The sequence below is a fragment of the Chinchilla lanigera genome, unplaced genomic scaffold (assembly GCF_000276665.1).
Source record: "Chinchilla lanigera isolate Chin_1 unplaced genomic scaffold, ChiLan1.0 scaffold00016, whole genome shotgun sequence".
NCBI classification, from domain to species: domain Eukaryota; kingdom Metazoa; phylum Chordata; class Mammalia; order Rodentia; family Chinchillidae; genus Chinchilla; species Chinchilla lanigera.
The window spans coordinates 28486126-28556909 of NW_004955417.1; the positions used below are offsets into that span (position 1 = coordinate 28486126).

The following is a 70784-nucleotide window of genomic DNA, read 5'->3' on the forward strand; positions in this document are numbered from 1 at the left end:
AATACTCACAAACATCTGTGCCATCCAGTACTAGGCTTAACCAATTTACTTACCCCATATCCTTAATCTCAACATCACACAACCTAATCTAGCACTACACATCCATGATCCAGCACCTCCCCAAAGCCCCACCAATAAGTGCTTGAGGTTTTGGGAGGACATCTAGATACAAGCCATAACAATTAGGTATAGCAGGGCGTAAGTTATGATTCATAAACCTTGTAGCTCATTGCCGGACCACATTTCCTAGCTTCATTTGCATTTTTAGATGTGCCCCTGAGTACTGCCCAATGGGATGGAGGCAAAAGAAAGGCACACCGTGTTTCTTAGCATCCTGCCCTTGTTATTTTTTTATTTTAAAGAGAATAAAAAATCTAACAAAATAACAGCCATGTGGACAAAAACAAAACAAAGCAAAAACAATAAAAATGATACAGGGTTTCAAAACAGAATGATAGGAATTATTAGTGGTTGCTATATGACATATTGTTATCTTCAGTGAAGTTGTTCTAGTGAAGCTCTGCATCTTTTCTAATTTTTAAAATTATTTTTATTCTCTTTAATGGTTTGATCAATCTTGCTGCCCTTGTTTTAAGATCATGTACCTTTTCTGCTAGATAAATGCTGGCAGCCAGAGCAACTTTGGAAACTATGAGTGGGAAATAACTGTCAGCTCGGAATCCTGAAGGTTCCCAATACCCGCCATACTAGCCATGTGGACTTCAAGTGGGTGACAGACAAAATTTTATTGGGTTAAATCACTGAGATTTCAGAGCTGATCCATGACAGTTGCTTTCTCGTGTGGGTCTGACTTTGCATATCTTGTGTGTGTGCATTCTGATGGCTTTTTATAAATTTAATTATCCCTTGCTTCCTGGATTCTTTCTAAAATCTGCTCTAAACAGAAGTCCACACATCTCTCCAAATCTCTCTAAATCTTTAGTTACTTCAGTGTGCAGCTGTGGGTCCATTATAAGCCACCACTTTTCAGTTTGCTGGGGTCCTCTGATCCAGCCATTCACATTGTGTTTTCTTGCTGTGTCAATTTCTGTTCCACAATGATAAAATATTTGAAATTTTGGTACTGAATTTCACCCCCTCCTGAGGCTTTCCTGTCATGAGACTTGGCTCTTTAGCTGTGCCAAAGTTTTAGCTTCTAAAATTCAGATGCAGAGATTCAGAACCAGCAATTTGGACAGATGTCAGCGGGTGAGAGGTTTCCGCAGCCAGGCCTCAAACAGCACATGTCCACTCTGCACTGTGGCTGCTAATCCACACATAAAGGACAGGCCTACTGCGACCATCGGCCGAGACTCATGTCCAAAGGCAGATATTTTATTCAAATAATCTCATGCTGCTCTGTGGGAAGTACTATTTTCATTATGTTTGCAAACATGTTAGCATTCATTAAAATGTGCACTGCCTTCAAGAAAGATTCATGGCGAGCTCTTCCTGTTAAAGGCTGTGTTTGTGCACAGCTTTTGTGAGGCAGAAGTTTAGAGCGCTAAAGGTTGGAAGTGTGTGATATTCTGTGTTTCTTGTCTCTTCAGAGAATCTGGGGTGTTTCCCATTTCTCCAGCAGTCCGACGGGGCCGAGACTTCAGCAGGTTTTGATGTGGGTCAGTTCACCTTTTTGCACATTTCTGTATGTGCCGTGCCTGTCGCCCTGTCGTGAGGGACGGGACTGCAGCTCGGGCGGGATCTTCTTCAGCCGGAGCTGGGACTAGGCTGACTTGTGTCTCTTCGTCGTGGAAGATGTGTTGGGGTCTGGAGGAAATTCATGAAGCAGTGTTTTATTTATTTATTTTTTTTTTGGTTTTTCTCCGGTACCAGGAACCGAACTCACGACCTTGCGCTTGCCAGGCAGGCGCTTTTGCCGCTGAGCTAAATCCCCAGCCCCGAAGCAGTGTTTTAGAACTGCACAGAATTTGAGAGTTGAAAGGATCTCAGGACCCTCTTTTCTTCTCATGGGACTTTATTCCATGCTGGTTTTCAGGCTCTTCTTTGTCCTGGAGTGTGTGGTGTCAGTATCTGTTCTGATACCTTCTACAGCTTTCCAGTTTCTTCTTTATTATTGCTCTTCTTTTGTTTGTTTGGGTTTTCTTCCTGTCTTAACAACTCCATGTTGTTGTTTTTTCTGTTGAAAAAAGTGGTTTGTCCTTTTCCTTCCTTGTGTATGTTTATTGCCTGTGTAGGTACTATTCTGTTACATAAGGTTATAATACTAAACATTTGAAATCAACAAGTGCCTATAAATTGAATATAATTTTTATGTGGACTCCCATCATGCCTCCAAAATGGCTCCACAGTCTGGTGAAATACTCTCTGGTTCTCAAGGACTTGGTAAAGTCTCCCCGTCTAGATGGATAGGAGTTTATATAGAGGCAGAAGTTCATCGATTGTAGGTAGAAATTTGAGTAAGCCCTAATTTCTAGAGGAATGCAGTCCTCACAGCTGTATAAGGTTCGTACACAATACCTTGCATTTGGAATGTCTGCCTAAGGCCCATGTGTGAAAGACTTGCTCTTTAGCTTGGTGCTATTGGGGGTTGGGGAAACCTTTAAGGGGTAGGACCTTGGGGAGTCCTGAGGTCACTGAGGGTGTATCCTCGAAGGGGACTGTGGGACACTAGGCTCTTCCTGGCCTCCATAAAGTGAGCAACTTGCCTACCAAGGCTTTACCATGCATGATGCATGATGTCCTTCCTTGCCACAGGTCAGGACCAGAAGCAATGGGGCCAAATGACCGTAAGGTGAAACCTATGACACTGTGAGCCAAAATCAACCCTCTTTCTTTTAAATTGATCCTAACAAGTATTCTGTAATAGTAACAGAAAGCTGACTAACACACATACATCTTTCTTTCATGGTAATGGACAAGCAAGGGATGGAAGTCTAACATGTCAGAAGCGGCCAGTGTTTAGGGAGGAGTTGGATTACCAAAGGCCTTAAAAAGTTGAATCCAGATAGACAAGGATTAACCAGGCAAAATAATCTATTTATACTTTAAAAAGGTTGAAAATTGTATTTTTCATTTTAATGGAAAATTATGTTTTTCATTGTAATGGAAGCCTTGGACACTAACACCAAACCATTGTGGTGTCAAAGTGCATCATCCATGTTTATGCCTCAAGTTTGATTATTTTAGGAGATGGTCTGTTGATCAACAGAAGAAAATGATGTCCTTACGAACCTGTTGCTAGAAGAGGCTAGGTCTCTGGCAGACAGGAATGTCCTAAGGAATTTTTATCAAGACTTTTATTTTTATCTTCATTCTGATGGATCTTAAATTGGCTGAAAAAATATTTGCTTCTTTTGTCAGTGATTAGTAAAAATTGTAGTCACTGTACTGAGGAAGTTATTTAACTTTTATTTCCTAATCTCTAAAGGGGATCACAGTTCCAACTTAATTGGGTTGTTGGGAGGATTAATGGCTGTGACCCCTGTAAAGGTCAGAACAAAACCTGGTACATAATAAGGATTCCCTGTTAGTGGCTCTTCTTGGCCATATCTTTTGGCATCTACTTGCTGGTATTCTACTGTTTCCACCCCTGTCCTTTTGGTCCCCTGTTCCAGGAAACTAGGGCCATAGGTTATGCTGAAACACATCACAAGGCCCTATTTTCCTCATTAAGGCTTTAAGACAACTCTCTGGTCACCTAGGGTCTGACTGTCACAACATGGCCCCTCCGTCTCCGGAGTTCTTATCATGCTGTGAATTCTTTTTATCCTGTCTTGTGGGGCCTACGGGGATCTATGTAGGTTCAATTTAGTCACTGTGTTTTAGTCCATATTCAAAGATGACTATATCTTCTTGCTTCCAAACTGACAGGAGGAGACTGATAATCTCACCAAAGCATTCCTTCTAACTCAGGTAAGGGCTAGTAACTTTTGGTGATCAGTACTCTGATGCTTTGGCCTAATATGAAGAAGGGCTCTACTGGAACATTTCAGAATAGCAAAATAAGAAAACAGACCATACTAGATTGTGACAGTACTTTGGAAAATATCTGAGAGGTTCTCTGACTCAGTTTCTCATTTATATAGATGAAACTAAAGCCTAGAGTGATCAGATAAATTTTCTAAGTTCAATAAATTAAATTGGGAGCTGAGACTAGAGCTGACACCTAGTATTTTGTTTTGTTTTGCGTTCTCTGGACTCTTTTGTCTCCTCGAAGCAGAGGCTTTCTTGCTGGCTTCAACTCAGACAACATGTGTACCTCAGCACTCTGTCTCCAAATTCCCGTGACCCTGAATTTTATCCCTCATATTTTCTGTTTTATTCTGATAGTCAAATACCTAAAATCTCTGCTCAAGCAGTTTTTCATTCATTTCAAAATGATGAAGAATGTTATACCCAATTAGTTGTTAAATTATAGAAATTCAGGATTCATCAGCTATAGATTGAGTACATGCCAGACATTGTGCTGGTTGCTATGGATACAGTGATGGACAATATATAGTTTCTTCCATGAAGGTGCTCAAAATCTACTGGGTGAAGTTAATTCATCAACAAATAATTATAATTTGAACAAATATTACATCTCACAATGCAAATTGGAATTATTTAGCATAATTGGGAAGCATGTACAAACAAGTTTTTTTAGCATTACTTCCTTGTATTGAGATGATTATATTATTTATTAATCAACTATTTTCCCCTGCTCATTCCCTACTATTGAACACAAATTGTACTAATATCAATTAAATGTATATTTTAGAGCTTAATTTACAGTATATGCAAGTACGACTTTCAGTGAGAAGAAGAAAGGACATTGTCACTCAAAGATAGATAAAGAGACCTTTTAGTGCCGTTTTTTGGTGAGAGTTTGCATGGTTTTGGTTGCCTGAGGGATAGCTTTATCAGCTTAGATGGAAGCATGCCCTTGCCATCTATGTAGGAGCACAGTAAGATTAGAAGAAATCTGTGTGAGTGTCAGGTAGACAAGGGGTGGACTGTGGTGGACAGTGAGCTAAGTGGGACTGTATTTCCCAGTTTCCTTCACATGTAGTTCTTGTTTAGGGATGTTCTGGGGGATGTAGGAAGCAGGGCAGGTAGCCACCTTTGTATTGTGAAGTTCAACAAGAGTGTTGGTTGCTGAACATGATTTGGCTATGAGGCCCCCACTGGTCAGTCTCCTGTGTCATTGACCCTCCTGTGGGCCGGAAGGTGCAGCTCCCAGGGGAAGAGCACACCCTTCTCTTGAGGATCATCTGTTGTGATGGTGGCAGGCTGCACCCCGCAGATGCATGCTTTGCTTTGGGACACTGTGCCCCTCCTCACTTGCAGTCTTTCTTTCTGCCGACCCACAGGGAGTTCAGGACCCAATGTCTTTGTAGTCCTCGGGTAGCACAGCCCCTGGTCCTTATTAGAGATCCTTTATTTGCTATCACTCACAGGGCTTCTGTTTCTTCAAAGGAATCCTTACCGATCTGATGAAGACCTCAACACTACAATATTCAAATTTCACATTTTTAGTTTCAGTCCTTCACATTAAGGATGGGGTTCTTTTTGGATGTTAACTATGGCGCCAATACATCTCATCTTTTAGTTTCTGTCCACTTGGTGAGAATGTGGTCTATATTTTCATCCATATGCTACATCAAAATGTTGGGCCAATTAATCATTTTGGTTAAGTTATATTATCATAATTATCACCTCACTTGGTAATATTTTTCATTTTTCTTACAAAGAATAATCACAGAATTTGTGAGAAACTTTGATCATGTTCAGATATGCTACATTTATCATAATTGTATGATTTCACAGGTTACCAATTCTGTCTCTGAGATAAAACAGTTTCTTTTGATTTAAATGATTCCTAGAAAACCAATCCTGTGCCCCAGTGACTCATTTAATAATCTGTTATTTTTCCCTTATGATTTGTAGTTGCATTTTGCTCAAGAATTAGTATCCAGTTCCCTGGTGTAGGGTTTGTATGGCTCATACTCTCATTCACCTCCCTCCTACTGTATCATAACTGTTCTTTGGCTTTCCCACAACAAGCAGCACCACTACTCCATGCTTCCCCTCTCACCCCTGGAAAGTAGTTTAGTTAAAACAATCGATTTTAACTTAATTAGAATACTGGAACTTGTAATGATTTTTCACCCTTCCTGGGCTTACTGATATTAATTTGATCCTTTTCTATCTGAACGTGGTTGTCTGTGACAGAGAACAATAAAGTAAATTTGAAGGTAAGACACTTACTTTTCTCTGTAGACCAAGTACTATGATCAATTTAGTCTTCCAACATTGAAGAGAACTTTCTTCTTTTATTTTATAATTTTGGTACAATACCACATTTGCTCAACGTTCTTCCAGAAATTCCATGAGATGCAAGAAAGATATAATTTCTTCCACTGATTTTTCCCTCCCTTAACAGCAAGCACATTCTTTTAACTTAAATCCATTTGATGGATTTATGACCTTTTCTCTTGTGCTATCGTCACATTTACATTTCCTATGCAATGCAGTAAACATTGTTCTGAAGAACTGAGAAAGCTATTATTCCCAGTAGAAAATGCCTAGCATTATTCACAAGCTGTTGGAAAGGAATAATTATTGTAGAACTACAAATAAATATGAATACAGCTTCTTATGTATTTTAAAAATTAATACTTCAGGAATGAAATAAGGTTGGGAAGTTTCTATACCTTCCACCCTCAGGGTCCACACCCGTCTGTCTTGGGCATTCGAGACAAGAAGCACTCTGGTGGTTCCCAAAGGCACCTCTGCTAGGCTCACCTTGTGAGACATAACTGATCATCAGGACCCTTGGGAAGCCTGGTTCTTCAAGTCTGGGTGGGCTTAGAATGTGATATGTTTAATATGCACTGAAGGTGATTATATTATGTAGTCAACTAGGGTTCAATGAAAAGAATCCATTATTTAAGACCAACCTGACACATGTATGAATTCAACGTCTAAATCTTACTAGCTGTATGAACTCAGGCACATTATTTAACCTCTTTCAAAATCAGTTCCCTTACCTCTAAAGGGAAAATGTTGACATTTTCCAAAATGATTTTTATGTGAATTCAACGATATAAAATTAACAAGTATAGCTGTCCCTAGTCTATATTATTGAAAACTTACAGTCTATGTTTCAGCCAGGTGTGGTGGTGCACGCCTGTAATCCCAGGACTTGAGAGGCTGAGGCAGGAGGAATGCTGCAAGTTAAAGGCCAGCCTGAGGTATCTAATGAGTTCAAGGCCAGCCTGAACTGCATAGTGTGACCCTGTCTCAAAAAACAAAAAAAAACAAAAGCAATTTTTTTCAGTTTTTTCATTTTTATTATGGCTGCAAAAGAAAATATAAAAATTTAGAAACAAAGCAAATAAATAAGGAGGGTAGCCATAAAATATGGCAAATCTTTAAATTAAAAAAATTTATTAGAATAAAAGACACAGTGCCATTAATCCCCCTCAAAATACTGCTCCTCACTTTGAACACACTTAGCACATTGTCCTTGTCATTTTCTTAAGCAGTTCTGGAAGTCTTCTTTTATGAGTGTCTTCAGTTACACTGTCATGGTTGACCTGCTATCCTGATTTAAATGCTTTACAGCAACTTCTGTCACATAAAATATTACAGTGTGTCCATCTTTAGCTTATTCAGTGGATCTGGCTCTTCCTCAAAGAGAAAATGACCATGAAATGTAAACATTCTGAATAGAGTCAAGACATTGGGCAGCCATGACGGTACAACTGCAGAAGTGGAAAACACTTCCAGAGCTGCTTCAGAAAGCGGCTGGGACAATGGGATAAGTGAATTCAAAGGGAGGGGGATTAATGTCAACGTGTCTTTCACTGTAATAATTTTTAAGTTAGACATTGATTGTATTTTTCGTTCAGGACCCCATATTCAAGTCTTTGCCTCAAATAATACCAAAATCAATTATTCATTTATAATTTGACATTCACGTCTTTCTCAATGTGAATAACACTAGAATCAATACTCATTTGTAGTGTCTTTGAAGCACAAAAAACTGCATTTAGATTGGTAAACCAATTAGCATTGACACATTTCAGATATGCAAAGTCAATATCACAATTGCTATATTTCTATTTTATTGAAAGTATGATAAAATAATTTTGGGTTGTTACTCTTCTCCATACACATTTTTTTTTTTTTTTTGATACTGGGAATAAAACTCAGGACCTTTCACTTGACAGGTAGGTGCCACTGAACTATATCCCTGTCCCTCCATACACATTTTTAAATAAGTCCATGAGAAGTTCTAGGTAAAACTCAAAACATACAATAGATGATAGGAAAGGGAAAGAAACTGCTCAAAGGAAGGAATGACTGAGGTGAGGGAAAGAAGAAAAAAGAAAGAAGGAAGGCAAAACTTAAATATATATATGAATAGCTGCAATAACTGTATTGCTGATGTCTGATGGTGTATTGAAATGAACAGTTAATTATTATAATGTTTTTATGTTCCGATCAATTGTGCATGCTTGTGTCTGGTGGTCTGAGCAACTGATTTGAAGGTAACAATATGCAATGGAATACCATCTTGTCTAGTGAAACTCTGTATTATCTTTACTGTTTTATCAAAGAATTATTTTCTTATTCCCTACAATGGTTTGAGCAATCTTTCATTCTTACATCTGATAATCTGAGCAATATAGTTGAGGATAGCCATATGTAATGTAACAACCACTGTTGATTTGTATTATTTTGTTTTGAGACCCTGTATCACTTTGAATGTTCTTGCTTTGATTGTTTATATTGATACTGATATGCTGCTACTGTTTTATTTCTTTGTTTGTTTGTTTCTCATTTACTACTCTCTTTAAAATAAAAACAAGAAAACTCAACTAGAAGATTATATAATTCAAAGTTTGAATGCCAATCTACAACTGACTCATATTAAAAGTCTTCTTTCAAAAGGTCAACTCTATGCTAAAGAGATAAAAATAACTCATATAAAAAAAAAAAGAAGTTCTGATGCTCCTCAGTTAGTTATTGTATTTCTCAGAGTGTGGAGCCTGGCCCAGTGCTATCAACATCATCTGGAAATTTCCTAGAAATGCAAATTCTCGGTATACCTCAGATTACTAAATTGCAAATGTCGCTGAGGTCAGGCACTGCAATTTGCCTTTTAACAGGCTCCCTGGTGCTTCTGATGTAAGCTCCAGCTAGGGAACCAGTGGTCTAAATCACTGGCTTCTTCCCTCTAACTCAGTGATGGTGAAACTTTCAGAGCTTTCAGTGGTACAAACAGCCTGCTGAGGCACGTGTGCCCTAGGTTTGCCCCTACAGTTCTAACCTGTTCATCCTGCGATCTGCCTGCTTTCAGTTAAAGGAAACAACATCCCCCCCCAGATCTTCAGGTCAAAATGCTGGAGTCATTCTTGATTTCTCATTTTCTGTGTAGTCACATCTTTTAATCAGAAGATCCTTTTTAACATTCAGCCACCGTGTTAGTTATTTTTTTCATTGCTGAGATAAAATACCTGACACCCACAAGTTAAGGGAGGAAAGGTATATTTCAGCTCACAGTGTGTAGAGTTTTCAGTCCATAGTTGGTGGTGTGGCAGAGGAGAAACAGTCCACGGCAGGGCAGGCAGGAGGCAGCAGCCGCAGAGAGCAGTGAGCAGCCTGCCTTCCATCTGTCCCTTTATATTCCACCTTCGCTACTAGCCTATTGGTTGGTGCCACCCATACCCAGGGTGGGCTTTCCATTATCCACACCCAGAACTATGTTAAACCAATTGGTTGACTAATTTAGTTATCACATACCTGTAATCCGTATTCACACCCTAGGTCCAGCCCCCTTTGAAAAACCCCACCGATGAGTGCATGAGGATTTTGGGGGAATAGCTAGGTACAAGTTGCAACAGCCACTCATATCCTCATTTAACAATTCTCTCACTGTCAATACCTTGCTTCAAGTCTCTATTTCTCTTGCGTGGATTACTGCAACAACCCTCTCATGGATTTCCCTGCCTTCCCTCTTGAGTTCATACAGATTACTCTCAATAAGGAAGGTAGAGCGATGGTTTGAAAGAGAAGTCTGATCGAGGGACTCATACTGAATTTTCCATTTGCACATTAGCATCACTCCATCCTTTTTATATTCTCTCCTGCATTCCAGAAACTAGAAGCCTGGAAACTACATTTCCTATACCTCCTGACACTCAAGTTTAGGTTAAATGCCAGCAATGAGAGATTTTATAGGGATCTCAGTGACTTTTTGCACATGCTTCTATGCTGGTGTTTTTGCAGTTGGTCCTAAAACTGCTGTGACCTCTTGACTCTGAAATTTAGTAATAAACTTAAGAATAACTTGCAGCAGCTTTCTCTAATCTTCATTCTTTAACTCTGCCAATGATTTTATAAACACTAATGTTGCCATATAAATCCCTTCCTGCTTGAAACACCTGGAGAGATTTCTATTTTTCTGGTAGAATACTGAGCATTCTGATAAAAGCGTTTGCTAGTTTCCCATCCCACTCAGTGTAAAACTCCCCATTTGCCCACAAAGTGCTAGGGGCCTTGCCCCTGTCCTCTGACTCGCATTCCTTCAGCCTATTGTACCCCGCATAGGTCCACTGGCCTGGCTGCTGTTCCAGGAGCCCGCGAGACCTCCGCTCACTGCAGGGCCCTGGGCTCCTGATCCTTCTGCCCCCGGAGCCTCCCGCAGAGCGCTGCCCAGCACACCCCCTCATCTCCATCAGTTCTCTGCTCATACATTATTTTTTTAGAAAATTTTAATAAATGTTTATTGAAAAGCAGCTATACTTCTATATCCTGGTAACAAATGAAAACAAAACACATCGGTTACAGGGGCATAAAAATATAAAATAGTGACAAATCTCACCACAAAATGTATAAGACCTTTATGTAGAAAACTAGAAAGCATTACAGAGAAATTAAAAATTTCAAAAAACATTTTAAGATGAAACACTTGAAGCTAAAAATATTTTTATGACAATCCAAAAGATTTGAAATCACTAAAATCATTTTGAAAAGGAATAAAAAACTTTGGAAGGCTAACATGACATTATTTCCAGAATTAATACACATTTGTAATTCTTATTTGTTCTTTCAGCTTCTCATACTAGGAGACAATATGATGTCTCACATATAAGTCTGACTTATTTCACTTACAAGTACGGATTCCATTTACCTAAAAAGTTGCATCCATTTACCTATAAAAGTCTCTAATTGACCCTTTTTGATTGCTGAATAATACTCTATTGTATAAAAAAGCCACATACTTTTTATCCATTCCTTGGTTGATGGGCATATGGGTTGTTTCCAAGATTTTGCTTTTACAAATTGTGCTGCTATAAATATGGGTGCACATATATTGCTGTGATGGGATGTTATCTTACGCCATTATTTTTTCAAAGAGGGCTTTTTCCTGATCACTCAAGTATAAAGGCAGCCTCTATCTCACCACAGAGCTATGAGGTAGAGAGTAGAAAGATCTCCACTTAAAGTAGGAGAAAGTGCACAACCAGGAGAAATACTCATCAAGGTCTCAGGGTTTTCAGGGATTAAAGCTAACAGTCATCCCCCGTGAAGGGCCTAGACAAAACCTTGAGGCATGTGTTCACGTTGCTGTGGCAGCAGTGGGGGTGCTCTTAGTCACCCCGGTGATGACCACTTAGAACAATAGAAAGGTCACTGGAGACCGAGTGGCTGCTAAATAGATTGCACTTTCATATGTTCTCTGGGAAGTTAGATTAGATAAGATATTTTTCTTTGCAGAGACAAGTCAGAGTAAAAGAAATTTTATTTAAAAAATGGATCATTACTGCCCCCATCCTATTCTAGTAAGGACTTTTAGGATAATTTATCTGTTTCCTGCTATTAACATATTACAACAATAGGCTTGCCATAATAAAATCCTAAAATTCTTCAACTCTCTTAGTTCATAGTTTTCTGTATTAAGGGATTTATTTACTAGTATAAAGCAATGGGGGAAATGGAATTTAAGCTTATGAAAAATATAAACTAGAGATAATCTGGCAGGAATACTCTAATGGTTCTCTTCTCGACCCTTTTTAAGTATATACTGATTGTTTTCCTGAGTGCTTGAATGGGAGGAGTGGTAGGAAGAGCCATTTTATGTAGAAAACCTTCCAGTTCTTAGTATAAAGTGTAAAAGTAAATCAGCTGGAGCCAGCATAATATTGAAAAGGTTTGGCAGAGCTGACTAGAAAAGTGAAATGGATCCAGACATCTCTGTGACCTGGGCTATCTAGCCCCAGGTCTGTGCACTGCCTTTGGAAAAAAAAACCAACAAACTCTTAAAGAGCAAAAATAAGATAACTCTCTTTAAAAAATGGATGGGACGGTTCAGGAATAAATGAGGTTGGAAATGGCAAAGGAAACACAAAGGACGAAATTGCCCTTTATCCAATTTAAAGAGTGAAAAACAGGTAGAAGTGTGCCGAGTTTCTCTGCTACAAGAAATTTGAAGAGACAAAATTGAAGGTTGAAGCTCTGGTCAGAGTTTTCCCGGAAATGCGCTTTCTATAAAACCTGGGCATAGCCGGAGACAGAGCTTCCACACCTGGCTCTTTTGTCGTTCTCTGCAAGCCTCAAATGACAAGGTTTGGTTTTTCCTTCTCTAATGTTCTTCAGGGACCCCAGGACGTCGACAGATCTCTCCATTTCCATAGTTACGCATTTGTTTTGCATCTGGGAGGCGACTGCCAGCTTTCCTTTTTTTTATAATGGCCGTAGGATGTTCGTGGATGATGACAGATGTGATGTGGAAAATTCTAAGTGGAGAGTTCTTCACAGCTGCCTTTGTCGTAGGTCTTTCCAAGATCTTTATCTACTTACTGTTCGCTGTGAATCTCTGAAACCGGAAGGGACACAGGATGCAAAGTGCCCTGAGTTTATCTGATTAGGGTACGTTTTCTATCGCGTGAAGTCTCTTGAAGAGTTCGTCTGGGATGGAGTACATTTTGGATAACTCTGATTTACAGCACAGTGCAAATTTACAGGTAAAGCCAGGGCTGAGCGGCGTGGTCTGCAGCCCATTTACCGTCAGCCTGCATCCCCAACTCACCGCGCTTCTCTGCTCTTCCCTGGTGCATGTACAGGGAATTCCCCCGAACCTCCCCTCCCTTTGAATAACTTCTACTCTTCACTGTGAACTCAACGTGAAATCGCCCGTGTACCGCTCATCCCCACGGCTCCGATTTTGTATTTGTTCTCTTCCGTTTGCACAACGGCCTCCTTTATGTTTCGTTTTTGCATAAAGCATCCCTCTGCATTGAGGTCTGAAAGGAAGTAAACGCAGGGAGCTATAAGAAGTTCCTTGGCTCAGGTTACAGGAAAATAACAGAGGTGGTTGCTCCTTCCTCGTTTTTGATGTAGTAAAAATAAGGACAAGGACGTAGGACAAATTTTACGAAATAAAAGAACAGTTATTCCCAGGATGTACAGAAATAATAATAATTTGGAAAGCAATTTATTAAGACAAACAAGTAAATTTCACATGCTATGTATTATTTATTTTTCAATGATACATAAGTATCATCTTGAACAGAGGACACCATATGCAACAAAGCAAGTTTTTAAGGAAACCAAAAATGCAATATCAGAGCTAGCATGATAACTAGAAGTTGGAGACACAACAGATAATACATGCAGTAAAGTTACAGTGGACCCTTGACTTACAAACTCAATTCGTTCTGGAGGGCTGGTTGTAACCTAAGTTGTCAGTGGAAGGCTCAGGCTCCCCTGCATGGCTTTCAAAGTTTCTCTCCTGTAACAGGCAAATCTCAGTGCCCTCGGAGAGACATCAGCCCAGGATTTCTCAGTTAACCTCACACAGCAAAGGATGCTGTAATGTGCTTTGCAGAACTCTTTATGTGTTAAATCTGTATCTGTCTGAGACCATCTGGAACTCCAAGTGGCTGGCATTCAGGTCATAACTTATGACTTTGGTCATAAGCTAAAGCTAAAAACCCAGTCATAACCCAAGTTATTCACGTCAGGCCAGCCATAACTCCAGCTTTCACGGTATTTTGGAGGAAAATTTAGAATATTTCCTACCAGGCGCAGTGATGCACACCTGTAATTTCAGCTACTCCAGAACCTGAAGCATGAGGATCACAAGTTCAAGGGCGGTCCAGGGAATTTAGTAAGACCCTGTCTCAATATAGCATTTTTAAAAAGGGCTTGGTTGTGCTACAGCCCTAACCTAGCACGTGTGTGGTCCTGAGTTCAATCCTCAGCACTAGACAATGAAAAATGGAAGAAACTAAAATAATTAGAAGTAATTAAAGACAAAATATAACTATGAGAGGTAAAGGATAAAAATTTAGGCTAAAGATAAAATTTATGTTTCTAAAGATGAGTCCAAATTAAATATAATGATAGTAAGACCTATAAATAGAGTAAAAGAATCTGAATTACCTCAGAGTGTATGTGAAATTAGACTTCTGTATATTCGACAAAATAGGAAAGATTATTATGTAACCATGTATTACAGGAAATTTAAAAGTCACAAAGTAAAGGAATTTTACAAGATTGTATGCACAAAAAAATTATCTACTGAAGTAGAAAATTCAAGTTAGTTCTGGGCTTGTCCCTTATATTAAGTGCAGGGACTTCATAGCACAATATTTATCTAACCTTCAGGGAAAAGTTGTGGCTCAAAACATTTTTATCTAGCTACATTGTTTTCAAGATCTGAGAGTGCTACAAAGATATAAGCAGATTTAGAAAGTACTACCAAAGTGCACACACTATTAAGTTGGAAATTTTTCCAGAGCCACACTGAGAGAGAAAGATCAGACTTCAAAAAGCATTTTCATTACTAAGAAGGAAACAGTAAAAATAAGTGAGTGGCTAAAGGCTGTGGCCCACTTATAACTTTTATTTTATATTTCCAAACAGCCTCCCCTCACCTCCTGCATCATGCAGAAAGCTTGCACTAATGCACATTTTCACAGCAAGCAGAGAATACTTCACTGCACCCTCTCAGCTTTGGTTTATATTTTAAGTAGTTGCCAGTTTGATATACTTAAAATACAGAGTGGTTGGTAACTCATGGGATTAAAGAATTTTGATACTGCTGATGGATATTTATGTTTCTATGTTTCAGATTTGAGTTTTATGAGTAAGAGATTATACACTTAGCAGGGCAGCTAAGATAATTTAGAGAAAGAATAATGCAGAGGAGGCATGAGCTGGCTTCCAGGCTGCCGCAGGGGCCACACTTGCACAGATGGTCAGCAGGAGGGTGTGCCCAGGAAGAGGATTTGCTTTCAGTGGTTTGCAAACTTGCAGTCTCTCTCCTTCCCTGGCACACAAGATGCTCCATTCCCATATACTCCACGTACGCTCTTCGGCAGTTAGAGTCTGTCATGTGCTGGAATTCCAGCCAAGGGAATATCCCATCTTCCAGGACTGTCTCTGCTGGCCTGGGACAGACCAGAGCAGCTACCTTGCAAGAAGATGCTGAAAAAAGTGAAGTCTCAACCAGAAAGCCTTGGGTATCCAAATCTCCACTTTGAGGCCTGCCGCCATCAATGGGCAGAAATGTTTTGAACTTGATAGAACAAGAGGTAAACATCTACTGGGTTAATCCATTAATATATGGCAAGTTTTGTTACAATAGCGAGGCTTAAACTAATACAGATTTTCACATATTTGTATATGGATAAATTAGCTCCACTAAAATATAGGCCTTTAATGTTTATTAGTTCATGGCCACTGTGGATCTGTCTTATGTAGCACCTGCGAGATATTAGAGGGTTGGTTAAATAATTACACATTATTATTATTGACTTGTTGTTTCACATATTTCAGATCAATTTTGAAAAGTTTGATTATTCAAAAAAGTAGTGCTGGGTTGCATGATCAGAAATTTGAAGAAAAAAGAGAATGAAGAACTCTAACTCCACTAACTCAAATTCTGTTAAAGAATAAGGACAGAAACATCACTGATGTCAGCCTGCTTGCGTCTGTATTCCAGCATTAGGTGTGTGGAAACAGTCAGGATGCAAAGCTGCACTTTTAAGCAGACGACTGTGAAAGGGATGGTGACACAAAATCGCGTTGATTCCTGGCAAAGCCTTACATTAGTAAAATTGGAAAATAGACTAACGTCACCTATGCATCGAAATACATAACACGTTCCCTAATTTTATTGCACCGATGTAGCTTGTGGAATTTAGAGAGTCATGAAAGTATATGCAGTAAGTCTCCCGGTAGTGATGTTTTCAGCAACACTGAGAATCTGAAAACAGTCTAAGTGTGTAACAGAGGGAGTGGGCTGGATGCGGGTGGGCACATCTGTCAGACAACCTCCGTGATTAAAGGCAGGGGCTTTAGCCTCACGTAGGCCTGCGTTTGGTTTCTTTCTGCTTTAACTACTTATTGGCTGTGTGAGTTTGAATAAGCCACTTACCCCCTAGTTGCTTCTTTATTTATAACACGGGGCTAATAAAAGCACATTCAGTGTTACCACAGGAATATCGGTTGACTGAGATCGCATATTCAAAGCATCAGTACTAACTGGTGGTCATGGCGGTCAGCGATTGGGGTGTTGGAGAGTGACCCCGCAGCTTGCGGGGGTTTGTAAGAAGGACAGCTCCCAGATGGAGCCAGCTGTCCGCAGGACCGAGCTGGGATCGCGCTTCCCCTCTTCGCATCTCTCCCGTTGCTAGTCCCCCACACTTCTGCCCACTCCCCGTCACTGCCACTGGGGGCTCTGAGCCTTGGCACCCCTCGCCTGGACCCCTGCGCCAGGCTCCCAGCCAGCTCAGCTCCTGTCTGCCCGCAGTGGCTGGGTGAGCTTTCCGAGGCACAGATCCAAGCGCCCACCCCAAGACCCTGTACAGGCTTCGCATTGCAACCGGAGCAGAACCCCAGCGAGCTCCCCAAAGGCGGTCTTCGATTTCCTCTTCCTGCACTTTTCAACTTTATCTTCCTCCTTTCGTGTCTCACTCACCACCTTTCAGAAACGCGGCTCCTCCCTTTGCTTCTCGGGTCCTCCAAACCCAGCCCACACTCGAGCGACGGGCCCTGCTCCTGAATGCTCCTTTGCTCAGCGCACTGTTCCTGAGATCTGGGTCCGGGCTTGAGTGTCCTCTCCACAGAGTCCCTTCTGCTACCCATGACGGCAGCTCTGGGGCCACCTCCGACCTCCTCCTCCCACTTTACCTTTGTCTCCGCGCTTCTCTTCTTACTCTCCTCCCCGCTCCCCCACCTACGGCAGGGTGACTCCCTTGAGGAAAGGGGCTCCATGTTGTGCACCCAGAACAGTTCCTGGTGCTCAGGGCCCCACCACGCTGCAGCTGTTGTTTCGGAAGAGTAAAAGAAAAGGACTTCACTGTTTACTGCATACATGGAATCACTAATTTTTTATTGCAATACAGAATAAAATAGTAATGGTGATCATTGGGGGATATGCAATTAAGGCTGCTTTAACTGTTTTTATTTGTAATTTCCACATTTTGTATATTTTCTCCATAAATCTATTCCTTTTAGAATTAAAATTTTTTTTAAAGCTTCAAACCCTTGAGTATATATCTTCATACACACATAGATGGCAATTGGTAATAAGAATGTGTAATAATTTATACTCAGCTAGTCATGCTTAAGCAATGGATGGTGATTAATAATTACGGTGTCAATGATGATAATAAACATGGTAATTAGAAAACGGGAATGGCTGTGCCTGATTATGATGGGAAGTAGGAGAAAAGTTCTTCGTTTTCTTTCTTTCATTCTTTTGTTGTTCTTGCCTGTCTCTCAGTGAAATAAGTGTAATATTTTCTGTCTACAGGTAACAATGTCCTCACTGAAATTTCTAGTGTGGCCTTTGAATGTACCTGGAAATAGATATAATGCTCTAAGGTGAAAATAAGGCTACAATCTAGAGATGAAAGAAGGGAGACATTGGCTCAGAAAAATATTCTAAAAGGCTGAGACTCAGAAGGAGACAGTTATTTCACAAAAGGAGCCTAGGGCCTAATGTTGCTTATGAAAGATCCCTTGGGCTCCTAACAAGCTCCTTCATGTTTTATTGAATAGAGTTTTTAAAAAGTTCCCCGTCCAGCTTTGCTGTTTATCTATCCTTTCATTTCTTTTTTCTTCTCTGTTTTGTGGGAGAGGCTGTGCCAGGCACGGTGTGAACAGCCAGGAAGTGGGCACACAGAAGGCCCCGTTCCCAGGGAGGCACAGAAGTGGGCGCAGATGAGACCAGGTGATCCGGCACTGCAGAAAGCAGTGTAGCCCCGTGAATAGCAAAAGCAGTGAAATTTGGGCTTAACCCGAGTGAAAGTTCCATTCCTGAAGAGTCAGAATATGTAAAGATATCTATGGGGTAATCCCCTATTTCCTTAATCTCCTGGCTTCTGGTCTGCTTTAGCTGATCACTTCCTGTCCACCCAGAATTGTGTTTTTGTGGGGGTCCAGCCCCAGGTGCTTTTTCTGGGGGCCATTGCTGTGGGCCGGAGCGCAGCATTCCCACCTCTGCAACCCGCATCCTCCCCCGCCGGGGAGCCTGGCTTTGCATTTCCTCCCTGACCTCCCTCCACTCTGTTTCAGATTTGTGTACTCGTGTTTCATGTATCAGTGGTGATTCCAATTACACGCTAGGTAACAAGGGTTTAATAAAATGTGGCAATAAATTGTGGAAAGACATCATGCATGTGAAAAAAAATGTATTAAGAAATGTGTTCCAGGTAGAGCTTCCAGTATTAAATGACTAATCACTTCCACACATATACACAAAGTGGAGGTTTTATTTAGTGCAACTTGGCTTTTCAAAGTTAGAATGCCAAGCAGGGCCTTCCAGCTGGGCTTCTAGCCCATCTGAAGTCTGTGGCCCTTGCTTCTTTCCCCAGAGAACTTCTGAGATGGTCCTGAGAGGCCTTTGGAGGGCGGAAGGTGGGCGTCATGTTCAAAGCATGACTGTTCACAGCGCTGTCTTCACTGGATTGAGTAGGAATTTATAGCCGCTAAAATTTATGTCCATGCACCAGCTCCCCACGGTGAGTATAACCATTATGTACTGCAAGCAGGTACTCATAGAAATTTAAAAAATAGAATATAGTGTCAAAGGGTTTGGAATTAAATCCAGGCCTTTATTTTCGTTAGGTATGTGAACTTCGGCAAGGTTCTTACACGCCTCGTTCTTTATGGGCCAGGTTGCTATGGGGATACCTTCCTTACTCAGCTACTACACAACACCAGTCATTTTTCAGAAGTGAGTGCAAAATACTTATCCCAGGGAAGGACACAAGAAGCACTCAACAGAAACAGCGTCAGATGTAAAGGTGGAGCGATCTAGCAGTTCTATCATTTGCTTACTTTTTGGTGCTAGGGGTCCAACTGGAACTCTCACACTTGCTAATCCAGGGTCTCACTTCTGCCTCTAAGCCCAGCGCCAGCTCTGGGAGAACACAAGACAGGCTGGGTGGGGGTGGAGGCCCTGTCTTAGCTCTTGGTCCCTTTGTCACCCCAAATCCTGCTCCACGAGGTCTGCTGCTCCATGAGCCACAGCAGCAGATGGCTTAAGAGCTGCCCCTTGGTGTCCTACATGTCTGTACCATGCCCTGAGATGAGAACCGAGAGTGTCACTCCCTTCTGAACATTGTGTTCTGGCTGCACACACACAGAAGTCATGCTTGTTGACATGCAGGTGGGTCTTCTGGGTGCCCAGGGCCCAGAAACTTCTGGGAACCTGTGAGGGCACAAGAACCACCTGTGGTCTGCCCTGGAGAATCTCACCAGGGGCCAAAGACACCATCAGCACTCGACTATGGGACTCAGTTATTTAACCTCCTGGACACCTTATCCTCCTGCATAAGTAGCAGTCAGCACACTTGCCAGAGCAGTACGATTAGAGAACATGTGCTCAGCACTCCCAGTGGGCGTGTGCCAACAACAGACATGAAAGCCAGGGGAGCTGTGTGCATTGTTGGTGGACTGTGAGAGTAAGGCATTGGCGCGATGGTAAGACTAGACGATATTTATGACAGAGTTTACCTTTGTTTCCAGGGAAGAAGCAAATGAGAAAAGGCTACCTACCCATGACCATTGGTTTGGAGGCAGGAAAACCGGTGGAGCACAGAGGTCTGGAGGGGGCGTTTTCTTGCTAAGCACAGTGTGTCGGCAAGAAGGAGCAGAGTCCATGAAGCTGCCCCATGCCCCGCAGTCCAGCGTCATGTGCCGGGAACCTGTGTGAAGGTGTTACACTCTGAGACACAGCTGCTTTTCAAGGAGTTTGGACAGCAGGGATTGGAGGCTCTGCTCTTCACAGCTTCTCTGGTTATAAAAATAGTAAACTTTATTGAGCACCTACTCAGTATTCAGGTACTCAGTGTGCCTCTGAGTTTGTTATGTGTAACCTACTTGCTTCCCACAGCAACCCTCCAGGAGAGATGGAAGATTCATTCTTAAATGGAAAGTAACATTGTTCGTAACGGCTTCCAGGGGAGGGCGGGGATTTCCTTTCTTCCCACAGCCCAAGGCTCTGGAGAGCAGAGGTCACCTTGTGGAGTGTGAAAGAGGGAAACCCTGACCACTGAGAGGGAAAGGAGTTGTGTCTTGGACAGCCACGCAGGGCTCCTGGCTGAGTCATCATCATTTTGATGGCGGTGATAAGAACATCACCTTTGTCATGAGTGACAGTCTTTGAGTGCTGTGTCTTCCTTAATAATGAGATTTTTGGAAATGGAGGGCATTGGACTATATGTTTTTAAAGTCAAACAGGTGTTATAAAATGCTGAGTACTCCACGAGAAAGTCAAAACATGTCTAGGCTATGGATTTAGATATAACTTTTTTCACACTATCTGGTAGCTTACAGCAAATGTCAAAAGCACCTACAATGGTGCTGGAGAAACTGGCTCTCCGCATGCCGAAGACTAAAACTAGAACCATGCCTATCGCTGTGCACTGAAGTCAAAATGGATCAAAGATCTAAATTTCAAAACAGAAATACTAAATCTAGTGGGAGAGAAAGTAGGTGGAAGTCTTAAAGACAAGGGGTAGGCAGAGCGTTCATGAACAAAAACCAAACTGTGTGGAAAATACTTCAAGGAATCAACAATGGGGATCGCATTTTCCTGAAAAGTTTTTGCACATCAAAAGAAATCACCAAGAGAGTAAAAAGAAAATCCATGAATTGGGAAAAAATTTTAGCCAACTGTCCTTCAGACAAAGGACTTCTATCTAGAAAACATAAAGAATTAAAAAAAAACTCAGGCCCCCCCAAATTCAAAGACTCAATCCAAAAATGGGCATCTGAGATAAATACACACTTTTCAGATGAAGAAATACTAATAGCAAATAAATATATGAAAAAATGTTCAACATTAACGGTCACTTGAGAAATGCAAATTAAAATAGCACTGAGATTCAACCAATGACAAATGCTGGAGAGGCTGTGGGGAAAAGGGAACTCTTATCCACCGCTGGTGGGAGTGTAGGTTGGTGAAACTACTGTGGAAATTAGCGTGGAGATTCCTCACCAAACTAGGATTAGAGGTCCCACTTAACCAGCTATTGCCATTCTAGGTTAAAAACATCATACCACAGCAATATATGTGCACCCATGTTTATACCAGTACAATTTGTCATAGCTCAATCTTGGAAACAACCTAAACGCCTATCAACTGAGGAATGGATAAAGAAGGTGTGGTGTTTTTATACAATAGAGTATTACTCAGCTATACAAACAGATAAACTCAAGGCTTTTATAGGTAAATGGAGGCAACTAGAGACCATACCCACAAGTGAAATAAATCAGACACATGTGTAGACATTGTATTGTCTCCTTAGTGTAAGAATCTGAAAGAGTAAATAAAACCCCCCAAAATACAATAGATACTATGAAAGGGAAAGAAATTGCTCAAAGGAAGAAACAACTGGGAAGAGGGAAAGGAGAAAAAGAAAGAAAGAAGGAAGGGAAAATATATATGTATATAGAAAGGTGGGATAGTTGTACTGCCATGTCTCATGAAAGGAACAGTTAATGCTTATTTTTTTTTTGACCAGTTTTGCATGCTTATATCTGGTAATCTGAACAACTAATTTGTCGACAACAGTATTCAATATAACAACCATTGGTGAATTCCTTCCATCTTGTTTGGTGAAGCTCTGTATTGTTTTTAATTTTTTAAATTTGTTATCCTCTTTAATGGTTTGATCAATCTTGCATTCTTACACCTGCTAATCTGAGCAACTCTGATGAGGAGAACATCTATGTAATATAACAGCAACTCTTAATTCTTATCACTTTGTTTTGAAGTCCTGTATCATTTTTATTGTTTTTGCTTTGGTTTGTTTTTGTCTATGTTGTTATTTTATTTTTTTAAAATTCTCTTTAAAATAAAAAAAAAAGCACCCACAGGGGGAGAGAAGAACCCCAGAGAATGATTCCTCATGCCTTGGGTCAGTGAGTTGGCCATGCGTCAGGGGTGCTGACACTCTCTTGTTTGGAGCTCTCTTCCTCTAGAAATAATAATATTAAAGGCATTAGTTAATTCTAGCAAGGATGTGAGCTGATTGTATTTTTGAAAGATTGGTGATAACATCAGTGGGATTTGGATTTAAATTACAATGTGTGTATAAATCAGATATTTGATAATATTTTTGTAAAAATATGGACAAAATCACACCTTAGCCAATGACCCACAGTAATTATAGTTTATACCAAAATATTATATTAGAAACTATTCAATTCAGGCTTATCTTGCTTTAACAAAGTTACATGTTTTGAAAATCCTTACAAAATAAATTACGGGTATATGCTTTGTGAAGGAGATTCTTTACCTGTGAAAGATTTATGGTGGGAGTCTTTCAAATGGCAAATGTTTTAAATTTGGGAATATGTGTAAACTTAAAAAATTTGACTTATACATGTGTGTCTTATAATAGGAGACAATATTTCATACTGAAGGTCACACAAACTTGCTCTCTGGGTTTTCACTTTAGTTTGTGGTGTGATACCAGTGCTGGACTGGATTTTTTTCCCCTTTTTTCTCTTTCTTTTTTTTTTTCCTGAACTGAGGATTGAATTTAGGATGTTGGCAAGGAGATACATCCCAAGCACTTTTTGTTATTTATTATTTATTTATTTATTTATTTATTTATTTATTTATTTATTTATTTTTGCATTTTGAGACAGATTCTCTATAAGTTGCTACACTGCCCAGGCTGGGCAATTTTACAAAATTGTAAACCTCCTGCCTCAGCCTCCCAGAGTGCTGGAAGCATTCTTCCAAACTTTGCTCAGTTGTTTTATTTTGTTTGGTTTTGTTAGTCTTATTTTTGCCTAAAATTCTAAGATTCTGATGAGTTTTTTGTCAAACAACCTATACTTGTGAGAGTTCAGAAGATGTTTTAAAATCACCCTCTTGTCTGACCAGTCTTTGAGAGAGAGCACAGTTAACCAACTGCAGTCAGAACAGCCGAGTTCTACACAAGGTTTGAGCATTTCTAAACTGTTTTGGGCCACTCATCTGCCCTCTGAGCCTCAGTTTCTCATTTGAGAAATAGATTATGATGCTTTCATGGGACTTGATGAGAATTTCAAACCAGCAGAGTGGCTGGCACATTAAACATAGTATAATGCTGTTGCTAATATTCAATCACTCATTTAACTAGAAATCCTGAATTTTCATCTGAGAGATGAAATCTACTGAAACTTCTGGGGTTAGAAAACCTTCAGTTAAGGAATTTAAAATCTGGTGATGAAAAACATGAGTGAGGAACCAATCTACGAAAACCATTCTAAAAAGAGAACAAATATATACATTTATGTTCTGTCACACAACAGCAGTGGTGATGATAAAGAGAAGGACGACCTTGCTAAATTGACTCTCAACCATATTTTCCCCATTGGAAAATTGGCAACAAGCTTCTTTGAAGTTAATTTCCATATATTCACCCACCATCTTTTAACTAAAAATATATCAGGCTGTCCCTCTCTGACCCTTACAGTAAAATCATGGTGAATGAGGATTTTGCTGTGGGTGAGCGACTTCCCACCCAGAGGGGCTAGCCTTCCCTTCACGGGGTGATAACCTTCCTAAGTTTAGGATGTTGGGTCCCTTGGTGTCTCTTTGGGGTGTGGTCACTTTCAGTTCAAAGTCAGCTTGTCCACTTGTCTTATGGACCATTAATGACCTCTACTGTCCTTGACCAGGAAACCTTCCTTCCCCAACTTCCAGGACAGAAGACTCCTTCTTGTAACCTGAAGAATCTGGTGGAAAGAGTGATCCTGTCCAACTGCAGTGAAGCACAAGGGTATCTGTTTAAATCTGAGTGGATGGAATACCACCCTTTTCTAAACGAGCCAACTGAGATGCCTTAAATACCTCAGATCAAATTAACCAGTGACAAACACAGAATGAGAAGCGTGAACGGCTGCCACTGAGACCTGTGCTCCTTTCATGCAAGGAAGAGATGGGAATTAGCAGGACTGGGAAGCGCTGTGCCTTGAGAGTGTGTGCTTGGCTCTCATGGAGGGCAAGGGACAGCTCCAGGGCTGGGCAGTTCTCGGTATCCTCCGTGTGCTAGGCATTGCACGGAAGCTCGAACAGCCCATTGCTTTGGTTATAGAAATGTTACAAGATCATCGTTTTTTAGAACTTGGGAAACACAGGAAAAGCGTGAAGAAGACGACAATACAGCATCTCGCAAGTGGCATTTTGGTGTATTTCTCCCCGAGTTCCGCTTAGGACAGATGCACACCTGGGATGACACAAGAGGGCTCCACAGCATGAGCTGTTCTCACTGCTGCTCTTTTCCTAGCTAACGTCACGTCCTGTACTTTGTCCCGGCTAGAATTTGAATAGCTTGTTGAAAGTAGGGGAATTATAATTTGCCCTGTGTTATTCTTTCACTGAGTGCGAAGGTTTGATTTAATTAAAGATACTTGAAAACAGGAAGTTACAGTGTTTTATAGGAAACAAGTTGTTATACAAAGGGAGCTGATACAAGGGAGCTCAGAATTTCTAAAAGAAGAACAAGTCATCAGATCCTGCAGGCCCATGTGGCACAGCTCTTCCGGATGGTCCCTAAGAGCACAAAAGGGACCCCAGGAGAAGGAGAGGCTCCGACTGGGCGGCCTCCTGACTTCAGCCTGATTTGACCACTTTCTGCAGGAGCTCTGGCTGGCCGCAGCTAGGCAGGCCTGAGGTGAGTGTTGGTCCGGGTCTGTGCTTCCTCCGGCCCTTTTGCGTCCTTGGCCAGCAGTGTCACCACGCTGTCTGTCTGGGCCAGGTGCCCAGCTCCCCCTGGTGATGAGACTCCCATGGCTGCCACTTCCGTGGTTTCAGATGCATCTGGGGATGAAGGCTGGGGAGCGCTGTCCACCGCATCACTGATCACAGTAGCGGGGAGCGCAATGGGGGAACAGCAGAGGGTGCTGGGGTCCTTGGGGTGGGAGCAGGGAGAATATACCAGCTCCCGGGGAAGGAGATAGCCGAGGCTGTGGGGAAACTGAGGGAGACCAGGGTGGCTGGAGCATAGGTGTGGGGCTATCTGACCGTGTCTGTGTCAGGTGATTAATACCCCAGCAGAATCTAATAAATGCCTGGTGAAGACTGAAATGCCGAAGTCCTACTGGCAACTGAAATTAAACGGGCCTAAAGAGGGAAAAATTGATTGCTAGGGAAGAAAATACAAATAACCGAAAACATCCAGGAAGACAAATGCAGGAGGGACTGAGACAGAAATTACTGTAAACTCACAGTGAATTCAAGGGCGGGGAATTCTCATTTAATTTCCAGTGTTTACTTAGAGGATAATAGGAACACACTCATATGTTTAGTGCTCCCGCCTTAAAAAGGCCGTGTTTGTCCATGATCTTTTTATTCCAAGGACAGAAGCAGCGAATGCTCACATTTTTATTTTCCATGAATTGCCAACGCTGTATTCACTAGTTTCACAAAAGAGCTGGAATCGCATGGAGATTTCTGAATTCAATTAGCTTTCAGCACCATTTAAAGTTCTCCCATTCTATTAATTCAGCAGACAATCAAGTTGTTTACTTGTTGACTTTTGTCCATAGGCACTCAATCACACCAACTATCAAAGAAGGATACCTATTAGTTGTTAATTTCATATGTTAGATAGGGATCCCGCGACTCCTGTTTGCATCTGTTTGATAACCTTCTCATCTTTGCTGCAGTCTCAGCAACAGCAGCATTAACGGGTCTGCCATCTATCTTGATGAACAGCGCGGGAACGCGGAGCGATGCGTGGAGGCGGATAAGCCTAGGCCCAAACTTCTACTGAAGCGGGTAGCCCAGAGCAAGAGCGCTGTGCTCCGGTTGCTGTTCTCATGAACCTGCAGTGTGGCTTTAGTCATGGCTCTGCACACCTGTATTCTAAGCAAAGGAGAAGAGCTTGTTCGAGTGTAGGGGCTCTCGCTCATAATTGCTGAGACTGAGTATGTCACAAGACTGTCACCTTCTGCTTTGGGTTCTCTGCGTTTGGGGTTTCTGAGATTGTTTATGCCTTATATGGAATTACAAGAGCATTCTAGGTCAGATAACTCAGCAAATACATTCACTCACCTCTAAATGGATGGCTCGCGCCTCCCAGGTACCAAGGATACACAAAACGCAGCTTCACACAGAGTAAACTTCTTTGTATTTTAGGAACAGCAGATTTCTTCCAAGAGGAATTCTATTGGCTTTAGAGAGAGAGAGAGAGAGAGAGAGAGAGGTGGTCTGGGCATCCCCGGGGCTTCCCGAGAACAGTGTGGGCACAAGGGCTATGGGCCAGGTGCGGATGTCACGTGGATGCCGTATGCAGTTTGTTTGAAATGGAATCTTGAAGTTGTTTGAAATGGAATCTTGCTGTGTTGCCTAGTCTGGCCTCAAGGTTCAGGTAGCAGCAGTGAGACTCAATATTGGCCTGTAGTGTAAAGAGACAAATATGGGGTGAATAACTGCTGATGTGGGGCCCCTAGGGTACCCAGAATGAAGGACATCAAGTCGAGGAGGGAAGGAACCTCATGCCGTCTCACATGAGATTTCCTAGCACACTTACACACTCCTGTGATAAAATGACTCAGACACAGTGTGAGCTCATTTATACCCTCAGGCAGCGGGCCCGTACAGACACCCATGTTCCTTTCTGTACTCCCAGGACTGTGCAAATGACACCCTCATCTGTTTCTGAAGCCCGGGTACTTTCCTGAGGGCCAGCCAGGCTGTCCTCAGGTGCATCTTCAAGCTCCACAGTGTACAAACGTCCCTACCCCCTGGTAAGGTCGCCGTGCTGGAAGTCACCCAGCCCTCCCCGTCCAGCACTCTGCTGGTCTCCGGCGATTCTGTTTCCTCTGCAGGTCCTCTTGGGCTCACCTCTTTCTTCCACTCCAAATTCACTTCCCCAGCGTCACTCCTCTTTCTCTCTTGTTCTAAGTTCTGTAACGTGCTTCTGCCTGGTTGCTGTATATGCTCATTCCTCTGATACATGTTACCCATAACTGTGGATTACTCTTCTTTTATTTCTGTTTTCTGTTTGCTTGTTGTTTGAAATGGACTCTTGCTGTGTTGCCCAGTCTGGCCTCAAACTCCTGGGCTCCAGTGATCCTCCCGCCTCAGTCTCCCAAGTAGCTAGGATTACCAGTGCGTGAAGTTCAGACCTTTTAATCTGCTGTTCCGTTCCTTCACAACTCAGCCCGTCTTTCCTCTTGGTTCTATTTCTTTCTCTTGTTTTTGTCCATAGATCTTTCCGTACCCACTGGCTTAAGTCTCATGCATCATGCCTTTTTCCACGAGGTATGTTTGCTTCTAATTCCCTTCTACTACACATCTTTTGGGTACTGAAATGATTTTCTAAATTCTACTCCCTCCCTTCTTCCCCTCCTCCTCCTTTCTTCCTTGTTTCCTTCCTTCACTCCCACCTTCCTACAAATAGGAGCAACCGTAGGTACTCACTGTATTTGGAAAGCACACAGCCTTGCCACTGAGGATCTTGCAGTCCAGGGGATGTGACCAGTGCATCCGCAGGGACAAGCAGATAAAGGAGCACAATCTGGAGGGAAGAGGATCACAGGAACGTTTGGAGGAGCTGTAGCAGCTAAGGGAGGCCTTCCCAAACTTCAGAAGGTGTTTGGTGAAACCACCAGAGGTGGTGTGTGAACTCCAGGGATGACAGGAAGGAGCACAGAAAAGAACATCAAAGGGCTAGGCAGGGTTTGGGGAGGGAGTGCTGTCTGTCATCAAAACTTTGGGATTCGTCTTCCAGGTAGTGGGATCCATGCATGAATTGCAGCAGGGTTTTTCCATCCTAGATGGACCATGCAGGAAGTTGCTTGGAGACAGATTTGTAGAAGAAAAGACCAGAGGCAGTGGCCATAGATGGAAGGCACTAGCATAATCTAAGGGGGAAGAGAGGATTAAAAGAAGGAAACAGCAAAACATCTGAGGGGCTAATCTTAGTAGAGTTCTATCCGTTGATGCTGGAGATTAGGAAAAGAGAAAGTCAGTTTGGGCTCCAAGGGGCAGGGACAGGGGAGGGAATGAGGGGGAAGCAAATCATGTCAGGCTTCATCAGGGAAGAGGAGTGAAGCCGGGCAATGCAGAGGGAGCGCGGCTCACTACTTGCAGCTCGGAACCTCTCTGCACTCGGACTTAGAGATGGGGTCCGTCAGCGCCCAGGTGTTTTTTCCTCCCCAGGTCAGTCTGTGCAGCATGCAGGCTCCTGGATGGAAACCTTGTGGAACAGGTGTAGGGGAAGAGCTGAGAAAGGAGACAGGAAAGAAAGAAAGAGGGAAGACTCAGAAACTTACTTGCCCCTTGATTTTAACGTCCCTCTTCTCTTTGTGTTTGGAGAGGTTTGCCCTGCTTCTTTACAACACCCCAGTCCTACAGGGTTGGAGGGAGTTTACCAGGCCATGTGCATTAGAGGATGGGCCTGCTCTTGTGATCCGAGGTACGCTTGTGCCAACATCACTTTCTTTTTCCTGTTTTCTTCAAGAGATATCACGCTAGACCGTCATAGTTCTCTCCCAACTCCTCCCTCTGATCACCTCCAATGAGCCGGTGGAGAGCTGAGACTGGAGCAGCAGACACATTGTCTGAACCTGCTGTAGGGGACAGCATGACTTGGGGACTCGGGACACCAGCCCAGCTCATGCTGAAGTGGCTGTGCATCCCCCCGAGCCTTCGCCTCTCAGTACCTCAGAGGAGAAGAAATTACTGGGCAAAAGTAGAATTCAGCATTACTATCCCCAGCACCCCTCTGGGCCCCCATTAACTTATACCTTACATATTTATATTTCAATGCGTTATATGTTTTATTTGTTTTTGCCTACATCCTATCACCTCTGTTATACCCTAGGGACTTGACTAAAAGTATTTTTGTTTGTAACAAAATGCCAGGTGCCTGGATAGTTTGACAGATTGTGCAAACCTGCACCTTTCCAAGTGAAAGGAGACGAAGGTGGGGCACTGGGAACGGGACTGGACAGCGTTTGGTGTGAGAACTCCAACTGTGACTTGGTCAGCGTCCCAGAGAAACCGAGACAGTGACAGTGCAATGTTCTGTCCACTTTGCCTGACCGTGAGGGGCTCCTCCTCTGCTGTAAACAAACCTGACGCTGCCTCCCCTCCCCGCAATGTGGGTGTCCCCACGGCTCCAAGCTGGGATGGCGATGGGGTCTCTGCTCCAATGAGAAGGAGGGAGGGAACAGGTTTTAGTGTTGGTATGGTGGGTGATGGCACAAGACCCAAGTGCAAATGGGAAACCCCGCAGCCCATCTCTAACCTCTGAATAGGCAATGCAAATGTGCTGTGCTTCTTCCAGATGTCATTTTTTATGGTTAAACTTACAGTTAGTTTACTCTGAGCATCACAGTTACTTGACTGATTAGTGCGGGAGCCCTGCCTTGGAGTTCCATTTTATTACTTTCTTGATACTACTAATAATACTACTAATAATGATCATGGGCTTTTCTAAGGGTAAAGACCCTCTCAGATGTGTGTATGCATTCTTAATGCAATTAACTGACATTTTTATTGTGTATTTTGAACACAATACAAAGGGTTGCAGTTTGCTGAAAGCTAAGCTCATTACTCTGGGAGGAATTCAGCTGACTAACATCACTACAGGCTCAATGTAAGCGAGGCGCTCTCTGCTTGCATACAGGAGCTCTCCATAACACCCAGGGGCTGAACTTGAATGAGCTTTTATAAGGAAATAGTGTACTCCGGTGGTATCAAACTCTTAGAAATTCTCAAAGGCATCATGCCACTCTTGTCAATACTTTATTACTGTTAAATTTTAAGACTGGATTCTTCTCTTCAAGGATTTACACTCTAGTTGAAGAGAAAGTGAAAGTTAAATTACAGGGGCTAAAATTACAAAAGTGATGTTGATGAGATGGCAGACTTAGTGACCCACACTCTAGAATGAAGTTTAAATTTGTTGTAATACAATAGACCCTTGACCTCTTAGGATTCTGTAAATGTCCCTGCGTCCTGTTAAGTGCTGGGGAAATGGAGCCATTGTGAGTGCTGAGTCCATTCGGTAAGGGGAGGAAGATAACTTCTAAGAATGAAGAGAGCAGGACAGCATTATCGAGGAGGCTGATGAAATGGATTATACCCGACCACGAGCATCAGGGTTGTATTTTTCCGGAGTTGCTCAAGTGTGGCCGCAGAGTCAAGGCATGGATATTGCTGTCTTGTTTTCTGCTCTAAAGTTACAGAAGGTAAAAAAAATTTATTATTGTACTTTTGATTGTGCTAATTTTGGTCTGGGTCCCACAATTGAATCTAGAAGTTTCTGGTCCTTGGTGACTGCCTTTTATGAAATTGCATTTTCTCTGATTTCTTGGTAAAAGCATTTTTTCTTGGTTGAAACCTGGCATTTTAGTTTCTCCACATCCTCCCTTCTGAACTGTTCTTTGCTCGAAATAAATGATAACAATTGAGACCTTCAGTTTGGGGTAGGGGAACAGGGTTACCTTTCTACAAGTTCCTTCCTGGAAAACAGCATTAGGTGGGTCTTTCCTTGCTTTAGTTATTTAATTGGCAGGTACTTTTTAATCTGTTGTCCCTTGTTGAAAAGATAGGAGAACTGTATGCAATCGCAGCAACTTTGTTTTATGCCTATATTAATTTTTCTCCTCCATTTATGTAAGTCTACTGATAGTGAATATTCACTTTGGGCATGTAAGTCTAAGTATTTAATTTCCACTAGAAAGGTCAGAATGCATGGAATGTTTCCCCCTAACTATATTGTCTTACTTCTCCTAGGACATCTGCCATTCTTTTTGTTTTAACAATTATTAACCTTTGTTGTATTATGTTTTGTAGTGCTCCTAATACACAAGACTTCTACCTGCTACTCTGTGTGGCATTTTGATAAAATAAAAAAATCATGACAACCCTACTCCGAGAAGTCTTATTTTTCTACCCATCCCCTCCAGTAATAATGAGCACATCTTAGTTGCAATAATTGCATTAATGTTTAACATCACAAAGCATTGAGAGAGCATGTCACAGCCGACTCTCTTGATCTGACAGCCTCAGAGGTATCCTCTTGAGCTCGGCCCCCTGGAAGGGGGACATTTTCATGGCTGAGAAGAGATGTGAAAGGAAGGAAATTAACATTTGTTGATCATGTAATAAGGAATGGGCGCTATGTAAAGTCTTTTTTCACAGCTATTTTTATAATCACCACAGGAAATAGGAACTAATACACCCTTCTTATAAATGTGACTCAGACAGGAAATACTTGTCTGAGAATTCGGGACTGGAGGTAGATAGCCTAGGGTCCCAACGTCAGTCTACCTGGTCACAGAGTCCACCTTCATCAGCATTTTAGGCTGTCACCTTGCACTGTGACAATATAACGAAACACTGCACTGGAGTAAAAAGCTTCAATTTAAGAACATTTTACAGCTGTGGAACTATGGGAAATGTCAGCCTCTGGGACTCTGTGTCTTAGTTGGTCAGGCGAGCATAAAACACCTCCCAAGTTGGCTGTGAGAATTAAATGAGATGATATATTCATAAATTCTCCATATAAAAATATTATGACTAGCATGCTTACATTTGCATGTTAGACATTCTACGGAATACTTTTAATGCATTTACTAATTTACTCATAAAATCCTATGTGATTATTTTTATCCCCATTTTGCTTGAGGAAATGGAGGCATAGATAGGCCAAGAAACTTGTCCAGGGTCACGTAGTTCACTAAGTTGCAAAGACAGGATTTGAGTCCATGAGATCAGGATTTGGAATGAATGCTCTTATTTACTGGTAGGCACTGTGTTATGAAATGTAAGTAAGGGTGGGATAACTTCAGACTTCAGAATAAATTTCAAAGTAATAGAAGAGATTAGTGAGGTCAGTGCCAGATGATAGTTTTGGAGACGTGGAGCTGGAAGGATTCAGCTTTCTACCATCTGAAGTGTGACTCTTGGGGGATTTTAATGGAAGTCCATGTGCCCATTCTGCATGGAGTGGAACCAGGCAGGCCTGCAGGTCTACAGTGACCCATGAACAATGCAGACTCTCTGTGGTGATCCCCTTTCCAGAAGGGCACTTTGGAGCCTTGGCGACATGCCCCCTGGAGAACTTAGGGACCCTACCAGGGAAGCGTGTTTCTAGAGGAACAGCCTAAAAAATATATGCTTATAAAATAAACATAAAGAGGGAGCTCTCCTGGGAGATTTATGCTAACAAGGCCAGAACTCAGGATGCACATTTGTGACTCGTATGTGTCTGTTCCCAACCCTGCCATCCTAACTATGACAGACATTAGCATTCTACAAACACCCTTTGCTTCTAAGCTGCCTGGGTGTGGCCTTAGTGTATTTTCAACACTATTCTGAGACCTCACTCCTGATTTTCTCTCCAGTCTTTATTCTACACTTTGTCCTGCTTGCTTTAGGTTTGTTTGCTCTATTCCCCTCCATGACCCATGTCTTAAGATGAAGGTAGAATTACTGAAGAGGCTAATGAGGTCCTTTTTGTTGGTGGGAGCACTGCAGAGGACCAGAAAGCCTGAGCTCGGGACACTCCTCTTGTTATAAAGCCATAGTCCCACAGCCTCATTGGACCATAATTACCTCCAAAATGCCCCACCTCCAAATACCACAGTCATTAAATTTCTCTCTTAATACTGCACAAACCCTAATGCTGATATCTGGATCATTGTATGGGTGAGGGTGAAAGCTAGATGGCAAGAGAAAAGAGATCCTGAAGTCCAGTGGCTCAAACAAGACAAAAGTATATTTTTCTGCCACAAACAAGTGGGTGAACTAGGAGATATCTCCTTGTTAAATGTATCCAGAAGTCTAGGCCAGCAGGGGTGCTATCCTGGTCAATAGTTTCCTTCCAAAGTCTCCACTGTGGTTATATTTGGTCAGTAGAAAGATCAAGAGCATGTAAGGGTATTTGAACTCCTGGATGTCCAAGTGACACACATCCTCCCATTCATATTGCTGTTATCTTTGGAAACTAGCTATGTGATCACCGTGGTCCTAGAGAAACCATCAACTTCTGCTGTTGAGACATACCTTAAGCAGATGCACCTCTATTGCCAGAGAAGAAGGGGAGAATGGATTTTAAAAGAGAATTGATAATTTCTGCCTTTGTAAGGATTTACACTTTGTCTTAGTTACTTTTCTCTCATTGCTGAGACAAAGTACCTGTTGTCCAAAATTAAAGAAGGAAAGGTTTATTTAGTTTATAGCTTGTGGAGGTTTCAGTCCATTCTTGGCTGGCTCCAAGACAGAGTGGCACATGGCACAGGGCAACCATTCATGGTGGTGGAAAAAGCAAAAACAGCAAAAGAGAGGAGTGGCGGCAAGCAGCCTCTTCCTCTCCCTTACATATGCAAACTATCCACCTGAGGGTTGGGGAAGAACTCAACCCATAATCCCAGCTTTGGATCATGGATCAATCATCAACTCTAAAAGCTCGTTCCATGATTGCATGAGGATTTGAGGAGACATCCAGACACAAACCATTAACACACTTGATTTAGAGAATGAATGTTACTTATTGCATGGTTTTAAGCCAAAGATATGGGCATCAGATTAACACTGTAAAGTGTCTGTGGAAAAAAAGTGGTTACAAGGGCTGAAGAATGGAGGTGGAGAGCTTGGAGGGAAATTGGTTGCAATAATGGTAGTTTGAGCTATGGTGATATAATAGAAATGAAGACCACCAGCTGAGGTCTAATCTGGAAGTGCCACTGCCTATGCATGGGAAAGTACTGAGGTGTGGACGGAGACTGGGAAGGAAGGAGAGCTGTGCAGAATGGCTTCTGCAGCTCTGGTTGGAGGGACCAAGGAGCTGGTGGTCCCCCTGACTAAGATGAGAATGCCTGGAGACGACTCAGACTTTGAGATCAAGAGCTGCACTTCTGCATCTCGTGTTTGAGATGTTCATTCCCCACTACATCAAGGGACTGTGGGAAAGTGAGTGGAATTCCATTACTTACACTGGGCACAAGGGGGATGATACCCATTCTGTGAGCTTTCCACTACTGCAACAAACACAAGGGGTGATCTGCTTGCGAACATGGGAGGTTTACACCAGCTCATGGCTTTAGAGGGCTTGGTCCTTGTTCAGTGGGTCGTGTTGCTTGGGCCTGTGGCAGCTCAGCTCACTGCTGGGGAGGGAGAGAGGAAGTGGAGGGGATGAAGGTCTCTCCCAGATTCTGCCTTTTCTGTTCACACTTCTTCCTGTTGTGCCAAACTGGGGCTGAGCCTTTAACACATGCGCCTCCAGAGACACTGAGCATCCAAACTGCAGTGCCCGATGTGATCCAGTGAACTGTGAATGGAAAAGGGTATTTTACAGACTTCCCAGAGCACCTTCTCCACCATAGTGGAGCATGCTGTGTACACTTTTTCACGCATGGACTGCCTCGGGTCTCCCCAGCTACTGGCCCTCCTCATGCTGCAGTCCCTGCTCCTGCATCTGGCTTCCTTCTCCCATCTCCCCAAACTCTGTGCATATCAGAGTTCTCCTGACCCTCAGGATGTCTTCTGGGCTTCTCTCAGGTCCCACAGTATCCTGGACAAGCTCCCTACAGAGCTGCCCTCAGTGCTTGTCGCTGGACATTGGGTGTTCTGTCCTATAGACTCTGCTTCCTGAAGCTGACCCAAAGCTGGCTGTCCTCACCCTTTATTTTAGTACCAAAGGCCTAGCAGCGTCCTGGGCATAGAACAGATGCTCATTAAGTAGTTCTGGATATAAACCATTCTTGAGCAACAAACTCTGTATGACTAGAATTCTATTTTAATCTATCACTAACAATGCCTTCTTTTTTATTTTTTAAACATATATTTAGAACAAAACTAGCTAAAATTTTAAAGGTACACATTTATGGAGCGTTCATACACAGAGAGGGAAGAATCTCTTTTAAGGTGACTCACCTTCCTGACGACAGTTGGTTCCTGGCTCTGCTGTGCTGATCCCGCCTCCTGCGAAGGAAAACAGAGCCCCCGTGGCCATGGAGACGGCGCCTGCGGGGCAAACGCTGACACACACGACTGATGTGGACGCCCTCGCTTCTGAGGGGCAAGAACGTTTTCGCCTGATTTTTTTCAATGCAAATATAAGCAAAAGTAAAGATTCATGTGGAAAAATTGGAGATGGCTGGAGACAAAATGAATGTGTGGAAGACGATGTCACATGAAAAACAACACAAATCCACGCTGGAAGCTGACGTGAGGACCTTAGCATTTCCCTGGCTTGGTTTGTTTAATTTGTGTTTTTGTAATGTTTGTTGTTTATCAGATGCCAGGCCCTGCAGTACGCTTTGTCTCCTTTCAGCCACGCAGTGACCTTTGGAGGCAGGGAGTTCATTTTGTTTTATTTTCTGACTTCTTTATGGAGTTGCACTTGAGGGGTAGATTCTTAGATATATTTTCTGGCATGTTAAGCCACATCAAGCCTGGCTGTGAATGTTACCCCGTTTTTACTTTTTTGATAAACAAATCACATGTTGGACAGGCTGAATCTTTTTTTAAGGTTAAATGCTGTTCATTAAAAATCTTGCCATAGATTCTTACGTGTTTGAATCTATCTGTTCTTTTTCTTTTTTAACTTCTGTTTGTGTGTGGAGTGGGGGTTATGGAGGGGTTCACTGGCCAAAGCATACTGCTTTTGAGAGAATGTCCTTTCCCATAAGGCGAGGCAAGGTGGCTGGGTGACCCAGCGTCACGTGAAAGGCACAGAAGGGCTCCTGGCCCACAGCTGACAAGGCTCAGGGAAACCCACTGTGCCAGGGCTCGGGGTCACAGTGCCCCAGGGCTCCTCCGTGCCCCAGTGCCCAGATGGTGAGAAACAGCAGCTGATTGTCTCAGGCACCCTTTTGCATCTTTTTCTGGATTTTATCAAGGATTGTTTTTGCCCCCTTGTTGAAATGCTCGCTCTCTCGAGTGTTGCAGAAATGGTCCATAAATATGATGGTACTGGGACATTCTGAAACACAGCTTTCAGCTCCTGGAGGCCCTCAGTTGCATAAGAGATCATTAGATTGAGAAGAATAAGAATAATTTTAAGCATTTGCAGTCAGTGGGTTGTCCAATATGACTGCATTTAATTATCAGATTACATAACAGGTTGTACAGGGCCTAATTTAGACACATGAGCTTTAACAAGGTGCAGGATGGGTTTGTCCTGAGGATTTTTTCTCCTCAGTGTAACTCTAGATACCACTTAATTTAAGGGCTACACCTGGAGACGTTATAATAGATTGGGATACTGAATTTTACTCAGTTTCCACTTAGTTTCATGATGCTCCCATCCTATAAAATGTATTTCAAGACTCCCTAAAAGGAAAGTAGACACTCTTAAAGCAGTTTATAAGATACAGATCTTTATCTCTTACAGAGGGAAGGAAACAAGAAAGCTGTAAATAATAAGTTCTGAATAGGAATGACACACACCGCCTAATCAATGTCTTCCAGAATGGGCAAGTGACATCTCTTTGTTTTTTGCAAATAAAAACCTTCTTACCATCACAATATAAACCATTATCTCTGCAGGCAAGGTATATTTAGAAATGTACAAAATGTACATTTCCTGCCAGCCTCCAGATCAGTAGGTGGAGATCTAAAGTCATGCAAATATTACAGTAAATGCTGGCAACCAATTTCTAATTATTCCATATCAGCAGATTTGTGAGGAATATAATTTATTAAAAAAGAACAGTTTATGATCAGCAGACCTTGGTTATGACTGTTTAGGAATTCAGTGCATTTTGATCTAATCACAAAATCAAAATATTCATGAAACACAATGATATCTCCCCAAAGCAGCCGGGCAGCCATTAATTTTGAAATTCGGGTAATTTATTAACACTTATCTGAAGCTGTAAAAGCTTACCTCTGTGTTTGTAATACGGAGAAAAGTGAAAGCAGTTTTAAAACTGATTCCTAATGATTTATAATGGTTTGCTGTAATTTGAGCCAGAAATTCAATTAAAATGTATGTCTAGTTTTGTTTCAAGATCTTTAGTTAAAAATTCTATTAAAATTCTATTTCCTTCTTGCATTAAATGTATCTGTTATCTGCTTATACAAGAAATATAAGAAAATTCTATCATTTATTCCCCAGTCTCCATAAATGCTTTAAGAAAGCATTCATTTTTATTTCATAATTCTGCTAAGGTAGCATTTGGAATTTATATACAGTGGAGGAAGAATGACTGTATATGGTATTTTCTTAGTAAGGAAAGACATCTAACTGAATATTTAGGGACAAGTCAAGTGATATTTGTTACTTTATCCAACCAGGAGAAAATAAAAAAATGAAACAGACATTTTTGTCTCCAAATTATGAACTTAATAGGATGTGTCTAAGTCATTTAAAATAATCACATTCTAGGGAAAGGGTAGGAGCAGGGATGAGAAGTGGGGATGGAATGGTTGACTCCCTAAAACAAATAAAACAGCTTAAAACTCTAAAAGAATTGTTCTAGGCAAAGCTAGTGTGGATTTAAAGGCACAATGAACTTGATGGGGTAGTTGAAGGAGAATCTGATGAACTTTTCCTTTTTGTTTTGTGCTACTTTCATGACTTCAATAAATTGTTGCAATAACTACCAGATACAAACATTAAGAGAATTGGTTTGTATCTTAGTTGTGTGGCCGTAAGAGTCTATGGCAGAAATAGTAATGAAATCAAAAATTTATGGAACATATGCTGCATTTAGACACCTGTATGAATTTTTAAATATCATCTCCACTGTAATATGTATGAGACATAAAATCTTATTCATATTTTACAGAAGGGGTGGCAGAGGGTGCACAGTGTTTCACAGAGCTGGTATATCAGTCACGCTCCTGTCCTTCAGACAATTACCTGACATTTCGGGGAGAAGTTTTAACTTGGCTCACGGTTTCAGGCGGTTCAGTGCATGGTTGGCTAGCTTCAAGCATAAGCAGCTTGGTGGAGGGGCTCTGTAGAGACCACTGCTCACTGCATGGCGTCAGGAAGCAGTGAGAGAAGGGAGGAACCAGGGGCAAGAATACACCCTTCCAGGTCACACCCTCAGTGGCCACCTCTTCCCAACAGGTCCTACATCCTAACACCCATGAACTCACCAATAGACTATTGTACTGATGAGTCTGACCCTTCCATGATTCAGTCGTGTTCCAAAAGCCCCATCTCTGAACATGAGATTTTGGGGAATATTTTAGATCTAAATCGTAACAGATGTAAGTGGAAGGGTCATGAAACCTCGAAGAGCCTTTTGACCAATCTTTCCTTTGGTCACATGGTAGAGTGAAGAGTGGAAGGGGAGATGATCACCTCACAAAGCCCAGAGTGAGCCTGAAGTGAGCCGTGGTTGATGGGCCATTTTGGGATAGAGGATTTAGTTAACAAAGGCTGGTAGGAATGAGGAATAAAGTGGATGGGATTTTGTGTGCTGTATAATTACAAGGTTGAGACATAGTTTCGTTTTCCCTCTTGTGGTTAATTGGGGACCCAGGTAAGATCAAGGGCTTAACAGTGAAGGACCCAGTGTCCTGGGAAAAGCCAACACACAAACAGGACAAATAGAAAACACAGTTATGGAGTCAAATGAGCGTACAGAGAAGCAGCAAGGAGAGAACAAAGAGAGAAAGAAAGTTGAGTTACTAGCCGTATGATCCTGAGACGGAGAAAGGCCTAAGAGGAGGGTAGAGACAAGTCAGAGGAGGGACGGAGGCCCGGAGCAGTCTCCAAACTGCTCTGGGGTCCCTAGTGGGGTGAACTGCGCTCAAGTAAAGGACCGATACGAGTCAATCATGCTTTGTCACTGAACCGGTCCTTTAGCAAGAATCGCAGAGATCTCCTTGTTACTAACTAGGTGTGGTGTGTTTGTTTGTTCTCCCAGGTGGGTCAGTATCCGTATTATCAGGAGATCAGCTGTCCACTCCATATACCAGGTCTGGGCAGGGTTTTATGGATTGGAGGGAAGGTGCCAGAGCTGTGGTGCAAATGGGCATTGACAGAGCACACTCGAGGATGAGGTAGGCAGGGAGATTAAATTACGGATGGGCAGGACATTGATGGAGGGAATTTTCTAGGCTTAATTAATTTACTCCATAAATCCATTTGCTAATAAAGGCCTTGAATAAAATTATCTACGGCAGAGCTGCATACTGGGGCCTAGGGTCAAAGGGAGCAGGTGGGAAATAGCAAGGAGAATGGGGGCTCAAATGCACCACAGCTACCAGGGTGCTTTTGGCTGAGGAGAGAGGAAGTCAGAGACCCAGAGGGAGGAGGTGTTTGGGATATTCCGGAGGAAGCCTGCCTTGGTGGGTCAGACCATGTTTTGACAGCTGAACCATCCCTACCAGCAGTCTGTGTAGTTGAGGAATATGACTGCAGGTGCTAGGTTGATTGCTCAATTCTTTTCCTAATGAGAAAGAAGTGTGGACTCATAGGTAGAAAATACTTCCTGTTGGACAACTTGCTTGCCTAACTTGGGCAGGAGAAAAAGAAATGACAGGGAAAGTCCTTATAGCCAGGGGCAGAACATATTTCTTGGGAGGGCGCTGGTGGAACATGGATAGTTACCTCTGAGGAGAGACAAAGCTGGTGGCCCCTCCATGGGTCCCCTGCTGTGGCTATGCCGAGGGCATGGTAAGAAGCAACAAAGCAGATTGAGAGTAGGCTGCCAGGCAAGAATGTGGAAGAACCCTGCTGAAAAGCAAGGCTCACATTGGGAGTGGCCGGCGCAGGAGCCTGGGAGACCTTCCCAGCTTCCCGTTGCTTTCTCTCCTCCACATCCCCAGAACGGAATGAAAATTCTTACTCGAGAAGCAAAGCGCTCTTCTGAGCATTTGGCGGTTTTGTTTGTAATACACTGTCTATGTTAATTGAATTTCTTCCTATAACCTTGCAATGAATTCTTTTCTGCAAGGCAATGGCACACGAGGAGCTTTCTAAAGGTTATTTGTGGAAGGGTGTGGCTGACAAAGGGGCCCATGGCCAGGGTAACCTCCCCAAGGGTCACATAACCAAGACTGACCAAAGGACCTCAAAGGAGTCTTGCTGATGCTTAGTGTTTGCAAATGCTGCACGGAGGAGCTGAGACAGGGGACAGGCTCATTTCAGGATACTTACTGAAGTCTAGTGCACGTCAGGGTCCCGTGGTTATTAAAAATGACACTTGAGGAGTAATGAACAGACAGGGAAATATTTAGGGGTTTTGAACAAAAAATGGAAACAACTTGTTAAAAATCAAAACAACTTAGCCAGGACTAATTGTCATAACAACAAGGAAATGCGTGCATATTGTTTTGACAGTTTGTAGTGTGTTTGTTCATTATTTTCAGTTCACTGATGTTCCTTGGAGCAGGTCCCTTATTCTCTTACCATTGAACTTCTCGAATAAATATTTTACATTTGACGTTTTTACCCCCTCTAGCTGATTCTTCAGTCATCCGGTTCATGCACGCTACTCCAGGGAAACAGCTCTCCTTAACTTGTCTAATAGTCTCCTAATCACTGTTCTTTATGGTTTGCTTGTAGCCATCATCTTTCTTTAAGGCATAGATTTTTGCTATCACTGTTTATCACTCTCCACCCTTACTTTTAATTTTTTACCAAATTCACCTGTTTCGTCTTTCTTCCTTTCCGGTCCATTTCACAGCTTCCTGGGAATCTGTCCTTAATCCACCTCCAGGATGAGAACTCAATCTTCTTGGTCCTTGATTTGGACTCTTTCAGGAGTGTTGTCCCATCCTAGGACACAGGTAAGGGCAGAGGCTTCTGTAGGGTACTGTAGCTCTGCTTTCAGCTTCAAAGCAGAGCAGTCGCGTGGGTGCCTCCTCCAACCAAATATCTATAGTTATTCTGCGACTGCCCTCAAAAAGCACCACCATACAACTTCTTTGAGAATTTAGTGGTATTACAAGAACCTACACTTCTGTTCACAATTTCTTTTGCTGAAGCCAAAGTAGTCCTGACTTTATCTGCACCATTTTAAATAAAATACTTTAAATTTCACTATTGTTGTTTCCCTACAGTTTGTTGATTTTCTTCTGCTATATTTTGCCTGATTTTTCTTTAATGATTTATATGGTGCCAAAGTTTTCTCCATCCATCCATCCATCCCTGAATCCACCCATCCACTGATGGTGGATGATGGTGGATTCCTTCACAATCTTTTTTTAAATTAGATTACTCTGTTTTGAAAAGGCAGATTAGAAGTAGCACCCAAGAGTTTTGAATGTAGCATATTTGTAGTTTGATGTGAGGGTACTACATGAAACAAATTGAGCATTGCTTAGTTTTATGATCTCAGAGAAATTCGCCAGTAATGAATTCCTGCCGTTCACTGTGTGGTCTGGAACATGTTTCTGGCTCACAATAAATATACATTTCTCCATGGCTTTTGACATGAACTACCATGTGGTTAGTAACAATGTTCTTGTGTTCATTGGTTGTCCTTTCAAGTTTATGCTGATAGGTTTGTATTATTTTCTTGTAAGATCTTAGTGAAAAAGGTGTTAGCCTCCTTTTAATCTTTGTTGCCTATATTTTCTTGTTATTTGCCTTTTAACGTTACTAAAGTTTTAAACCTTTCAACTTTAACACTCTATAACCTTATCTGTCATGTTCTTTGTGAATTCCTCCATCACCTGAAATGCATACAATTCTTCTGACTTTCAAAAACACCATGAATATTTGATTATAATTTCTTGGATTTTTCGCCATTCTTTGTTTCTACATATAATTCTTTAATTCAGCTGAATTTTAGAATATAGTGCAATGGGAAAATCAGGCTTTTCCTAAATGCATCTCAGCTGTTCTAGCACTAAAAGACAATTTCAGACCGTCTAATCTACGTGAAGCATTTTACACTCTGCTCAGTTTTGGTGTACTCTTCCTTCTGGTTCTCAGCTAAGTGTTGTCCATATCTCTGTCTGGTCTTACAGCACCTTTGATCGCTGAGGCTTTATTTTGTACTGGGCCCTGGGTGGGTGCTGTGGTTTTAATGTCCCTCCCAAAGTCGAGTTGAAATCTAATGCCAGCACAACACTGTTCAGAAGCGGGGTCTTCCGAAGTGATTAGGTCATGTAGGTTTTGCCCTCATGAATGGCTTGGTGTCACCGTCCTCTGGAGAGGTTTGGTCTTTCTGGGAGTGTGCTCCTAGTACACAGCTTGTGTCCAGCCTGATTTCCTCCTCTGTCTCTCACAGTCTTTCGCCCTTCTGACTTTCACTGTTTCGTGATGCAGGGAGAGGGTGCACCCCAGATGTGGCTGCCTGGCACTTGCACTCCCAACCTCAGGAACCTGAGATAAATAAGCCATTGTCTACAAGCAACCTCATCTCAGCTATTCTGTTGTAGCAGCAGAAAGTAGACTAAAATGGGGGCAATTGTCCTGCTTCCTCCAACATTTTGTTTTCACAGTGTCTTTTTCACATTACTGTTTATTTTCACTTTAACAAGTAACTGGTGTCATTAATGGTGTCCTAAGTGTTTCTCAAATCTCGTGTTTTCACACTGGAAATTTTCAGTGGAACTGGTAGAAAGACTTCTGCCAATGTGTAAGGGTCCAGTGAAAAGAGCCCTAGAAACGAAAGACTCTAGCTCTGACTGGGAGCACATTACAGCTTCTCATAATACCACTGTTTCATTTATTAAGTGGAAGGCTGGTTTTATACAAAACACAAAATTTCTTTCAACTCAGACTTGTACTGATAGCGTTCCAACGGGAGAAGTTAAGACCATTCACTCATATATTTGTTTATTGTCTCATTAAGTTGCTGACCACTTCTGGAAACAAGGAGGGCATGGTAAGTATGGTTGGGATGGGGGAGGCAAGGAAAATAAGCATGTACACCAAAAAACTCTCACCTTCAGGTAATGTGCCGTGGTATACCTGCTTATGTCCCCACCTAGACTACAAAGTGTGGAAGGCAGAGCTTGCATCTGCCAAGTGCTAAGTGCATGTAAAGTGATTATTGAGTGGACAAACTCTGATGTCTGTGAGCTGGAGGAACATTTTCAACACAAGCACTGCCATAGACTCCTCCAGCTGTCCTGGTGCATGACCACTTCCTCTGTGAATCAGCCAGCTCAGTTTCGTCTTCTGTCCTGTACTCTTGGGCCCGGCTCCCGAGGCTGAAGATGAGAAGCTGGCTGCACAGTGGGACAAATAAATTCTAAGCGTTGCCATGATGGAAATGGAAAGGAGGACTTAACCCAGTCACTGTCCGAGATCCCGCTCTTTCCTACTTCTCATCTCCCTTCCCTTGAATCCTGCCTGGGATGGCTCCTGCCTTATTTCACTTTGTATTTTGAAAAGTTGGTGTTCATGTTTGGTATGTCCTGTTTAGACCCCAGCTTTACTTACTGACTCCAAACCGCTTTGGCTTTAGGTATCCCAAGACCGATTTGTGCAGAAACTGCTGCCTAGGCACACGCCACCCTAAATTCTAGTCCTTTCCGTTCTGCCAGGACTCATTGCCCCAGCTCTGCCACCCCGGGGCATATGACTTTTCAGAATCCCTTGCTGGCCTCAGAAAATCTTTCTAACTGAACACAAAGTCTTGCTCTTGAGAGATCAGTGGGGGGTCTATGTATTTTTCCATTATGTTTTATTGTGGTTAATAACATCTAAAAGCTTACTATTTTAACTATTTTTAAATATCTGTTTCATTGATCTTAGTTAAGTACATTCATCTTGTACAATCATCACACTATTTGTCTCCAAAACTCTTTTTGTCTTTCAAAACTGAAATTTGGTATCCATGAAAAAATGACTGGCCTTTCCCTACCCTTCCCTGCCTCTGGCAACTGCCATTCTACTCTCTGTTTTTATGATTTTGACTAGTTTACATACTTCCCCTAAGTAGGAATATAGGGTATTTGTCTTGGTGTGACTGGCTTACATTTCTTAGTATAATGACCTCAATGTCAGATTTTCTTCCTTTTTGAGGTGGAAAAAATTCCACTGTGTCTATTTCATTGTCTGTTTGATCCATTAATGAACAATTAGGGTGACTGCATGTTTTTAGCTACAGTGAATAATACTTCTATTAACCTGGGTATATAAATATCTTTTTAAGAACCTGCTTGTAATTCTTTTGAGTAAATACCCAAATTGGAACTATATACTGCTGGATCAAATAGTATTTGTATTTTTAATTTTTTGAGGAACTGCCACATTATTTTTCACAGTGGCTATGCCATTTTAATTTCTACCAAGAATTGGTTCCAATTGCCTGGGCACGAGGTTCCTATTTTACCACATCTTCCCCAACCCTTGTTGTTTTATTTCATTTTATAGCACCCATTCTGCAGCCTTCAAAGTAATGGCTCATGGTGGTTTCCATGTGCATTTCCCTAGTGATCAACAAGGTTGTCAGTCTTTTCACTGATCTGCTGGTCACTTGTATGTGTTCTTTGGAGAAATATCTGTTCTAGTTCTTCACCCCTTGGAGGCTATGTTTTAAAAGAAGTCCATTAAATCCGTTTTCAGGTTTCCCGGAATCAAACTTACCCTCTATTTCTAGCTAATTTCTACTTTTTCTAGGAAACCCTTTCAGATTTCTTCAGGTAGAATTAACTTTTTTTTTGTTTTTTTGTTTTTGTCCATATTTTATATGCACTCTGAAAGTACTTATTCCACTATGTTGTAATCATCCTAATTTGTTTCTTCTCACTTGCAGATTAGACCTTTAACTATGCTTTATTAATTTTTGCACATATGATAGCTAGTACTGTATCTGGCTCATAGCAGGTGCTCAGTGAATTTCTGTTGAATGAACAAATACATATATTGTCTAGGTTTAAAATAAAATATTTACTTTTATAGACAATGGGATATTTAGATCATGGATTCTTAGGAAATTAATAAATAAATGGTATCTACCAAGACCACCTATATTTTTGTTCTTTACTACCAAAATTTAATAGTGATTCTCAACTCTGAATGAACATTGAAAGCATCTCACTTCCTGAGTTTAAACTTAGAGTTGGCTGGTGAGGCCTGGGGTGTTTGTGATAGTTCCTTGATAATACTATAGGCAGCCATGGGCAAGGACCATGAAGAATCACCAAAAATGGTGCTATCACCAAGTCCGCTGCTCTCTTCCACCTGATGGAACTGAGTCACCCACTGTCACATTATCGGAGACAGGTAGACTGAGCATGGAAACTGGTTTGGAAATCTATAGACTCCCTAAGTTCTTTTAAAATAGACCAACACCCCTTGTCTGCACCTCACAGCCCTCGTAATCAATCATATGGCAACCCACTTAGTAGTCCAGCAGTCATGAAGACGTTCCTTTCCAATTTTAATTTCAAAGACATAAGTTCAGGCGCTGGTAACCCAGGCATTTTGAATCCATGGAATCAGGTAAGAAGCAGAACATCTCTCTAAGTCTGAGCTATTTCCACATGAAATGATAGCAAAATTTGTGGGGAGATGTTGGTGACTTCTCTGCCTGGGTAGATGTGGATTTCATGATTACTTGTGGCTTTGCTTCTTTTATTGTCTCTAGTGCTACCCTTGGTGTTCTTTTAATGTGCATTTTTGCACAAATTAGAAAAGCAAGAGTTAAGATGTAGAACTTATGTGTCTGGCCACAGCTGCTAAGAGCAATTCGGCGTGTCAAGCTGAGGTCAAATGAACAGGGAATGTCATTACTAAATGGTAACATTTTCTGAGGGCTTTAAGGAAATTCAAGTCCTTTTTAAATCTACATTTATTTTATCTTTTTTTTCAGGGTGATAGGTTGCACTTCTGGTTCTTGTCAGAGATTTGTACATTACAATGACTTTAAATTTAATGATTCTAGAAATTAAATTTCAAAATGGTTTTTTAGGTTGCACCAGTACAATGCATAAGGTTTTATTTGAGACATAGACTTCTTTTTAAAACATAATGGGATGTGCTTGCTTATTTGTAAGGATGATGTAATATATGCCTATATTTTTTTGTTATGCAAAAAAGACACTGAGGTTTAGGTCATATTTCCAAAGTGCATGACCTGAATTAGAGACATCTGTTCAATCTTCTCATGTCTCATTAAATTTAAAAAGCTATAATATTCTGAAATTTGGAACACACACCTGTTTTGAAGCTCATGAAATGCACACATTTTGGTGTCTATGTTGGGCAGAGAGATGGCATGTTGATAAAAGGGTGGTTTGGGCTACACACATGTGTGGGTGAGTCCAGTGGTGTAGCAGGTATATGGTGCAGAGTTTGAAAAACTGGGTAGAAGGCAGAAGTACATGACTGAGGCAACATTTTTTACATGTCACCCCATGAAGAACCAAGTCAAATAGCGAACAAGAGAAAGGTGAGCTTTTCGCCTTCTATTTATCCCCAGTATAGAGGCAAGCAGAAGTACAGCTACTCAGGGAGTGGGCAGTTTAGAACACCGCCTCTCCCCGGTGCACAGCCAGCCAGTGCCTCTTTCAGCCTTCAGACCTTCCCGTTCCCACGTGCTCATGCTGAACTTCAGTTGTCACTGTCTCCAGATCTTAGCCTGGAGACTTTCTGCAAAGCCACAGACGTGCCCTGCGCTCACCTGCAGACCAGCTCAGAAAGACAGAGCCCTCCACCAATGACAGATGGGAAGGGAAGGACAATACCCTGGCTGCTTCTTTCCACAGTGGGAGAACCTGTGCTACTCCCTCTCTCAGCTCCCCAGTTGATGATCTCCCTACGCCCAGAGAGGCAATGTGCTGAGAACATATGTTGTCTTATTCACACTCCCTCCATATCTGTTACTTCCCCAGGCTCCTCACAGCATTTCCTGCTCCTCCCACACTTGGAAATAAATCCCTGTCTTAGGGTCCATTTCCAGGGCGACTTCAACTACTGTAGTTGATGGTGTAGTTGTTTATTTTTTCTACTTTGCTTTTAAAATGGACATCTATGGGAATTTACCTGAAACCTATTTGCAAAGCAATGCACTAGAGAACTCTGTGGCTTTGGCTTTGAGCAGCTCACATCATGCTTCTTTACTTTAGCTACCAGATGGGGTATGCGGCCTTGTTCTAACACTCTACTATTTAAAAACATAAAGTAGGGGTTCCCTCCCTCCATCCCTCCATCTCTTGGTCCCCTTCCCATCTGAAAAGAATGGTCTCCCTGCTTCCTGGTGTCTATCTTTTCTCTTGCTCTTGACTGTGTAGCTGTAACCAGCGCAAGCAGACCATCCAGCCTGCTGCCTGACCTCGGGTGCCTGTCTCCCTGGTCACTGGCGCAGTCTCTGGTAACATTCCTCCCAGGGCTGGCAGTCACAGCCCTTCCGCAGGCCAGGCCCTCCCGGCCATCTCGCCTCCTTCTCCGCCTGTGTGAGGTGTGTTCTGTCTCGACGCCACCAAATCTGCCCCTCTCAGGGCCTCAAAATCATGCTCTACCTGAGGCACGAGCACTTGCTCTTCTATCTGATTGCATCTGCACAGTTTAATAAAAAAGGATTTCGCCCCAGACTGAATAGATTCATCCAGCATTCAGGCAGATTCCAAGATGATGTCGGTGTCTCTCCTGGAGGCTGAGGCCGTTGTGAGAAAGGTAGCGTCCACCCAGGGAGGAGGACAGAGACTAAGAGAGACGTGAGAAGGGGGAGGCGTGCACTCGACTGTTTATTTTTCACACTGTCAGTGCACAGCTTGTTGGCCGGTCTGGAGAGGGCTGCCTCAGGGTCCAGAGCCCCCGCGGCTCTGCCGTCTGTCCTGGCAGAGGGAGCTACATTCAGAGGTGGGTGTTTGTTTTCCTGCTTGTGGCTATTCTTAGATCTGGAATAGACATTTGAGTGGATGGCGTGCTAGAGGGGCCAAGCTGGTGTCACCGTGGCTTAGAAGGGGCTCCTAGACAAGGGCTGCCCCTGTCCTGTTTCTCTGGTGGTTTGTCTCAGTTCGCTGGGGTCTTGACTTCCAGAGCCTATGGGTCGTGGTCATCCCACTGGGCACCCTGCCATCCCGAACAATGGGGGCAGCTGTATGTATGCACACGGACTCAGTCAGACCCTCGCTGGGCCAGAAGCACTGAAACAGGCCTGAGGGCAGAGTCCAGGGAAGAGCTGGTTCACAGAAGTCAGTAAGTAGGCCCCTTCTCCATGTAAGGAGGGAGGTGGAGGCGATGTGAATTACACAGCCTTCAGAGCTCCCTGTGTGGGAATGGGGGCCTTATCCTGTCTATGAGGACACAAGCTGACTTGAGTTTTCCACGTTGCTTTAGTCCCACTGATTCTGAGCTAGGGTAACCTTTGGTGGTACTGCTGCCTGGATGGCAGAGGTTTCCCAGGTCATTTTTAAGCTCTCAAGCCTCGCAAGCCTGAACTCCATCCTAAGGAAGAAGCAGCTCAGCACAGGTGCAAAGATCCAGACTCTTTGTCCCTGGTCTGGAGCCCACCTTCCTGAGGACGGTTCTCTGGCTTCCTTGGAAGTGACTCCAAGTGGAAGGGACCTCGGAGAGCTGTTTATCACAGATCTTGTATCATCACAGGGTTTTTGCTTTGCCAGATCTGAAGTGTCTGGTAATCTGCCTACTGTTGTGATTCTGGTATCTTTGCATAACTTCACAGGCCAGGGGCAATAATGCTCATCAAACATGCTTCCTGTGTCCCTCGTCCCCTGGAGTTAGGTGGGCCATCTGGATGGTTCTGGCCAGTGAAATACCTATCAGTGCTAAACTGAGGCAGCAACAACCCCATACATCTATGTTTTCTGTGCTTTCCCTACCCTCTGTTTTGGACGATAATAATGTCTCACATGGCAGTCCCTCTGTCATCTGTATTCATAAGCTGTGAACAAAGGTCCCATGGGACACAAAATGCCAGCAAGACCTGTACTTTTGGTGCACTGAGTTACTGAGATTGTAGGATTGGTTTTTGCCATAGTAATTGGAGTAATTTGCACACTGACACCTGCAATTGGGTGCTGCAAAGGAGAAAAGCAAGAAAATGTACTTTGGCGTTGTGATCAGGTCACAGGTAGTTGCTGAGTCAGCTGATCTAGGAGACTGAAAAGTTGGCTGTTGTTGACCCTCACTCCTCAAAATGTCACCGAAGCAACTTGTTCATAAGATGAAGTTTATTCTTTACTATGGTGGGGAGACTCACCTCGAGGGGGCCCCTTGGGAAAGGGGTAATATCATGGTAGGATGGTGGCTACCACGGAGTGAGGGAGGACGACAGACAGCAGGCGCTCCTTTGCAGTAGCAGTGTAGGAGTAAGTAGCCTTCACCAATTAACGTCTGACTTAATTTTGGTTTTGTCACAGCAGAATTTGAATAGGGAGGTGCTGTTTAAGATGCTGCTCATTCAATAACATTTTAAAGTATAGATCTAGAATCTTGTGGTTCCAGCTCTCCCTTATAAGAGCTACCGACATGAAGTGTCGTCCTCATCCAAACTTCTAGTGAGATCACTTAGCAACTAGAAAAAGATCTCTGGATTTTACCAGTTGTCAGGACAGAATGGGCCCTGGGACTATCGTAGGCTCTCAATTATTACTTGAGCTCCACAGCCCAAAAGAACCGTGGGGGGAGCCTTTATTCATATTCTTCTTGCCTTCTCAGCTCTACCCAAAGAACTCCTTTTAGGCATAAGTTTAATGATTTAACGATATTTCTTCCTTGAATTTCTCTCAGACCCCCAAGCAGAGCTAATCCAACCTCACTCTGTGGCCTCAGAGTGCTTCATTATCTTCCTGTTAGAGCACTTAATACGGTTTGGCTTTTCTTCCTTTGTGCCTGTGTCTCCCTTCTGTCTCTTTTGGTCTCTGTATGTGGACTGGAGCTTCCTAAACGTGGGAATGTGGACCTTACATTGGGCAAGGTAACCGTATTGAATCAATTCTCCCCCACAGAGCCCCGTGGATAAAGATCTGTTGTGTGTGGTGTCAGCACAAGACATTTTTCTAGATGCACCGGGTGGAATGGGACCCAGCATAACGCTGTACCGACAACCTCCGCAGAGCTCCAGGGCTTGGCACGAGTGAGTCATGCCTCACTCGTATTATACACACGAAGTGTGGGCCTCTGTGGATCTGTGTGGACCTCTGGACCATCAGAGGCTCAAGGACATGGATGACAGAGAACATGGCCTCAGGACTACTGTTGGTAGCCAGAAGAGAGAAGGAAAGAATCTGGACACTGCCTCACTTAAATAGCTCCTGTGGAGGCATCTCTCAAGGTGTTGTGGAGCCACTGAACTCTAAAATCTGTATTTTAAGAAAGATTATTCAGTGAGCAGCATTTTTAAATAATGCATTTGTATTCAAATTCTACTGTGTCAAAAGTAAATGTTTTAAGAGTCCAGCTAGTAAAGCTCGTTTATCCACAAGCTTGGTGTCTGCAGCAAGGGAGCTGTCTCCTGCCGTCTGGCTCCTGTGGGGGTTCAAAGATCGGGAAGGAGGGGGAGACTTGTAGGGTCAAGGAGGTGCTTCTTCCCAGGGTGGGGCTTACTTTGAGTCTGACTTTGAAGTCTCCTTGGCTGTCTTTGATTTGAGGGAGCGAGTGAACCCTTTGGGACGAAACCCTGAGGGCTGGTGCTTTCCTAGCCCTGGTGGGGTCTGGGCAACGTTCTTTATGGCTCAGTTGCTGGGACGTTGGAGTTGTGATCCTGATGTGGGGTGGATCAGATGCTTCACACTCGAGTCATACAGTGCCAGGTCCTTGAGTCGTCACGTCTCGTCGGCAATGGCGAGCGCTTGCACCAGTGACTGGCTGTCTTCGTGCAACGCAGTGGTGAGTTAGGTGATGCTCAGATTCTCTCTCGACTCCAAGTCCAGAACTCCATGCGGACGCTGGCGCAGACTGGTCTGATTGCGTCACGCGCATCAGCTGCTGATTGGGATGACTGTGATCTACGTCTTGGGGTGCTCCATCGAGGGTCTGACAAATGAAGATATCCACAAGTGAGGGGACTGTGCAATAACCAGCGCTCGCTGCTCTCGCAAGGTGGCAGATCCGGGAGTCCTCTCCTAGCGTCTGTGTCTGTGGTGGCCGCACAAGCCCTCCTCTCCCTGCCTCTCTGGATGAAAGCTCTGCTCAGAGTGTGGGCACACCCTCGCCTCCTGGAACCTGTGGCCGCTGGTGACCCTGCCACTGAGCTGTGCAGCCAGCCGGAAACCTTTATTCCAAGGGGCTGTCCAGGGTTCGCTGCTGCCAGGCTGATCAGCCCAGCTGCCCACATCCTTGTCACAGCGTTGGAATCCGTGCCCTGAGGCCACCTGGATCCCTCCCTGCATATGGTTTCTCCACGTCAGCTCGGTCAGTGCTACAACGGTGCTCACCTTGGGGCACAAAATACTGTCATGAGTTTAGAAATGGCACAGCAGCCCTCTTCTCTGGAGAGTATGAAAAATGGATGCTGAACAATGACTCAAGGGCCAGAATTTTGCTAGTGCCTTTGTGTGAGTCCCAAGGCTGGGCCCTCCCCGCATTACCGTGGGGAGTCACCGCATGCCCGCTCCGGCGAGACATTTGAGCTTGGCAGAGTGGGAGAATTCCCAGTGTCCACCAGCTCTTCCTCCGTGCTGGCACTGCGCCATCTTCTTGACATCCGAAGTGAACCATTTAATCACCAAAGTCACTGAGATTGAAGCACTGGTGTTGTAAACAGCTGCATTTTACAGATGAGGACCTGGAGGCTTAGTGAGATTAAAGTGACTTTCCTGGGGTCACGTGGAGAATCCTGCCGCGGTCTAGGGATGTCAGAGTGGACAAAGAGGCAGAATTCCTATTTTTATTTCTTTTTTATTATGGCTGTAAATTTTCATTTTGGAAAACACAATGGATTTTACATGTCTTCATCTCCATTCACCTTTGAGACCTCATCTCACTGATGCTGCGAGCAGGGCCCCAGGGAGGAGGAAGCAACATGTTCCTCACTCTGTACTTGGAGGCAGTTGAAGTAGATGCCATGTTTCCTGGTGGAACGTGATTTCACTCTGAGCTCTATACCTGTGATCTGGCAAACGTCATTGGTTTTTTTTTAAAGACAAACATTTCAGTGATGGAAAAGGAGCCTATGTCTTTCTGTGGATCCCAAGGGAAGAGGTAGGAAGGCAGCAGTTGCTTCTGTTCTCTCTGGTTGTCCATCTGTATAATGGAGACTTGGGGTGACCCCAAAGAGAATGCTTGCTGAGCATGTGAGAGAGCACAGTGCAGATGGTGGGCCGGACTCGCGTTCGCATATGGGCCTCTCCTGGAGTGTGGAGCTGGCCAACGATTTCTCTGAGTCTTTGTAGGCACGGGCCTCGGCGAACATTTAGGAAGTGTTCCTAATTGCATGGTACGTTGCTTGGGAGGCACATACATTTGGTTTGACTCTTGATGAAGTTTTTTTATTTATCCCTGTTTTCCTGGCATAATATTCTGAACAGCAGCAATGCAATCTGTTGTTTGTTTAGAAAAGATGGCAGAAGGGGTGGGGTGTGTGTGTGTGTGTGTGTGGAGAGGGGACTCACACAGATCTGTTCATAGTCCAGTAAAAATGAAATTCTGCTATCTAGGGTTCCCTGAGTTAGTGAGCATCATTTGGGAAGAGGCTAAGCCTTAGGATGAATTGGTTAAAGCTCTAATTCCACAGTGTGCACATGGCAGGGAAAATTCACTCTTCAACACAAACACACTCACACACGCACACACACACACACACACACACACACAGCAGAAAGTGCTTCCTCTCGTGGTTTTCCCTCAGCAGGATTCTTTTGGTCTTAGCTCCAGCAGCTCCATCTTTTCTTCCACCTCCACTCCAACCATTCTTGTCTTGGAGGCCAAACTTTCCTAGATGAAGCATTGGAGCTGGTGGAAGAATCGCCATAGCAACATGGCATGAGTCCTGCCCCCGAAGGTCTCAGCCAAGCCTGGCTTCTGATCTTGGCCCAAGTGCAACAATCTGAGGATCTCCCTCACTGCCCACTGCCCACTTCCTATGGCCCAATCAGCTGTGGCTTCGAGCCACCTTCCTTCCCCAGGTGACCCTCTCCTGGCCTAGGTAGGCCTCTGTGAGCTTGGTCTTCCTTACCTCCGCACGGCGCCGGGGATCCCCAGTGTCAGTGTACTTACACGCTTCAGATACCAAGCCAGCCGTACCCAGGGACTGCTGGCAGCCACGTACAGTACAGTTGCAGTTCTGGGACGAAGTCTTCTGAACACACATCAGTCAGCAGAGAAAGGGCGCCGGAGGGAGAGAATGGCAGCTTTAGGGTAGTAGAGCAAGTACTGATCTTTCAGGGAGGAGACTGGAGCTCCAATCCTTTTCCTCGAAGCAACACAGAGCTGGAGTTTGTGGTGCTGTAACCAGTGACTGGAGAAGGTACATTCCAGAAGCGGGTGACTCCTAGTAATGCGAAGTGGAGATGAAAGCTGGGTAAGGGAGGTGGGATAAGCTATTGTCAATGCAGAGACCTTGTGCTTGGTGGTGAGTCCATGAATATTCATTATTGTACTTAACTGACTTGATTAAAGCAAAGAAGAGGGCCCTGGACCAGTAATAATGGTAGGTTCTCATGCATGGGTATTGGTGATGCTAGTGTTGTGTATTTGAGGATCACAGAACCAGACCCCAAACAAAACCCACCTCACCTGCAGCTACTGACGCAGGGTATCCATACTGTCAGTACTCAGTGACCTTGGGCAATGAAGGGTCTGAGCTCAATTAAAAGTAACTCAGTCAAGAGAGCAGAATCCAGAGCTAGACTGTCACCCCTGTCCAGGCCAGAGACCGTAGGGCACCAGCACTACCTGTCACTTCATTATCAACACTAGGGATGCGTTCATAGCACAAGGCAAATGTCAGGTACTTCCAGATAAGTCCAAGGAAGTCATCTCAAAGTGGTGTTTGCTGGTGGGGCTGCCTCTAGCTTTTCCTGTCTGATGTATTACTTGATTCACCTTATAGTCCTACTATTTTTCTGAGGCAAGTTCCATAGGTCTCAGAGGGGTGTGTAGCTCAAGGAGGGTTCACACGTTTACGGCTAACTCCAAATCTCTAAACTCACAAACACAACACAGGGAGAGAGAGCTAACTCTGTTACATGGCTAGGATGGTTTGGATGGACTGAAAAAGCTTGAAAACACATACCCGTGTCTCCCCTCCCACATGCTGTGATTCTGAGTATGTCTTTCCTTCCGAAAGGCGATCTGCTTTCATCCCTTTGGAGGTGAATAGCAATATGGCATTCTTGACATGTTAAATACATGTTAAATACACAGTAATGAGTGTGCTCATTACCCTTACAGTTAAACTCCACAAAGAAAAGCAATTCTTTTGAGAATGAGTTGAACGTGTTAAATATTTCATTCACGCCCTCAATCCTCTGTGCAAGCTCGTGAGAACGTCTCATGACCTGACGTGTCTGGTTGTTTTGCGGGCGAGGCAAGGTGCAGTGGGGTATGCTTTCCCACAGTGCATGCAACGCAACAAACACTGGTTCTGAACTTACCCAGAGTGAGCCCGGATTTCTACCTGCGTTTTGTTGCACATTAGCTCCTCCCTGGTGGCAGCAAGTCTCAGTGACGTCTTATAAAATTATTAATTTCCATGCATGCTTTAGTATGAATGAGCTGCATTAACTTGAGTCATACGCCCAGTCTCGAGGAGGGATGTGCGCGTGGAAAGGACCAAGGGAAACGGAGGAAGTGCACAAGTTTGGTCCAGGACATGGAGCTGCTGTCAGAGCACTGCCAATCTTGAGCAGAGAAAGGGAACTTCCAGGTTGTTCTCTGGCAACCTGCAGCAGGTCTCTTAGGTTGCCACAGACCCCAGAGTCAAGCGGAAGAATGCCTCCAATCTCTCCTAGCTTCCGAGGTGAATCTGGCAAGTGGCATGACTTTCTGCTTCCCCGGCCTGCCTGGAGTGGCCCCCCTTGGGGAGCAGTGCCTCTGCGGCACCTCCAGAGAACATCAGCATGTCTGTCTCCCCTACCCTGCATACTGTGTCCAGGATGGGGCAGGACATGAAGTGGCCCAACCAATGTGAAACCGGAGCTTTGCATCTGACTTCTCTTTCCTGGAAACATCTGTACTTTCCTGTAACACCTGGACTTGCGAGGGTGCTCTGCTGCACACGGGGAGCTGGCTGAGGATGAGGTTGCCGCTGCAGATGCAGGGAATTGCTGTCTTGGAGCGGAAACAGGGCCTGAGCTGTTCTACCGCTGATGTTTTCTCATTTTTTTCTGCACTTTTCACATAAGTGACATAGTGCCTTTCCTGTTTGATCCAGTTTGATGTTTTTGTTTGTTTGTTTTGGTTATCGGGAGACAAAACGTTACCTATTTTGGTGACTCAGTTGCAGTGGCCAGTGGAAGCTGTGAAATTATAGAAAAGAAAAAGGACAGAGGAAAGATAAAGGAGCAACAGTTATCTGGACTCCTAGCCTCAAGCCCTCTGTGGATTTCGCTCCTGAGATATTAATATCCTGATTTTACAGATTAAAACACATCTGTGTTAAGAAGTGTGCTGTTACACCTCGTGGTCCGCCCTGAGTTACTGTGTAAATTAAGAACAGGGACTCCATCTCACACAGACAGCTCAAACCACTGTGGGCTTTTCAGTCCTTACTTGAAATTTCAAGACCTGGAGGCATTTTGCTAAATTTTTTCAGCTTTGGGACACACATGTGACTTCCATCCCCCTGAGATGCACCCACAGAGCGTAACTCCAGAGTTGATTTCCTTCTTTGTCATTCAACTAAGATGACAGGATAACTGATTGAAGTTACCCCAACCTCCAGGAGAAGGACTGCACTCCCGTTCCAGCAAAGGGGCTCCCTCTGATCGCAGGGTGAGACCCCAGTCACAGCCCTGCTATGCAGGGCTCCCTGTACATAAAGCAGTGCATTAAATGCTTTGAGTGAATTATCTCATTTAATCTTTGCAGAAACGTAGGAGGCTGTCACCATGGTGCTCTTTTTCATACGTCACCCTGGAGGTTGTTGGGAGCAGATTGTGGTTGATAATAGACCTTGTGGGGGGCCTTAATGAGGGACCATGCCGTGGGGTGGGCACCATCCGGGTCCCACTCGCAAAGCAAGCAGGTCCCTCTGAAATGGCTTTGTGTCTTTCAGGAACCGAAACTACTGTTCGAGAAGCTGCCACAGAGCTCTTCCTGCAATTTTCAGCATTGGTCCTTTTGGGTTTGAATAACATGTCATGAGTTTTTGAAAATTTGCTTTCACTAAAGGAAATAAAATTAATTTTTCAAAATGCAGTTATTTCATACTTGAAAGTAATTTGATGGGCTGCTTCATGCCTCATTGCTGACAGCAGGATACTGGGGAGCCCCAAAGAGGAGAGAGGCCCTGCGTGCCCTGTGAAGAGTCAGTGTTTGTAACGGCGGCGTGCTGCCTGTTTTTTCTGAAGTTAAAGTAACAGTTTCATGGTTCTTCCCAAGTATTTTAAAAGCGGCTGATTACTCAGACCTTTGCGTAAGAATAAACACAAATCTGCTATGACAGGCTTAGGAGATGTTTAATAAAACGCAGTTGTGGCTCTCACAATAATGCTTTTGAAAAACATGTTTTTAAAGGAGAATGCTATCTCTGGCTAGGGTTTGGGACATAATTACAGGTAAACTCTTCCAGAGGAAAACAGTGGCAACCTTGAAGAATTTGGAGTTAAAGTGTTTAAGACGATGGCAGCCCTGGGGCCGTGGGGTCTCCCAGGACACTGCCGGGTTAGGAGACATTGGGCAGCCGGTCTGGGCCCGCCGTCCGCTCTTCCCTTAAGCGCGCTGAGGACGTCCTTCTCCCGAGGCGGACTCTTACTTTCTTGTTGCACCAGGCAGACCCGTAAGCGTTTTCTTCTTTCTGGGGGACCGGTGACCTTACTTAAACCCTACAAAATTCTCCTGCCTCCTTCTTGGCTTCCATACAAGCTTGAGCCTGTGCTCGACCCCGTCCGCCCTCAGCTGCCAACTCGGAGTTCACCGTCTCACGTGTGGGTCATGAAGCCCAAGTTCAGGTTTCAGAATGAAACCTGCTTCCTAATCATTGGACAGCGTGTTATAAACTGGAAAGCCCACCGTCGGATGTCCTAAGGACCAGGCCTGGCCTCGGCGGCTCTCCTGACAACAGCTGCCGTGCTGATCGGTAGAGCTGGCGCTTTTCTACCCAATGATGCCAAACACACACACACACACAGCTCCTTTTTATTCAACATTTTAGTTTTTCATATCTTCTTTTTCTATTTCTATTTTTTCTTTTTTAGTACATGTTTGAAGTACATAATGTTTACATTGATTTTAGAGGTTAGATAAGACTAATATCTAGAATTTACAAAGAACTTAAAAAAATCAAACACTTCCAAATAAAAAGACCAAATCAAAAAATGAGCAACTGAAATGAACAGACACTTCTCAGACGACACATAAATAACCAAGAGATAAATGAAGAATGCTTAACATCTCTCTGGCCATTAGAAAAATGTAAATTAAAGCAACATTGAGATTCTATCTTGCTCCAAAGAGAATGACCATAATGTAGAAATCAAATAATAACAAGTGCTGGGCAGACTGTGAGGAAAGAGGAAGATTCTGTGTTGTTTGTGGGACTGTAAACTAGTGCATCCACTGTAGAAATATGTATGGATGTTCCTCAAAAAACTAAAATTCTAAAATTAGACATACCATTTGATCTAGCTATCCACCTTCTAGGTATCTTCCTAAAAGAGCTAAAACATCATATTACAATGATCCATGTATACACATGTTTATAGCAGCAAAACTCATAATCACTAAGTCTAAGAAATGGCCTGTGAGTCCATCAACAGATGAAGGAATAAATAAAATGTGATATTTATGCATGGAGTGGAGTACTACTTTGTCAGAAAGAAGGGTAAACTTGAAGGAAAATGGATGCGCCTTGAGCTCATAATGCTGGGTGAAATAAATCAGACACACAAGTTTAAACATCACATTGGTTTCTTTAATTTGAGAAACTCAGAGTCTAAGCAATTCTTAAAAAAGTAAACAGAATCTCTCAGCACTGGTCTCAAAGCAGGGCTAGCCTGTGGCCCCCGGACAGACGCAGGAGACGGCAGGAGACCGCAGGAGACAGCTGGCTCCAGGCCGCAGCATCTCTGTCCTTGCAGGACGGTCTTCAGCCCGCTTGCCGCACCCTTGGACCCTGTTTCTCTGGTACGTCCCTCGCAGCCGCATGTCTGGCGTGAAGAAGGGCCGTCTGTGGCCAGGCAGCGTCCTCCACCTCCCTGCCCATCTGCTGCGGTCTGAACAGCTGCTGTGGCCGGGGGTCAGGAGGCCTTGGCCCCAGTGATCAGGCCCCTGCATCCCGATGGGTCTGAAGCTGAGGCCACCGAGCGCAGGAGACAGGGACTGGCTTCCGCTCACTGTCACCCTGTGTCCATTCACAGTGGGTCCAAGGCCCAGTCCGGGTTTCTCCTCTCAGTCTGCACCGTGGTCCACGATTGTCACCTCTACCCGACATGGGCTTCTAGCCCACCATCTGCCTCTGCCCAGGCATGGGCAGGACGTCCAAGGATGCCCTTCCCTGCAGTGGCCGCCTGTAGAGTTGTTGCCTGGTCCTGGTGTGGACCGAGCCCTGCACAAGGCATGGAGCAAGGCCTTGGGATGCTCATGGCCCTGCTGGCTCCGACAGGAAAGCAGATGCCAAGGGCAGGTGCCGCCCTCAGCCTGTGATTCACACAAGGCTTTGTCACAGAGGGTCCGTGGGACGAGGACTGAGCCCATGTTCAGGGTTTGCCGTGCAGCAGGCACTCAATAGATGTTTGTTGAGTGAATGAATGATGACTCAATGGGTACTGTGAGCCTCCCCACTGGGTCTGCCTGAGGAACTATAGGGCAGTCAGATCGAAGCCGTGATCCGTCTTCTGGGATCTGCCTGTTCCTCCAGGTCTCCCTTCTCAAAGAATCACTCGTGCTGCAGCTCCTTTCAGTGGGAGAAAAGTTTGGCAACTTCCCTGATGCCCTTCTGAGCATATCCATGGCAACGAACAGCTTTGAGTGTGTGATGACGTAAAGCTGAATTTTTGAAATTTGTGCCCGTTCCTTGTGCAACCTGGGGCACAAGACCCGAACCATATGCCTGATGAGAGGTCTGCGGTTCAGTCGGCACAGGAGGCGGCCACATCCCCCGCTATATCCCATGGGTGACATGTTTATGCTGCTCCAGGACCCCCCAAGCCCCGCGACCCCATTGCACGACTGTGTGGGAGATGACCCTGAAGTCAGGGTGCCTGGCCTTTCCACCACTCCCATTCTTTCCCTCTTGTCCCCGACCAGGAGTCTGATGCTTGCTCTGACCCGAGGTGATCACAGGGCCCGTGTGGACCAGCGCCTGGCCTGGCCTGTTATTGCCTCTTTGCCTGGACAGCCAGCCGGGGAAGCCCTGAATCGAGCATGCACAGGACGGAGGAAGGGTGGACTGGAGCTGAGGACCCATCTCCCCGGGAGGGAGCCAGGGAAGCGGGACATGCTGAGCGGCCCACAGCCTGAGGTTCCTGGCCTCTCCCTCCCTCTGGTACCTCCCTGCATCCCAGGAGGGCAGCACACAGCCCCAAGATGAGACTTCCATCCCTCTCCTCGGTCCTGAGAGATACAGGGAGTGTCCCGCCCAGGACATGACTGCTCTCCTTCATGCTCATCTTGAGAGTTTTACCACTTTAGGGGAAATAACTTCAGGACCAGCCACTCCTAGGGACTGACTGACGCTTTGCTCGGCGTGGACTCCTGCACGTCTGAAGTCTTGCCTGAGCTTGTCTCTTGACTACTGAGTTTCTGGCACACACTTAGATTTCACGCTGGGGGTGACCATGTGGCTCCAGCTCCAGAACGTGCGCAGATGGGGGCGTCCTGACACTCCCTGAGGACAGCGCCCTCACAGTTACATGCAGTGATTGTATTTGCAATTCAGAAGCGAGCTACGCACGACACAGCACCCCAGCAGACACTGGAAGGATGCTGCTTGTCTTGGCCAGCCACGCTTTATGGGGATTTAGATGGTATCCTTAGGGAGGGCGCCGCTCCTCTTCCTCAGGGGAATTTCGGCCTTTGGGAAAAAACAGTGAGGCTGAAAACTGAGCTTCTCTTGATGCTCTGGCTTCGGGCCTGTGGATGCCACAGTGTGGGTACGGCCTTAGCACCAGCACTGCGTTCCCAAGTCTGTCACTTTCAGGGCCGCATCTGCGGTTTGCAGAGTGGCCTCAGCTGGCGGGGCCACTGTGTGAGCCTGTGGGACTGACCCCCGAGTCAAGAGCTTCCTTTCAGAGGAAACGAGCTGCAGAGCTGCAGGCAGGAGTTACGGCGCAGCTCCTGAAGGGACCAGGGATGTCGAGCCGGGGACCTCAGCACACAGACCAGGCCCCGGGGAGATCCGCCAGCCACTGCTGGAATAGCGTTGTTCCCCGGAAACATTCAGATCCTGGACCAAAGAGGGCTGCCAGGACTAGAGGTCTCAGTGCAGGTTGCAAACAACCTGCTAATGCGCGTCTGCGGTGACAGGGTGCCGAGGACAGCTTTCCAGGAGACTTTTATTGACATGGATACCAGTAACTCTTGCGAAAGAATAAAGGAAAGGCCAGCAGAAATAAAAGACCCAGGAATCAAAGAACAACATTCAGGGCTCCATAGACTGAGGCACATAAATGGAAACAACCAAAATAAATGCCACGCGCACCAGGAAATAAATGGAGCTCATCCGAGGTTAATGCTTTTTGTGTTTCCTTGGTAGGGCGACTTGCTCGGTGGGGCTCTGTAGGGCGCAAGGCTGCCCTCGCCCACACGCGCACCTCCCTCCTGGTGGCCTCCAGCCACTCCCGGGGCGCGGGGCAACCTCACCCCATCACAGTACACACAGCACATGAGCACCACGGGTGACAGAGCGGGCAGCGCAGGCCTGGGGCCCAGGGACCCCTCGGAGGAAGAGGGGAGTGGAGGGGTCGGTCTACAGAGTCCACGCTGTCTTTGGGCTCTGTCGGGACAGTTCTCACCGAATGAGTGTTTACTCCCGGCAAGGGCTCGGGGATTAATGAAGCTGCAGCGGGAGAACAAGCAGCTCAGCCCCACCGCGCCCTGCGTAGCGGGGCGGGCTTTGCGGGGCCTCGACTGGGGCCTCTCCCTGCACTCCCACTCTGCGCCTGCGCCAGGGCTCCCTGGGCTTCCTGACCGCGTCCGGCTGGCACCCCATTTCCTGGCTTAGCATCTGTCCATCACGAAAGAGCCCTGTCAGCTCGCCCGGCAGTGGGCTCTGTGCCCTCAGGGTGCCAGTTGCTCTGCTTTAATCTCTTTTGCTCATTCATCTTCTGCCTGGGCAAGGGCCCTGAGTTACGCAGGTGACAACAGGTGTGCGGGTTGCAAGCAGTTGCGCAGGAGTGCAGGATGTCTCCTCTGACACGTGAGGCTCACAGGCTGCATCCTGTTAGACGGAAGTCTGCGTGGGTTAGGTATTCTGGGCTACACCTCACTTCCTGCTCCAGGTTCGAAAGCTCCTTGTGTCCCCAGCTGTCCGGCTCACCGTTGTGGCCCTAGGACCTCTCAGGGATTGTGAACACTGACACCAAGTTCCCACATTTGTGACCTTGAGAACTCCACCTGCCGGGTGTGCGAGTCCTGTGATCCTGTCAGTGGTTTAGACCACGGAGGCAAAACATCAGAACTCTCAGAGCCTGAGAGGGCATTGCGTGAAGCCAGGGGCACGTGTGGACGGATCTACAAAGATGCCAGTGGTCCCCGTGTCACCTGAACCTCCAGGTATTTCTAGGTCCCGACAGCAGTGACTGTGCAGCCTCCTCTAAGTCCTCAGATGCTTGCTGGCTCACACCTCTCCTCTGCAGGGTCCTGTGGGGCCACAGCCCTCTGTGGTCTCGTGTGTCTCCTCCCAGGGGAGGTTGCAGGAGTCGAGGCTGCAATGGCAGCTGTGGTAGAGGGGATGATTGTCCCAGTTTCAGCATTTCCTCTGGCAGTTAGGCCTTCAAGGCCTTGGGATGCTGTTCATACCCTCCCTTCCCTCAGCCTGGACTCTAGCGTGGAGCTGGCTTCTCCCTATGGGTGTAAGAAGGTGTGACTTGAGCACAGTACATGCTGTGTGTGAGTGAATGTGAATTTATGCCACCATAAGGACACCAGTCATGTAGATGAGGGGCTTCATCTGCTCAGCATGACCTAATCCTAATTAATTCTATGACTGAGAGCACGGCTGTGTTCCCAAGTGGGATCCCTTGCCTTTGGTGAGGACTCCGGCATGTACAGTTTCAGGAGGACGTAATCCAACCCACAACTCTGGCCCCAGAGCAGTTCCTTCCCCAGGCAACTTACACTGGTAACATAGAAGACTGGACCTTACTGCCTGGGGGGAGGAGCTCCTTACCAGACTTCTTCCTCCTCCTCTTCCTCCTCTTCCTCCCCGCCCCCTCCCCATCACTAATACTCTCAAGCTGCACTGTGATTTATTATTTGCAGCAGCGTTCCAAACACATTATGTCATCTGGTCCTCAACAAAACCCTTCACGCAGGCAGGTGGGTATATCAGCTCCGTTTAACAGGAAAGAAAGCCAAGGTTCATGCCGGTCAATGGCTTTTCTAAAGCTAGCTCAACAGTGGCTGTCAGACCCAGGTCTCCAGCCCCAGTCCAAGGTTGGTCCTGTCTGTCACACCCTTACTAACTGAAGGTCTTGTGCATTTGGACCCAAGGAACTGCAGGTCCCTTCTCACTTAGACAGACATGTGCAAGTTACACTAAGCAAGGTGTTCTCAGCTCTACCCCTCTTCCCACAGGCAAAGTCTACAGAGAGTGGTGGTAAGAGACTGTGAGTAATAGGAGCTGATACTGTCTTCCAGAGGTATAACCAAAGGGTTAAAAAAGTGAAAAGACTTTTTAGAGCAGGGGAAGAAACCTTTTCCCAGTAAATCTGATGATATGCCTGTAATTAAGTCAAATAGGTTAAAGGCTTGTTATGCTAGCATTAACACGTAATTCATCCATTGAATTACAATGAGATTCATGTAAGGATTACACGTAAAATTCCATGTAATGAGATGTATTCATCATCAAAAGCTTTTTGCCCTTTAAGAAAATGTTACAATAATTATCCCATGAACGTGAAAAGTCAATAGAGGTGAAAATGCATGTCTTTTTATACCATCATTGTGATTGTATTTATATTGGCAAGGCCTAACCCTGATGACATTTAACTTTTGAGGGAGAGGACCCGGACTGCTCTCTCTCTCCCCCGAACTCACCTTTTCCTCTGGGGCCATCCACACGGAGCTCTTTGCCCTCTCCTCTCTTCTCCTCTCCTTTCCTTTACCAGTGAGATGGGAACGAGGATCTTGTTTCTCAACTTGCAAAACAGATAAGTTAGAAGGCGATTACTCACTCACTCGGCAAAGGGATTCACTAGAGACTTCCTTTAAAAACTCGCTTCCTCTTTTAATTACAGTTTTCCTGAAAGTGAGGAGTCAGCATTACTTAGAATTGGAGCTTTAAAGATTATGCTGTTTTGTGCAGATTAATCCAAAATGTGTACGAACGTGTTTATTCCAGATTTATCGGTGGAACGCTGTGTATCCCTTTGAGGATGCTTCCGTACAGTTCAGGGATATAAAAGCAGAGGTGAGTGTAGAAAGCTCTAAAAGAGATAACCATTTAAAGAACCAGTCTGCATTCATAAATTTTGTGATCTAGAAATAGTTCTTGCTTAAATATCCAGAACTACTAAAAAGGAGATGCCTAAATGATCTCAGATACTAATTTCTTGGAATCCAGATTTAGAGCCATACACACTGCCTTTCAAAGCATTCTACTTTGGTGTTTATCCAAGAAAAAATGAAAATAGCAAGAGGTGCTTATGGTTATGTTAAAGCACAACATTTTCATTGCCAAGTTGAATGGTACTTAGGTAGAGTATTGGTATTTCAGTACTGGACTCTTCCACCTGCATAAGGTTAGCTTGGGCAAGGCCGTTCGCACATCCCAGGGACAAAGCAGAGGTGTAGCCAAAGGCACTTTATTTCTCCTGTGAATGACTATAGGCAAAATCTGTCCTTTCAGTAAAAAATGTCAAGTAATTTTGCATAAATATGCAAACTATATAACGGCAGGAAAATAGCAATGTGAAAAGCATTTTTTAAAAAGAAAAAAATGTAGACATGCTGTGTTTTGGACATTCAGCATGACATTTAACAGTTGTTTCAGCCATAAAATATCCTTTACCTATGGTTGTCCGGGAAGATCCCTGTCACTCATAGGTGCTTGGTCAAGACAGTGCCACTTGGAGACGGGAATCTAATGTGATGGGTATCTTCCATGTCTGTGCCAGTGATGTCTTCATTTTGTATGGGTCAGCGGTGCTTTCTGTGGAGCCTGCTGTTGTCAGAGGTGAATTCCCCAGTCTTCTTTCTAACAGTCCAGCTGCTTTTGCGTAAAAGACATCAGTGTTTAGACACCTTTTGTCTCAGCTTGGAAGCATATGTTCTGAAGAACTGAGGCAGCCATCAGCAGAGCGTAGAAAGTCAGCTCTCAGGACAGGGGAAAACCAGGGGAAAAACCTCTTCCAGCCTCCTGGAAGTGGGGGAAGGAAGCAACAGTCACCAATGCGCCTGTGAGCAAATTCGCAGGTGCAGCAGCTCGCGGGCTTCTGGCTTCGCCGTCGGTGCTCTTCCCGGTGAGCTGATTTTCTCTCCAAACAGCCTTCTTTATAGGAGAGAAGGAGCAATATATTTTTTGAAATAAAATTTTAGTTCACAATTCACTGTCCTCAGGAAATAACAAGCACCTAGCTTGAGTGTCAGTGAACATGCAGAGCCAAGTGCCCGAGGGGCTGTAGTTCACGCAGCAGGCGGAGTGAAGCCCTGGCCATTTTGGTGCATGGTCTCGCCACTAGCGGGGCAATGGCTGAGGATGTTTCCCTGCTGGTCATTTTTACAGAAGGGGGCTTTTGAAGTCATCCGCAGTCACATACAGAAGAACTTACGGGACCCTTGACTGTGTGATGTAAGTGGAAGGGAAAAGGGTAGAAGTGGTGCAGCTGGTGACTTCCTCGGTGCACAGGGAGGAGAGCAGGGCTGCGACCAAAACTCCGAGTTAAAGAGGCTGATGTCGGGGAGCGCAGAGCTGAGGTGATAAAATCATCATCAGGGAAAGTCATGGAATTAGCAGAGGGTGCTGACCTAAGAGGAGGAAGAGTAGAATTTGAGAGTTTGTTAGCACATTTATTTAGTAGGAAGCCTCTCCTAGGGGACCTCTTAGACTGTAACCCTTTAAACGATTAAAGGTTAAAATATGTCAGGGAAGATATGCAAAATGGCACTTTGGGAGGAGCTCTAGCGATCTGCCAAAACAGTTTTTTAAAAAGTAATATTTAACTATTGTGACAAACTTTGCTACAAGATTATATCCATCTTTTGTGGGTGTTATGCTGAGTGATGGCCATGCATCCAGGTAGCGTTTTAATTTTCAATATCTGTGGCAAGATAGCATGGAAAGTGCCCAGTCAATCTTGACCAAGTTTCTTTAATGCTGATATTTTATTAGTTGTTATAGTCTGCCTTCTACCTTGGGGTTCCCAAATCTGGTTCAATTTTTAAGAAAATTTATATACAGTAAAATTCACTTTTTCTGGCACATATTCCTGTGGGTTTGACAAAGGTGTAAAATTGTGTGTTTGGCCCCACAGTACCATACAGGATGACTCTTGGCCTCCTAAATTTCCTTATGTTACCTTCATAGCCAGCCCCTCCCCACCCTCACCCCAGGACTACACAGATACAGCTTCGCTCTCTTTGGTTTGCCTCTCTGGTGATGTCCTATGAATGGAATCGTGCATTACCGAGCCTTTCTAAAGTTTGTCTTCTTTCACTTTGAGCAGTGCATTTGAGATTCATTGGTATTGTTGCATAGATCAATAGTTCAGCTTTGAAAATTTCTAAAGAGGAAAATAGAAACAATTTGTGCATTCTATTAAAGGACATCTGGGCTGTTTCCCACCTTTGTAGACTAGAAAGAAGGCTGCTGTCAATATCACACGCCGGTGTTCACAGGTTTCAGGTGGGCTGAGTGAGTACCCTGGGGGAGACTGCTGTGTATATGCACTCCAAGCCAGCTGTGCTATCACTCTAATGTGAGACAGTGGGGTTCACTGTGGTTTAATTTTTCACTCATCTAAAGAATGCTGATATTATCTGTTCATGTGTATTCAGTCATATATACGTGTACATTGGTCATATATATGTTATATATAAATACAAATATGTATATATATTTGTCCTTTGTATCTTTTACTTGGTGATGTATATGTTCATATCTTTACCATGTTATAAAAATTCAACTTGTGTTTTCTTACTGTTGGATTTTGAGAATTCTTTGTTTAATTTAGATACAATTCTTCAGCCAAATGTGTTTTGCAAATATTTTACTAATTGGCTTAAACACTTTTTTCTTTTTATTTATTTTAAAGAGAATAAAAAAAATAAGAAAATAACAACAACATAGACAAATGCAAAACAAAGCAAAAACAATAAAAATGATACAGGGTTCCAAAACAGAATGATAGGAATTAACAGTGGTTCTTATATTACGTATTGTTATCTTAAACAAAGCTGCTCAGATTACTAGGTCAAGAAGGCAAGACTGATCAAACCCTTAAAGAGAATAAAAAATAATAAAAAAAGAACATTATAAATGATACAGAGCTTCACTAGACAAGATGGTAGGAATTCACCAATGGTTGTTATGTTACATATTGTTGTCTTCAAATTAGTTGTTCAGATTACCAGATATAAGCATGCTAAATTGGTCAAAAAAAATAAGCATTAACTACTCCTTTCAACAGACCATTAGACATCAGCAATACAATTATCCTAGCTCTCCTTCTATATACATACGTATTTTCCCTTCCTGCTTTCTTTTTCTTCTTTCCCTCATTCCACTTGTTTCTTACTTTGAGTAATTTCTTTCTCTTTCGTAGTATCTATTGTATGTTTTGAGTTTTACTTACTCTTTCAGGTTCTTACATTAGGGAGACAATATGATGTTTACATATGTGGGTCTGATTTATTCAACTTATGAGTATGGTCTCTAGTTGCATCCATTTACCTATGAAAGCCTTGAGTTTATCTTTTTTAATAGCTGAGTAATACTCCATTGTCTAAAAATACCACACCTTTTCTATCCATTCCTCAATTGATGGGCATTTAAGTTGTTTCCAAGATTTAGCTATGACAAATTGTGCTGCTATAAGCATGGGTACACACCTCATGGGAGCCGGGCTGAGCCCCAGACAGCTTCAGGAACCTCGTGTGGGAGGCAAGTTGATCTCCAGACAGCTCCAGGGACCTCGGTGAGCCATTCCCATACCTCCCCCAATAGCGTGGGAGCCAATTGAGCCTCAGAAAGCTGTGGGAGCATCAGCGACTGCCCTCCACTTCCATATACCATCACATCGTTTCACAGAAAGGAACCACCAAGAAGAGCAAGCAATTAAATAGGGGGGAAAAGGGGAAACCAGCAGCAGGAAAATAACATGACAAAGATAAGCCAATACATTTCAGTTATAACCATCAATGTAAATGGTCTCAATTTGCCAAAGATGAGAAGCAGACTGGCAAAGTGGATCAAGAAACAAAATCCAACAATATACTGTACACAAGAAACACATTTTATACAAAAGGAAATTCATAGACTCAAAGTCAAAGGATGGAAAACAATACTCCATGCAACAGGAAACCAGAAAAAAGCAGGGGTAGCTATTCTGTTTGCAGACAATGCAAACTTTAATCCAAGAATGATAAATAGAGATAAAGAAGGTCACTACATACTTGTTAGGGGAAAACTGCAAGAGGAAGAGATAACAATCATAAATATCTATGCACTAAATACAGGAACACCCAATTACATAAGACAAATTTTAATAGATGTGAAAAATCAAATAAGCAGTAACACAATCCTAATAGGGGACTTTAACACCCCATTATCACAAAAAGATTGATCTCCTACACAAAAAATCAGCAAAGAAATAACAGAACTAAACCAAATTTGTGAACAAATGGACTTAGTAGACCTTTACAGAGTGTTCCACCCAACAACATCAGAATACACATTCTTCTCAGCTGCACATGGGATGTTCTCCAAAACATAGAACATGCTTAAGTAAATGCAAAGGAATTGAAACTATCCCATGTATACTTATTGGACCATAATGCAATGAAATTGCAAATTAATGACAAAAGAAATCACAAAGATTCCATAAACACATGGAAATTAAATAATACCCTTCTGAACAACCAGTGGGTCACAGATGAATTAAAGAAGAAATTAAAAAAAATTTACAATCAAATGAAAATGAGTATACAACTTACACAAACCTATAAAATGCAAGGAAAGCAGTCCTCAGAGGGAAATTTATAGCAGTGAATTCTCACATCAGTAAAACAGAACGAGCACAAATAAACAATCTTATGCTACACCTCAAGCTTCTAGAAAAATAAGAGCAAGTCAAGGCCAAAGCCCAAAGAAGGCAGGAAATTATAAAGATCAGAGCAGAAATTAACACAGTGGAGACTTAGAAAGCAATACAAAGAATTAATGAATCAAAGAGTTGGTTCTTTGAGAAAGTAAATAAAATTGATAAACCCCTAGCCAACCTTATCAAAAAAAGAAAAAACTCAAATTCATGCAATAAGGAATGATAAGGATGAACTCATTATACATCCTATAGACATTCAGAAGATCATCAATACCTACTTCGAAAATTTTGAATCTCATAGGATGGAAAACACAGAAAAAGTGACAGATTCCTAGAAACATATGAACTACCAAAACCAAATCAAGAAGATATAGAAATTCTGAATAACTCAATATCAGCTAACAAAACTGAAAATGTAATAAAAAACTTACCAACGAAGAAAAGCCCAGGTCCTGGTGGATTCACAGCTGAATTCAACAGGAAATTTAGAGAAAACTTAATGCCAATTTTTCTCAAACTCTTTAATGAAATTGAAAGTGAAGGAATTCTCCCTAACTCATTCTTGGAGGCAAGTATTACCCTGATACCAAAACCAGAGAAAAACCCAACCAAAAAAGAGAACTACAGGCCAATCTCCCTAATGAATACAGATGCAAAAACTCCTAATAAAATACTAGCAAACAGAATGCAGCACATTATCAAGAAGATTATACATCATGCCCAAGTGGGATTCATCCCAGGAATGCAGGGATGGTTCAATATATGCAAATCAATTAATGTAATACAGCATATCAATAGAGCCAAAGACAAAACTCACATGATCATCTCAAGAGATGCAGAAACAGCTTTTGATAAAGTCCGACACTCATTCATGATAAAACCCTGCAGAAAACAGAAACAGATGGCCTTTATCTCAAGTTGATAAAAGCCGTTATGACAAACCAACAGCCAACATCATAATAAATGGACAAAAAATGAAAGCTTTCACTTTAAAATCAGGAACAAGACAAGGATGTCCACTGTCACCACTCCTATTCAATATAATTCTGGAAATATTAGCCAGAACAATTAGGCAAGAGAGACAAATAAAAGGAATACAGATAGGAAAGGAAGAAGTGAAACTATCAATATTTGCAGATGACATGAGACTGTACATAGAAGACCCCAAAAACTCCACCAAGAGGCTAATACATTTAATAAGTAAATTCAGTAGCATAGCTGGATACAAAGTCAACACTCAAAAATCAATAGCATTCCTGTACACAAACAACAAACACACTGAGAGAGAAATTAGGGAAACTATACCTTTCATATAGTATCTAAAAAATGAAATACTTGAGGAGTCAATCTAACAAAGGAAGTAAAAGACCTATACAGTGAAAATTGCAGTAAGCTGAAGAAAGAGATCAAAGAGGATTTTGGAAAATAGAAAGATATTCCTTCTTCATGGTAGGAAGAAACATCATTGTGAAAATAGCCATACTCCTAAAATTGTGGTACAGATTCAATGGAATCCCAATTAAAATACCATTAGTATACCTCACAGATTTAGAGAAAACATTCCTAAAATGCATCTGGAACCAGAAGAGGCCTAGAATAGAAGAAGCAATCCTGGGCAACAAAGGAAAGACAGGAGGCATTGTAATCCCTGACTTGAAATTATATTACAAAGCTAATGTGATAAAATCAGCATGGTACTGGCAAAAATAAAACAGACCTGAAGATCAATGGAACAGAGCAGAAGATGTAGACACAACTACAAACACCCTGAGCCACCTTATTTTTGACAAAGGGGCCAAACATGTTCACTGGAAGAAAGATAGCCTCTTTAACAAATAGTGCTGGAAAAACTGGCTTTCCACATGCTAAAGACTAAAACTAGACCCATGCCTATCATCATGCACTAAACTAAAGTCAAAATGGATCAAAGATCTAAATATTA

General features: G+C 43.6%; 1 long non-coding RNA gene across 1 annotated transcript; it reads left to right on the plus strand.

The window, feature by feature from the left end:
- Positions 1-35569: 35569 nt before the first annotated feature.
- LOC106148177 lies at positions 35570-50770 on the plus strand. The gene is made up of 3 exons (XR_001233390.1): positions 35570-35656; positions 41080-41182; positions 50267-50770. It is a non-coding gene; the product is annotated as an uncharacterized LOC106148177 (long non-coding RNA).
- Positions 50771-70784: the final 20014 nt, after the last annotated feature.